Source organism: Vitis riparia, chromosome 9 (assembly GCF_004353265.1).
Source record: "Vitis riparia cultivar Riparia Gloire de Montpellier isolate 1030 chromosome 9, EGFV_Vit.rip_1.0, whole genome shotgun sequence".
NCBI classification, from domain to species: domain Eukaryota; kingdom Viridiplantae; phylum Streptophyta; class Magnoliopsida; order Vitales; family Vitaceae; genus Vitis; species Vitis riparia.
Window position 1 is genome coordinate 22,016,085 of NC_048439.1, and position 71,069 is coordinate 22,087,153.

The window sequence follows — 71,069 nt, forward strand, 5'->3', positions numbered from 1 at the left end:
AGGCTATGTTTGTTCTAGAATTGAAGAAAAAAAAATATTAAAGATGACTATTTTTTCATATTTGATGTCATGGAAAAAAGTGATGAAATAAATAACAAGGAAAATAGTAAATAAAATATTTAAAAAAAAAAAATCCTCTCCATTTTTCTTAGATTAAAAAAGTGTATTTTTCAACAATTTAATTTTTTTTCCTTTCACTTTTTCATAAACAATTAAACACAAGAAAAGCCAACAAAGCTTCAATGTGAACCAATTAATTTAAGAATATTATGATTTTAACATATAAGGGAAACGGAATTTTAATATGGTTGGACCAACTGTACCATAAAGAATTTTATGAAGGACTAAAGTCATAAACAACTATTGGGTTCCAAAAAATCTCATGTTTCTCCTCTCTTTGCATCAATACCATAAACTTCGTCACATCTCGATCCATCATGTATAGTCTTTCAAGCTTATATTTTATCTCATTCTCACAAAACTTTTCCCTCATGACCAAAATTAATATTTATAAAAATATTCCTATTAACTTTTCTTATTTCATAAAGAAACTTAATATTACAATAGCATATAAATATAGAAAATATTATATATGATGTTCTTCACAAAAAAAAAAAAAAAAAGATTTACATCAATTAAGAATATGAGATACTTTCCTACATTTTTTTTCTCTTAAACTTTTCATAACCAAATACATCCTTAATAAATAACATGCATTTACCATTTAAAGAAGTTTCCTTTGTTTTTAGTAAATTATATTTAAAAAAAAAAAAAAAAAAAAGGCTTATAAAGGCTCAATCGAAGCAAATAAGAGTCATAGAAGCATAATTTTGAGTTTTCCTAACAATTCTCATGGATGTATTAAGGTTGCTTGATTTTGAAATCTCAATTTCATTAATGCTATATCAAAATTGGAGATATGATCATTTGAAGTATATCACATTAATTAGAAGACAAAATCAATGTTTTCATAATTGAATCAAACATTAAACAGAAAAAATTACCAATTCACGATTCATTGGTCGGATCAACATTCAAACTAAATTTTTCACAAATTTTTTTACCTGTAGAAGTCATCAATCATCATATATCATATCTCTAACACAATATAAGAGGTCATACATTCATAATGTCAGTCAACCCAATATTTATCAAATAATCAAACCATTGGTACCCTACATCAATATATGAGCAATAAACCAACAATGACCAAATTATTAAAGAGTTGTTAACACATTATCCATAATAGATAATACAAACGTCGACCACAACACTTAAATAATTACTCAAAATATAACATGTCAATATTTGAGTATTCATGAAGAATTTTTTGTACTAATAAATATAAAATTCATGTCTTCATTCATTTTGAAAATTGGGATAAGGAAATTCAAAATGAGCATCTGGAAAACCAAAGTTCTCCACATCAAGCCCTTTTAGAGCCACATCACCACCATCCTCATCATCTACAAAAATATTGAATATATATCAACAAGAAATCATTTTTGAAGAAAAAAATATAATTATTGAACTTTTATAAGTGTAAATATTCTACTAACCAATGTGAGAACTTGAACCTTCCACTTCATTTATTGGAATTGACCTTTCTTCATATAGAAGATTTTCCAATTCTTCAACATCTAACTCTCCTGGCTCATCCCCATCAACTATCCAAAATCGATATCATCAATGCATGCATAGTCAACGGGATCATAGGTTCTTTTCTTGTTATAGAACTTAAAAAAGAAAAGCATAAAATTATTCATAATTGTTAATGAAAAAAGTTAAATTCAAAACAACTAAGAAAACATTTATACCAATTTGTTAGCTACAAATTATAATGAACGTATACAATATCATTAAACCTTTGATGTTCCAATCTATTCCTTCTTTTGGTATGTATACGTTCAAACACACTCCAATTCCTTTCACATCCAGACGATGTAGTTTATCTTTGAATGGCCAACTTTTGCAAATATGGTGCATTGTATCCATGTAGCCTCCACCATTCATCTAGTTACTATTTTCACATTAAAAATAAGAGGAAAAGAACGCATTCGAAAGTTTAAAAATATAATAATCTATATTTTAAAGTTCAAACACACTAATAAATTAAAATTATTTTTTACCATATTGAAGTACTTCACGTGAAGAATAAGCAAAATCTCTTCCAAAACTTCCCAATCCATCGCGAAACAACTTCATTTCATTCATCGTTTCATCCTTGCCTTTCAAAACTTTCTAATCAGTAACATCCATGACACCTCCAATAATTATTGGCTTATAACAAAAGTTTTCCTGATCATATTGGAAACATGGATTTAACCAATAAGTTGTTCAATGAATGATTTTCATTAGTTGTGGATCCCAACGTTGCTTTATGATCTTCGTATAAGGCTTGTATAGTCTTTTATTGTGATTAAATAATTGTTTATGCCCAAATGAGCCCTATAAATGCCTTCATACACATATCCTATCAAATGCCTCTCATCACAGTCAACAATACACAATAAGTGCACTAGTGAAGCTATGAGATTCACAACTATCAAACAATCATTCCAAAACTTGTTATCCAAGATAATAGAAACTGCAACTCTGTTTTTATTATTCCTTGAATATCTAGAGTCCACAAAAAACTTACTAGTCACCAAAGCTTGCAAGTCATGTTTATGATCATGAATACTCTTGAGTGCAATGAATATAGTAGCAAAGTAAGTTGGACCAGGTCAAAGAATCTTTGTCCATCCTTCTCTTTTTCTTAACCAACTTAACAAAGTAACATGATTATACACAAAAATTATCACCTTTGATGCACATCTTACAAGTTCAGCAACATGGTCCATCTTACCAATATCCTTAAAGATCAAATTAAGAAAATGAGTTGCACAAGGTGACCAATTGATGTGTTTATACTTATGAAAAAATCAATCTCCTTATGGCCACATAATTTGTTGGATTATCAATCACTACATGAACTACATTGAGTGGACCAACCTATTCAATCACCTCATCAAATAGTTGAAACAAATTAGTTGCATTCTTGACAATATATGAAGCATCAACAAATTTCACAAATGATATTCCTTAAGGACAATAAATAAGGAAGTTGATGAGTGTTCTTTGTCTGTTATTTGTCCAACCATCACCCATTATTATACACTCAACTTTTGCCCAAATTTCACGATAAGAGTTCATAAGTAACTAAACTTCCTTCTTGGCATCCTTTAAAAAATTAACCTACAGTTGATAATAATTTGGACCTTTATATATATCCAAAACCAATTGCAAATATAGCATCCAACATTGGCTTGAAGTAAAAGGAATTCACAACATTAGTAGGAATGCATGCATTATAAAAAGAATCTCTTCACAGTCATATCTGCTCTTCAAACAACTTCTTTCCCAATTAATACACTTCTAATGGAACGTTGAGCTCTTTGAGTATTTTTTGGTGCAAAATACTTATTCATTGTTGATTTTTCTCTTTTTCCACTACTAGTTATCATAGGATTTTGCATTTCTTGAACCTCTTCTTCACCTTCTGGCATATCCCTTTCAAATTGTGACACATTAGGACCATAAGAATTTCTATATTCATATGCTTCTTGGACTACTTTCTTGTAATTCACAAACTCCTACAAAGAATTTTCCATTTTAAATCTAACATCAAGAGGAACCAATTTACATGGACCAATATCTCATTTCTCTCCAACAATATGTTGTTTCATTCCATGAATTACCCCCACCTTTTGCAACTTTTTTACAATACAAACAAACGAAAGTTTTCCTTCCATTTGCATATCTTTCTTCAAAAACATGTTCCCATTAAGGAAAATAAAAAATAGATTAAAAATCAATAAATTAAAAATCAATAAATTATTTTTATTTTCCACTTCAAATTCATTTTACTTATTTTCAATCATCGATATAAAAATTAAATAACTTTAAAATGTGTAAATTTTTAACTAGTTTTTATTATATTTGATTTTCGTTTTTATTTTTTATAGAATAACCAAATATGATAAAATTATTTTCCTTAACATTTTTTTTCTTTCCTTATTATTTTTTTAAACCAAATATAGCTTAAATGAATTTGAAGAAGTATATAAAAATAATTTATTGACTTTTAATATATTTTTATTTTCTTTAACTTTTACTTTTCTTATACTTTTTCTTTCTATTTTCTATTTTCCTTAACTTTTTCTTTCTTTCTTTTCTTTACATTTTCCCTCAAATTTTACATGAACCAAACATAGCCTTATAAAGTTACAAATTTTCCTAAATATTTTCTTTATAATTTTTTTTCTATCATCCTTTAATATTCTTTATGAAACCATTTTATTTATTTATCCTTTAATAAGTTACAAAACCTAAACATATCATATTCCTATTAACAAAATTAGTTAAATCATAAAATATAATTCCAAATCTGTTAAAATATCTCCTCTTTGAAAAGGATTTCTCAAGGTTAGAAATTTATTTTAAAAATTCGTTAAAAAATTATTTAGTATATAAAAATAATGTATTAATTTTAAGTTTTTTTGTTTTTTTATTTTTTTATTTTCTTTTCCTACTATTTTTTTAAATTTTTTTGAAAATCAAATATATAAAGGTTATTACTTAATAACTTAAGTTGAATTTAAGTTACTTATTAACTTAAAACTTATTATTTAATTCTTACTTTAAACATTAAAGTTGTTTAATATAATTAACTTAAAATTTGTTCTAAATTATCAAATTAACATATTTACCCTCATAAATTATAATTAAGACAAAAGAGATCGAATAATAATATAAGTAACAAAAGAGATCGTGGTGGTAAATATGATAAAAAATGGTAAAAAGATAAAATAAATATGTGAATTTAAGAATAAGTTAATTGTTTTACTTATTACTTAAAGTTTGTTTTTTTACTTTAAGTTATATCATTAAATTATTTTACCAAGCATATTTAATTTACTTAATAATTTAAATTAAATTATTAAATCTCTTTAAGTTATTAAATTGATTTATCAAACATTTACTAACTATCCATTGTAAATATTGTATAAGTGAAAGTAATACACTTTACATGACAAAATAATTAATTAATCTTATGCGTGAAAAATATATTTAAAAAAACATGTTGATTAAAATAAAAATAATTTTAATATTTTAAATAATTAATTAAATAACAAAATTGTTTTCATGTTGAATTATTGTAATTATATCTCTATTTTTAATATTTAACAATCTTGTCCAAATCAGATTTTTGTTTATAATTATAATAATTATTTTTGGTTTTTACTATTTAAGATTTTCTTCCAAATTGGGTTTTTGTAATTAAGAAAATAAATCAAAATTCAGACCATACTAATCTTTCTAATAAAAAAATATTTATTTATTTATTTATTTCTTAAATTAAAATTGAGCGAAACCTAAATTCCAAACACAATCCGTCTCTCCCTTCAAAAACCTAAGAGCGAGGGTGGCACGAAGCACAGTGATGTGCTTTCAAAACCGCAAAAATCAATCTTTCCCAATAAAACCCTTGTAGAAAAAGGCCTTTTTTCACTGTATATTCACAGCATCTCAGCCATGGAAGCCCTCTCAAGCTCTGTATTCGTCTCCAAGTTCTCTGAAACACGCCCTGTTTTCCACACTCCACCACCTTCTTCTTCGTCTTCTTCATCTTTTTCTTGTTCTTTAGTCAAGATATCCAATAAGCGAAGTGGGTCTCTCAAAATCGTCGACACTTCTCCTTCTCTCAGGCTTCGTGCGCTCTCGGGAGACGTCTCGGGAGATGTCGAGGGCGAAGACGCAAGTGGGTTTGGGTTGGCTTCTGAGGAGAGCGTCTCTTCTTTGTCGCAGGTGAGTTTTTTCTGTAAATTTTGCGGCTTTTGATCTGGGTTCTGTTGTTTTCTGCTTGCTTGATGGGAAATTGGTAGGAAAAGGAAAGAAAATTTGGAACTTTGACTGTGTTAGTGCAATCATTTGGTTTATTGAGTGGCGGAGTTGGGATTATAATTGTCAGAACAGCAGAAAGCACAATGATTTACTTCTGGGTTTCCTGTTATTTTCTGTTCGATTGCTGAGAAATTATTGGAAAAGGAACAGAAGTTTTGGAAGTTTAACTATGTTTAGTGCAGTTGTTTAGCTAACTTGAGTTGGGTACTAAATTTCCTAGTGTGAGAACAGAATAAAAGGCAAGATTTTTGATCTGGGTATCCTGTTATTTTCTTTTTGACTGGTGAGAAAGTGAGGGGAAAAAGAGAAAAGAAAACTTCACTTTCAACCGAGTTTAATGCAAGTGATTGGCTAACTTGAGTTGGGTTTTTCAATATCGTACTGGGAAAACAGCAGAAAGTGCAAAAATTTCAATACTTTCTTTTCTAGATTTCTTTTTCTTTGTTTTCCTGGCAACCAAACAGAAGCTTTCTAATTTTATTTTCACTTTGGCTCATTACATGATTGATAATATAAATTAAACGAAAAAAGCAACCTTGCCTTGTGTAACCACTGGCATAAGAGCCAAGGATCATGAGCTTGCATTGGTTGAGGCAATTTAGAAAAGCCATCTGAGGATGAATGTTAGAAGTTTCCCACAATTAAGTCTATAACTGTTATTCCACAAGTAAGTTTTATTCAAATGTTTCTCAAGTGTATGGTAAATTTGAGTTTTGAGGAGAGTGATAATAGATGGCAGATGTCCATTGGTTTTTCAGTAGGAGGATCTGTCCTAATTCCTTTCAATGGCATAAACTGAATGTCATATTCAGTACCGAATGTCATATTGTGCATCTATATGTGCACGTGTTTTTGTATGTATCGATCATGAATTGCAGTATGATTTAAGCGACCTTCAACGAAATTTGTAACGTTAAAGATTTCCATTTTTTCAATGATTGCTGAGGGTTTTGATGGTCTTTTTCTATCTTTACCAAGCCTTTGGTTTTGCTGCATAATGCATGAAACATGCTAATTTCCATTATATAGTCAATGAATGGATATATCAAATGGCTACATCAGGTTAGTTATGATGGCCTCTCTTATATTCTAAAGGGTAATTTAAATCACAATCGGAGTCCTGAAAAGGGTGTGGATGAAATGTCGAAGATGGAGATGCCCCTTACAGCCTCACATGGAAGCATAACAGGTGGTGGAACAAGGGCTGGCCTTTTTAGAACACCAATTTCTGGTGGAGTTCAGAGTGCAACCTCAGCGCATGGTTTGCCCCGGCCAGCCTTAGCAGTCCGCAATCTGATGGAGCAGGTAAAGATTGTTATTTCGGTTTTGAAATGTAATTGTTACCTTTGACATGATAGTATTTATATTTTTAGGCCAATACTTTTTCTCATAGTTGCTTAACTCCTCTTTTTTTTCCCCCAGGAATTTTCTGAACCCCTTTTTTTTTTGTAATTGAAGGCCAGATTTGCTCATCTGTGTACTGTAATGTCCCGGATGCACCACCGGCGAGAAGGATATCCATTTGGTTCTTTGGTAGATTTTGCACCTGACTCAACGGGGCGTAAGTCATCAACCTTTCAGTATTTAATTTATAACCTTTTTTCCCTTTGGGAAATCAATTGTCCCTATAAAACCTCAATGAATTGTTACATTGGCAAGAAACATGCAAGTCTAGGGACAAGTTTGTAGAATAGATGGGAGATTACAGTTCCAGGCTACATTTTGATATACGTGTATTTGACATGATTAAGTGTCATACTTGTTTTCTTTGTTTTGCAGATCCTATATTTTCATTTTCACCGTTGGCCATCCACACACGAAATTTGTTAGCCGACCCTAGATGCACACTTGTTGTTCAGGTTAGTGCTTTGATCTGTCCTCACCCTTATAATGTTTAGGCTGGTAGTAGTTTTCCATTTATGGATTTTATTGACGGTTAGGTTTCATAGATACCTGGGTGGAGTGGCTTATCAAATGCGAGAGTAACAATTTTTGGCGATGTTTTCCCGCTCCCAGAACATCAACAGGTGATTCCCTAGATTCTTTCTTCGATAAGTCCTAGTGAATGGTGTGGTTTATAACATGCTTGTGAAACGGGATTTTTTTTTAGATCTGCCTACAGAAATGATCCGTAATAACACGTGTTTTTGAAAACAGCCTATAAAAATAGCATGTTCTTTATGTATTTTTTTGGAAGAAGGTTTCTCAATGGAACAGTTTTCTCAAGCCATTTATAATAATTTTTTTTTTCAACAAGTTGAGAAAATAGCGTGTTCTCATCATGTCTCTTAAGAGAAGTTCATTTTGGGTTTTGAACTGTGAAAAGAAAAGATCCAAGAAACTGTTTTCTTCAAAGTTGAGACTGAGGCAGTTATATATATATATATATATATATATATATATATATATATTTCAGTATTGTGAATATAAGAATTCTGAATGTAGATCCTGCATAAATTTGTCCTTGTAATGCAAGGGATCAAATTTGTACAGGGAGGTTCCAGGTCTGGTGCCATGTATTGAAAAGAAATAATGATAATAATTTTGTTTTTTAAAAGGAGATATCTTAAGTTTGTGTTTCTCTTCTACTACCCACAGTTGTTGTTAGTATTGTAATGTTGGGTTATGTTGCCAGGAATGGGCACACAAGCAGTACATAGCAAAGCATCTGCAGGGGCCTTCTCAACAGTGGGGAAACTTCTACTACTTTAGGATGCAGAACATCAGGTTTGTCTTTGTACACAGTGGTTCGATCCAATACAGTTAGTGATCACCCTGTCAAAACACAAGTCATCGTCCCCCAAAAACTTCTATATTTGCAAATTAAAAGTAATCATGCATAAAAAGGATCATTTCTTAGTTCCCCCCACCCTGGCAGAGCCTATCCCTACTGTCATGCAGTTAAGATTTGTGATACTACCTGATGCATTTTATCCTTGTTTTTGCTACCTTGTGGTTTCTCAAATCCAGTCTGTTGATATGTTGATATGTGTTTGGCTGTCGCTCCAGGCATTTTGAGCCAAAAACTAACTGATCTTCTATAAATAAAACATGGTCAAATGGGTAAACTTTTATATCTATATATAAAGAAATGCTACTTCAACGCTTTTGTATCTATATATTCATTTCACCTATCAAGAAGGAAAGAATTCCATATTCTGGATTGTTGTGCATAAGGGCTTCACATGTTCTACTGATTGCTTTCCAATACGCCATTTTAAAATGACATTTTTCTGTAGGATAATTATGGATTTAAAGGTGTGTATCGGCTGAGAACCAACCACCTTGAGTTATTAGATACATGATTAAGCACAAGAAGCTTATATTGTTTGTTTGTTATCCTAGTGACATATATTTCATCGGAGGCTTTGGCACTGTTGCTTGGGTTGATGTCAAGGAATATGAGGCTCTCCAACCTGATAAAATTGCAGTTGATGGGGGCGAGCAGAACCTAAAGGTGAATCTTTTGAATTCCCAGTATTTTTAACTTGAGGGATGTTATATTTGATTGGCGTCATTCTATCGCTTGTGACGTGCCCATTTAGGGATTTAAACATCTGTAAAATACACAAAAACTCTGTAATTTCTGAACAAGCACATAAAACTGAATTTGTTTTGAATTTGCTTGCTTTATCTGTAGGAACTCAACGCAGTTTTCTCAAAGCCCTTGAAAGAGCTTCTTTCAATGGAAGCAGAAATAGACGATGCTGCTCTCATATCAATTGACAGCAAGGGAACTGACATCCGGGTTCGTCAAGGCGCCCAGGTACTCACACACTTATCAACACCAACATAGCTAGGTCATTTCCTTTCTTGTGAGTTTAGGAACCATTAAACTGTAGATTTGGCATAGAGTTGAATCATTTTTCATGTTTTTTCGGTTCTAGTTCAACATACAGAGGATACCCTTTGAAGAAGGGCATGCAGTTGAAACACTGGAGGAAGCCAAGGCTGCACTCTGGAAATTAATAAACCAAGGTAGAGTCTACAACATGCAGAAATAAAAATAAAACATGGGGTGTTATCACGCAGAAACGGGGTGCGTAATTTTGCAGAATAATAGGTACTGGAAGAAGTACCAGGTCACAGTGATTTGTATGATAAGTGCTGTTCTATTCGCGAGTTAAACAATCCCAGTAGACGAAAATCTCATGCTTTAAATGGATGATGGTCTTATGAAGGCAAGAATGGAGAAAACATATCCACCCTAGAGTGTTTTTTTTTTTTTTTTTTTTTTTTGTGTAATGATAAATCTTGTGAACTAACTCTTGCTTGGGTTATGCTGGAGATGGGGTTTTCTTTTTCCTAAGAAAATGGGGTATTTTCCGAGAAAATCCATATGGGTAACTAACTGCCAAATGCCAAGAACACTAGTATGAGGCTATGAGCCTGTGATAGTGAAATTAATGAGATTTGACTTTGATTTTATTTGGGACTATGGAAAGTTGTAAAGGATTGAGATCACTTGCTGTCTGTTTCTTTTTTTTAACATTTTAGCATCATATGCAGGAAATTGATCTCAATTCGATCATAATCAGTCCGATTAAATTATTCACAAACATCACTATAATCGAATTGATCATTGACTGAAATTTAATGATCGATCTTCATCGAGGTAGAATAATTTTGTTTCCATCTGTTGAAGTAATGATGGAACTTAGGATCTGGGTGACTGTTTTTGTTGGAGATGGGGCATTTGGTTTTTTCCCAAGAAAATTCATCTGGGTAATTGTTGTGCCAAATGCAAAGACCATTAGAATGAGTATATGTGACATTAGAATGAGACCTGCCTTTGGATTTGGTTTGGCAACTTGGAAAGTAGTGAAGGATTTGGTATCTCAGGTGATGTTGGAACTTTCGTCTACATTCTTCTTGATGCCGATGCCCATCTTATCATAATTAATAGCCTAACTCTATTGTTTTTAATAATTTTATTAATAGAAAATAATAAAAATTCAAAATTTTAATAATAATAATCAATAATTTATTTTTTAATAGAAATAAGAAAAATTAAATAAATTAAGAATGCGTTTAAGAGTGATTTTAGAAAATATTTTTAATCGTTTTAATACTCGAATGATAAAATTTTTTAAGTATTAAAAATATTAGAAATGTTTTTTAAAATCATTGTGAAATGGATTTTAAAAAAAAAAATGATTATAAAATTTAAAAATTTATTAATTAGATAGTATATGGAGAATGAATATTAAGTTCATTTATGTTAATGTTGGAGGAAAAAGTATTTATTTTTTATTTTTTTTGAAAAAATAAGAATAAATAAATAGATAGATAAAAACAAAAGGGGAGAAGGCTACAAAACAAAAGAAAACAAAGAGAGGGACACACGACACTCAACAGCTCCTTTACCCCAAGAACCAAAGCCAGTAATCCCAAAGAGACAACCAAGCTCCCATGGCAGAGACCAGCACAAGGAGCAGCGGCGCCGCCTCCACCACCACCTCCTCCTCCTACTCCGCCAGTGGATCACCCATAACTCAGATGGCCCAAGACCACATCTTCTCAATCCTCCTCCTCCTCCCCACAGACTCCATCATCTCCTTCTCCATGACCTGCTCCAGATTCAGGTCCCTCACCTTTTCTGAGTCCCTCTGGGAAGCCATCTGCAGAAGGGACTGGGGACCCACCACCGTGGATGCCCTCAAGTTCTCTGCTGAAGCCACCAACTGCCAGCAGCAGCTGTCTTGGATGAGGCTCTACAAGCAGGTGTGTCAGCTGGACTCTGTTTCCTGCCATAGACTCTCTGGCCCAGATGCTGGAATGGTGCTTCCCAAGCCCAGAGCTTCACTCTCTCTCAACTTTGTGTCTGACTGCCTGGTCCTGTTTGGTGGTGGCAGTGAAGGAGGTACTGTATCGGTACCCTCCCATATCTCTGGTTTTTGTTGGATTTCTATACTTTTGTTTTGGATTTTGGTTCTGGGTTTTGGTTGTTTGATGGGTTTTAGTTGTGAGATGCATTTGTGGTATTTATCTGGTTATTCTTGAGTTTCCCAACTGATATTTTGGTTTTTGTTTGATTGTTTGATTCTTTCTTGTCTTTGTTTTGGTGGGTTTTGATTGTAAGGTGCATCTGTGCCTTTTAGGTGCTTGATTTATTGTCTATGGTGCTTTTAGTGAGTGGTATACATTGCATTTGTTGTTCTTGAGGCATGGCAGCTAAGTGGGTGTTGAATCTTATCCCCCTATGCCTGAGAAGATGTGATATTCATTTAGAAGTTGATACGAGTGTTTCTCCTAATGCTAGAGAAATATGGTGGAAACAAGTTTTAACTCGGCTTCACCAGATAATTTTCCACAAGATAAATGAAATTATATCAGACTTTAGAGAAGATTACTGATGAGAAAAATTCGCCAATATATATATATATATATATATATATATATATATATATATATATATATATATATATATATATATATATATAAATTTTAAAAAAAAAAAAAAAACCCTGATGAGAATCCCAGTTGTAAGTTGCTTTTATGGTTCAGAAATGGTACCAGAGCAATTGGTCAATTATTTGTTGCTCTGAAGTTCGTTATGAACTTATGGTATTCTCACAAGGCTTAAATCCCTGGAAATATACCAATATGCTGAGAGATTTGCAATATTGCTTCAAACTAAAGGGCTAGAGTATTCGTGATTCCCTGCCAAAGTGCAGCGATCACAAGGGATGACTATAGCAGAAATTGTATGATGGGAATCAATTCTCTTGCTGTGCTCTGTGTGTCTCATTTAGAGGAGATGCCTCGTATTGCTCCCTTGTTTGATCTAAGACAGTTGTATTCATCTGAAAAAGTGATTTAGACACCTCAAACACAAACATTGCTAACCATACCTTGCCCTGAGCATTTATGTGAAGCTGAAAATAAGAAAACCTTCTTTTTATAGGCAAATTAGAATCTGTATATAAGCACATAACAGAAGACGGGGAACATCCTAAGTACAAGAATGGCAAAAGGAGAAGGAAAGAAGAACAAAGAGCTAGCCAACAATGAAATCTAAGAAAATGTTGACTGTTCAGGTAGTAGTTTAAGGAATAGGTACTTCATTCTTAAATTGGGACTTCTAAGCCATAAAAAAACCTCCTAATTACACTTATTTCAGTTACACCAGAGTAAACAGAGGGGCCAGCTGTTTGACCTTCTGTTGAACCTTCCTAACAAAGTTACACACCATCTAGGAACCAATAAACCTCAAACAAAGAGAATAACCAAGATCACAAACAAGATCTTTGCTGACTCTCCATTTACTTTCACAAAAGGCACCAATTTACTATAGTTCACCCCCCACCTCTCCATTGGTTGGTCATGAGCATTTCCCTCAAATTGCATCCAAAAAAAGACTTTGGAAAGGGCTTCAGAATTCTAACACTTTCTTAATTGCAACTGATTGGAGGCTCCTGAATTTGAGCAATTGTAGGACTTCAAAGAGCAGCTTCAATCTTAGAATGCCATCACACCACTATCAACACAACCAACCAATGCTACGACACTTAGGCTAACTTGCATATCTCCACCAGAATGATTTTCCAATCTCGCAGACTGCCCCAAATACATGGTGCCTAATGACTCCTATCCTCCAACCACCCTCAACAATAAACAAAGCTCAGCCACCTTCCATTCTTATGAGCAGTTAGGAAAAATAATTTGGGGAACAATCTTGTAGAGGTCTCTTACTGTACATTGCTAGAACTTCATTCTACAGCCAACACCAACCAAGATGCTCATTCTCAAACAGAATGCTGAAAATAGTCTTCTAATTGTTTTGCAAAACCCTACCTGAAAGACTCTCCCCCTCTTTGCCTTATTCAAACACCATCGCTGCCCTTCCTCTCAAATTTCGTCTCCACTGCAATCTAACAAAAACCTTTTTGAGGTCTGCCAAACACCTAATGCCCAATTGACTCTTGACCTTGTCATAAGAGACCGTTGACCACCTCACTAAAATGTAGTTTCGTCTCCAAGTTTTAAAACTCCCTGCTCATCAACAAAAGAAAAGAAAAGAGAAAAGAAAAAGTCGAAAAAGTCCAACTGAAATCTTCGCCAAAACCAAACCCTCACTGCTCTAGAGATGACATAAAATATAATGGTAAACCAGAAAGAGTACTCTTGACAAGCATTAATCTACATCCTTTAGCTAAATATTGTCTCTTCTACATGGCAAGCTTACTTTTCAGCTTGTCTCCATGAAATTTCCCACTGAACTTGATTTAAATGGAGCGCCCAACAGTATATCCAAATGGACTGTGGGAAACCTACCCACCATACAAGACCAATTACTCTGCCTCCCCCTACCTTCCTACTCAGGATGGGTTCATTTTTCAACAGATAACTTTAAGCTTGAGACCATCTCAAAGCTAAGGAAAAATCCATTACAATTTACAACTACAAGTTCATTATTGTCACCTCTCAGAAGATCTGCGAATCATCAAAAAATAATCAGTGAAATCTCAACCCCAACATCTTCTCTGCCTCCCACTTCAAATCCTCTAACAATACCACCTTCCACCTGTTGATAAGGCAAGTCAAAATCTTCATAACTAGAATAGAATGATTAAGAGGACAGGGGTTCCCTGATGTAGTCCTCAAGTCTGAAACATATATATATCCCAAAAGGGGGGAAAGATGCTTGAGAATATCATGAGTGACTTCAGGTTAAGAGCGGCAGTTCAAACCACTCTAGGTAAAATAGGGATAAAAGTTTTATTACTTGATGTTCTAATGTATAACGCATAAGAAATGGTCTTTACCACATCAGAAATCCTTTGATGAAAACTCAAGCCTCATTGGTTTTAAATTTTATACCACATGAAACCTGACCAAGGATGTTATCCATTTGGTTTACATCCTTGCTAGAGAAGCTTTTTCTTTCATCTGATCTAGCTTTGTGATTTTTGAATTAATCCAAAATATTTTTAATTAACAAGATCATTAATTTCTCTTCACAAGTTGGCTTGCTTTCACTTCTTTTGTGAGATTAAGATACTAGCTTGGTTTTGTAGCTTTTGAAGTATTTTTAATTGTTTATCAAACTTGATGTTTCACGTGAGTCCTGGTATTGGTGTTGACATTATTATCACTCAAGTCTATAACCTGAAAAAGATAAGCTATGCATATTGGTCAGACCAACTTGACCTAAAAATTTTGAACTATGGCCTTGCAGCTCAGTTAATTGAACTACCCAGATATGCTGGAATCAGAATCCAGTATTTCTCAGGATTTCCCCCATTGTATTCCCCTTTGCTGATAACTATATTATATTATGTGTTTATTTTTTGATGATTTGCATGTCTCAGAGGAAAGTTATAACACAGGGTAGGTATATCTCAGTTGTTCCTTTTCTTCAGTGAAAAATACTTTTGTCCCCATTTATTTGAAGTAATAAAAATTGGAATAGGTATTCATGACCAAAGGGGTTTTCTTCCGATCTACTCTCCTTAGAACCTTGATGGTTTGGAATGTAGTTAGGAATCCTGCCAGTCAGACAACAATAAAGAAATTACTGCAGAATAAAGGTTTTCTCCCCATTCATAGGGTTTTATAATTTTATTTTCCCTTCTACTTTCAGAACAAGTGTTCTGGTGCTGTTGCTTGATGTTCTCTAACTTCTCAAGTGGTCAAGCATGAAACGTGGATTCAAGTCTGCATGCAGCCACTTCATGTAAAATGCTGAAGGTTAGGTCTGTTACTGGTGCACCCTTCCCATAACCCTGAAAGGGGACCTGCACTGGGTAATGACCTTTCTAACTTCAGTATTCTTTTGTATTTTCCTATCTTGAAGAGGACATTTTCAGTCTGAATTGCATCCAAGTCCTGCTAGTTGGGTAAACTGAATGGTATATATCACCGTAATAAATGAACAAAAAATTTAGTGTTTCATTGAAGACATTTGATTAAAGGGATAATCCACCTTCTTCCAACCTCAGGTATGATTTTTTGTTCAAAATCATAGAATAGAGACACATCCAGACATTCTGCAGTTGTTGCCCACTGGATCAGTAATGGAAAATTTAGGATCTAATGCTTAATGGTTTTCCATGATTATGTGCCAATGTCTATGGTGTTTGATCTTTTTCTTGTTTCAATTTAGGACGTCATATTGATGACACATGGGTGGCGTACATTGGTAATGATTTTCGGAGGATGTTAAGGTGGGAGAAGATTACTTCAGGCATTCCAAGTGGCCGGTTTGGGCACACATGTGTTGTCATTGGCAACCATCTTGTCCTTTTTGGAGGGATCAATGACGATGGTATCCGTCACAATGATACATGGGTGGGGCAAGTGGCACTCAATGAGACACTGGGTTTCACAGTCTCATGGAGACTGCTTGATGTCGGTTCAGTTGCACCTCCACCACGTGGGGCTCATGCAGGATGCTGCATTGGTAACAACAGGATGGTTATCCATGGAGGGATTGGGCTGTATGGTCTCAGATTGGGTGACACATGGATGTTGGATCTCTCTGAAAATCTTTGTTTTGGAACTTGGCATGAGGTTGTGACACATCCATCGCCTCCAGCTCGGTCAGGACACACATTGACTTGCATTGGGGGAAGCCGAATAGTTTTGTTTGGAGGGAGGGGATTGAGTTATAATGTACTCAATGATCTCTGGCTCTTTGAATTTTCTGAGGTTTACTCGAAATGGGTACAGATTCTGTATGAATTAAAGAACGTTCCTGGAGGAATTTCCCTCCCAAGGGTTGGTCACTCAGCTACACTCATCTTAGGAGGACGAGTGCTAATTTATGGAGGAGAAGACTCGCAGAGACACCGTAAAGATGACTTTTGGGTGTTAGACACTGGTGCAATCACATCAGTTAATCCAACTAATCCAATTCCACTGAACTCAAGAGGTCTATTAGTGAACATCTGGAAAAGACTGAACGCTGAGGGATATAAACCCGAATGCCGGTCATTCCATGGAGCATGTACAGACCGTTCTGGGCGCTTCTTGTTTGTGTTTGGTGGAATGGTGGATGGGTTAATTCGGCCAGCTGAACCTGCTGGCATGAGGTTTGATGCTGAACTCTTTCTTGCAGAGCTTGTGCTTCAGCTGTAGCAGAGGAATTAGAAATTGTGGATCTTAGTTGGAGTAAATGCTTCCTCATTACAAGTCTTGTATAGACTGTTTCTCATGTAGCACATCATATGTCTCATGATTCGGGTCGATAAAATAGCCTTTAGCAACTTCAAGAGTCTAGAGTTATCTAAATGCAGCAAGGGTTGTTTGGGAATCCCCTAAGTCCGTGAGAGTATCCTTTGGATGAATTCAAACCAAGAGCTGGGATCTTGACCAGAACTTCTTGAAGACAATTTGATAATGAAGACAAGCAGCATTGATATCTATTTGAAAAGTAGTCAGCCATATTCCAGTCTATGGAGCAAATCATAACGCCAGCGTTTCATATCAGAAAATAATCACCATGGAGTGGTGGGATATATAGGTGATGACCCTTTGCTTGAAAATGAAGGAAGAATGCAGTGTTGAACTGGTGCAAGTAAACCTGAGATTGGTGCAGCAATATGGGTCCAGGGTGATATGATCAAGGAAAATGAGTTTTTGAGTGTTTTTGATGGTTTGAGGCTTTTGAGTCTGATCTCTTTCATCGAGTCTGGGACCATTCTTAGAGCTTCAGAATAATGATCTTGTTGATAATGGACAGATAAATCTTCAAAAGTGTATTAAAAATAAAAAATAAAAAATTCTTCTGTTTTATTGCCAATTTTATAGCTATTGTGTTTGATACATGGAAATAGAAACGAAAATAGGATGAAAATGAAGGTGAATCACAATATCATATAGAAAAGCAAAGTCGACAAGAGTAAGATTTGATTTTTATAAAAATGGTTTTTATTCTTACTTTCATTTATGAAAAAAAAAAATACAATTCAGACTTGGTAATGTATGAGAAATTGAATGGATTTCTACTTTGATTCTCTGTTCCAGCACTACTAAAATCCCATAGTGATTTTCTGACCTAGGATGGGAATCCTGCTCCCAATGTCCATTATCATGTTGTCAACTGGAATCTCTGGGGCTTCAAAATAGGCAGATACTATTGATTTTATAACTGCAAATCGATTAGTCTGGGCTCCGGAACATCCAAATTGTAACTTAAGTTTTTAGAAAAATTGGTAACATCATGGTCATAATTAAGCTTTTAGAAAAGTTGGCAACTTAACATCGTAACAAAGCCTAAAGTATTGGATTTGAGCCTCTACGTGAGAAAGTTGGCGACTTCAACAAAATGTTTTTAGTTAAAAGTTAAAACCATCAGCATCCAACTCAAATCAAGTACCAACAGGAAGGGATATAAGATGGCAAAGACCATAGGAAATCAAGCAAAAAGGACCAGTTGATCTGAGAAATCATATAAAAATTGAATAATTTGATTTCACAAAACTGTGTTTACAAAGGGCTAAGATAATTGATCTTAAATTTCTCCCCATATATATGAGGGAGGGGGAGGCAAGCTTGATTATATATGAAGTTAATACCCTTCAGGTGGCTCTATGATACATATTTGAAGTTATACAAGATGACAACTTTGATAATATTCTGACTCCCTAAGAAGAAAAAAATGGTAAGCGATGACTAGCCTGAGAACAAAAATGATTTTTTTTTTTTTTTTTACTAAAAGAATACAGAGATTTGATTTGAACAAAGGCCGAACAGTGGTTGGATTGACAGATAATATCATCCTGAAAGAATGGGCCGAAAATAGATCACAAGCTCAATTTGGTTCTCCACATTTCTCCAAGGACCTTCTTTGGTGCAGGATCATCTGGTCCTTTGTCTCGCTGCCCTGACGTGAAGTACAGCCATCCATTCCAGAAACCAGCTAGTGTGGTTTTCACGCGGAATGGAAGTTTTCCGATCACTGCCCACTTCTGCATACATCATGGAGCAAAGATAATTCAGGGTTCTCAACAGAAATCACAAACAACTGGATATAATGGCAAAGCAAAAGGGTAGAAGGCCAATACCAGTGAATCCAAATTAAACTGAAACACTTCTCCCACAAGTACCATCTTTTTTGTTATGGGATGCTTTTCTGTTGTGCCACCGACGATAATGATGGAATGATTAACCATAACCCAAGCAAACTCGATATGGGAATCGGGTTTGGGCATAGGAGGTAAATTTTTCCATTTCATCTCATCATCCAGCATGTACACATCACTGAATACCACCTGTGACAATCAAGCATTTTTAAGCTACAGTGCAGCCAAAGAAAAAAGAGAATTGGCATCGAGAACAAAGAAGCTAAAATTTAAGAATAAATGTAAATACGACATAATACTTACTGAATGCCAATTCAAGAACTTTTAAAATGTTGTTCAAAACTCAGTTCACTGTATAAATGAAGCAAACTACTCTATTTGGCATCTCCATAATGGTTAGAAGACATCTTAGCTCTATAATGGCGGCTACTAAGAGTTGTTATTGATCTTGAGATAGAGAGTCAAAACATTATTAATGTCTTGGTTCACGTAATAGGATTAATCAGGGTGTGAGAATACTAAGTGGTGCTTTGAAAAGTAAAACAATCATTAATAATTGTAAGTTTGTAACTTAGTTTGATATGTAAAAACTGTAAAATGGCACAGCCCTAAATTACATGAAAACTCCCAAAGCCCTAACTTAGTTGCTCTCCACAGATTCTAGCAACCTAGTTTTGGAATTGCCGGGACTAATTACTTTCAAAAGTCATCCTAAACCCCAAACAATTAACTTCCTGTGTCAGAGAACCCCAAAGCTAAAGATCCAGACCTCAGCCCACCAAAGCAGGATACTGACAACATTGTTCAGGTCCAAGTGTTTCCAGTCCCATGAAAAGGCCTAACCTCCTTTCTTCCCCCATCTGCTGAAAGTTTCCCAAGCCTGAACTCAACCTTATTTGAAGGCTTCAATTGTTATCGGGAATCAGGTTTAAAATTCTACACAACTTTCAAGTTTATCAAGTTGACCACCAAACACTTCCAATTACATTTAAGCACTATTTCAACTTCTAGGGATTCAGCATTCAAATTCATTAATTCAGCTTGTGGGAGCTACAAGTTCAAGCACCATATTTTTTACATACAGCTTACGAACTGTCTTCAGTGTACACCTTGTAGATATGAAAATTGATATTTATCTATACATTTAACTTCCAAACATCCTTGAGTCTGTGCAAGATTTTTTTTTTTTTTTTTTGAAAGGTAACCATTTTTCCTTCATAAGAATTGAACCTGGAACCTACCACCTACCACATCCCCACCCCAAACCATTTTTACTTGAGCTATGCATGGTGCCCAAGGCAAAAGGATATAGAATTCTCTTTGCAATAATTGATACAGTATAATCAAAACCAATCAAGTAAAATTATTTGAAGAAAACACATTAATCAGCTCACCTCATTCCTACGGGAGCACTTAAAAATAGGTGATCCAGGTTTTGCCATAAAATCGCCCTCTTGACCACCAATAACAAGTAACCGATCATCAACCACAATACAAGCCCTGCATGAAAAATAACATTGAAAAGTGAAAATTTGAGCTAGTTATGTAACAGGAGTTAAATTTTAAAAATGGTTATTTTCATTTTTGTAACATAAAGGCAATGTTAATAAGACCAATGCAAATCGATATTTTCAATCATTTCATACCTATGTCCTCCTAATAGAACTTACTGTGTTATATGCCAATTTGATGCCTTTAGGAACCCTACAACAACTTAACAAATTATGGAGAACAATAGTCTATGCATATAACCATGAAACTCCCTAGAATTTTGTCCAAGGAAATTTTAACCATCAGCATATGATTTATCTATGGGAACTTAAAAATCAATCTAGTCCAGTGAAAGACCCACTTTGCAGTTTTGTTTCAAGCAACTACAGAAAACTAAAACACCAAAAATAGTGCCATTAATATAGAGCCCAGAACCCTCTTCATTTATTCACCTTCCTTTTCCATTTCAAGATGCAGACCTTCAAGATAGAGATCTTCATCAAAACCCTTAATTGGCAAGACCATCAACTTTAAGGATGAGAGCTCCAGCACCGTCAACAACATCACGGCCAACACTCAGGACAAGAAAGAAGGCTTCCTTCCAAACCAACAGAGGTTGAATGGTTGATCTTCATCTTCAAGGACAAGAGCTCCAACACCATCAACAACACCAATTCCCAAATTCCAGACAATATAGAAGGTTTCCTTCCAAACCAGAAGAGCTTAATCTTCAACAGCAAAGAAGACAGACACTCTCTGGCCATTGCCTGCAACCACGACCAAATGCACGTCTCTCTCTCTCTCTCTCTCTCTCTTCCAATCTCACAAACAGGCCAGTCAGTGGGAACAGATATTTCACATTTTGGGGTGGAATTTTATGCTACCCACCCCATTCCAAGTTTGGGATGGAAACAAGGCAGTCAATTTCCACTTAGTGGAAGGGGAGGGGGAGGAGCGTCACTCCTGAAACCACCCCGTTGACATCTTAAGCACCAACATAGAACAATTTTGTGCTTTGAAGCACAATCATCCATATAATTTTTTCTATGGTTCATTCACCAAAAAGGCTTTTGAGTGCTGGGTTCAGTGTTCAACAAGCATGGTAACATGACCAAACTTGGAGCCATGACCTTGTGTTGAAAGAACACAAGGAGGATACAATCATACAAATGTATGCTATCAAGAACATTAGAAAGTAGGGGTAAGTAAACCAGTTCCACAAAGTACTAAATTCATAATTACAACTCAAACTAGTCAAAACAGTCAAATGATTAAACTCATAAATGCAGCAGAAGATAACTATAAAATCTTTTGCAGGACATAATTTTTTCTAGCAGAAGACCAACTACATACCTATGAGGCCCTCCACGAGGAATAGGTATTTCAGACCTCCACTCCTTCTCTAAGGCTTTGCCATTCTTTACAGCAAGGCTCCAATGCTCTAAAGCAGGTGTATGTCGATTCTCTCCGCTGCCACCCATCACATGGAGTCTACCTCTCCAGAGTTGGGTCGCTGGTGCATACCTGAAATTTATTTATTACGTTAAAGCTTATCATTCAAATTATGGACTGCAAAAGAAATTTTCACACCATGAATTCTTTCAGACAAAAAAATGTTCAGATCCAACACAAAATTCTGTTAGTTCCATTAGAAAAAAAAAATACACATTAGTCAGGTTCTATCATACATCTTGTAGAAACTATCAACCATTATTTCAAGGCTCCATAAATCCCTAATGAGCTATGGCAGGAAAGTCTCTTAGACCAGATTAATGGAACCAATCTCAAGTTGCCAAGCAACCAAGGCAATTGGCAAAATCAGCAACAATAACAAGGCAATTGAGTTGACAAACACAGCATTTATCAGAGACAAACACAAGACTACATCAACTTGCCTTGTGTTAGATGAGGATTCAATGGAGAATAAAAACAACATCCACAACAATAAAAATAAATCTCCAAACATGTACAGAAATATTGGATTTTTTCCACCTTGTCTTTTTCAAAGAATAGGTCTTCTTCATTTCTTCCTTCCACAAAGAATGCGAACATCAATTGTGAAAAAAAAAAAACCAGTATATTATAGTTTGAAGAGCTCACTGATACCAAAGCATATCAAACATTATGTTTCAGTTTGGTAGGGTCCAATCCAGATATAGAGACCACCAAATTAACCAAAAGGAAATGCTTTACATGACTCAAAAAATAGACTATACCTTAAAGTGTCATGACAGGTATCAGCAAATGTACAACTTATAAATGTCATAATAGTGAAACGGACTTATCAAATAATAATAATCATGAAATGGTAATGATTAATTCTTTACCCAATTAAAGTAAAGAATAACCACTTTTCAATAATATCCTCTCATATCTAGACATATAACACAAACTCAATTGATAATAGATGATAAAATTTCTGATGGTGTACAAAGAGTGACAATTTGCATTTTTAATGCGTTTATGGACGTTTTAAAGAGACTTCCAAACATTGGTATCCAAATCTTATGAATTAATGGGATAGACAATGCAGTGGAGCATGTGGCATGAGGCAATCTCAGGCCTTAAAATTAATCTAGTGAAAAGTGAATTAATTCCTGTTGGGGAGGTTGCCAATGTGGACAAGCTTGCTAGGGTATTGCATTGCAGAGTGGGTACCCTTTCATCAAGATATCTTGGCCTTCCATTGGGAGGTCCTTTCAAATCAACTTGGGTTTGTGATGTGATTGAGGAGAGATTCCAAAAACAACTTGCTATGTGGAAAAGACAATACTTATTAGAGGGAGGCAAATTGACTCTAATTAAAAGTACGCTTTCTAGCTTGTCTATTTACTTCATGCCTCTCTTCATGATTTCACAAAAGGTGAATTTGAGGCTTGAAAAGATCTAAAAGGATTTCCCATGGGGAGGAGGAGTGTCCTTGAGAGCAAGCCGTGTTTGGTCAATTGGTCCTTAATTTGATAAAAGAAGAGATATGGGGGTTTGGGCATTAGAAGATTGTCCATCCTCAATAAATCTTTGCTTGGCAAGTGGTTTTGGAGATTTGCTAGCAAGAGTGGCTCCCCTTTGGAAACAACTGATTACAAGGAAGTATAGGGAGGAGGGGGATGGTGCCCTAGAGGAGTGAGTGAAGGGTATGGGCTAGGAGTGTGGAAGGAAGACCATCACGAATAGGTGGGAAGAATTTAAAAGTGAAGCGGCTTCAGGGTGGGATGGGCAAAGCATAAAGTTTTGGACAAACAAGGGGTGGGAGGATGAGCCCTTAGGTGAGGCTTTCCCTACGCTTACCTCAATAGCTTCCTCGAAAGATGCATGAATAATGGAGATGTTGGAGCAAATTGGGGAGAGTGGGTGTTGTACCTTAAGTTCACAACATAGATCCATGATTGGGAATTGGATGAGGTGGAAGCCTTTTTTAGGAAACTATAGTCATTATCGATTTGCAGTGGTACAAAGGATAAGATGGTTTGGTAGCACAAAAAATGTAGCAAATTCTCTATTAAGTCTCTTTACTCCTTTTTGCATTGAAAATTTAGAGGTGTTCCCCACAAGCTTGGTTTGGAATCCTCAAGTCCCAATGAGGGTGAGCTTCTTAGCATGGAAAGCTACTTGGGGGAGGATTTTGACATTGGAACAACTTAAAAGGAGAGGATGGAAAAGTCCAAATAAATGCTTTATGTGCAAAGGTGATGAAGAAACAGTTGATCATATCCTCCTTCATTATTCAAAAGCAACCACATTGTGACTTCTTATTTATGCTCTTTTTGGGATAGAATGGCTGATGCACTCTACCATGAGAGAGGCCCTTTTAAATTGGAATGATTCTTGTCTCGGGAGGAAGAGGATGAAGGCTTGGAGAGTTGCCCTTTTGTGTTTATTTTGGACAATTTGAAAAGAAAAAACGAAAAAAAGGAGAGCTTTTGAAAACATTGAAAAGTGGACCAAGTTATCAAGCATACTTTCATGAACATTTTTTAGGAGTGGGTTAGAATGTACATAGGTGATAGCTCTTTGTCCATGTTGGACTTCATTGATTGGCTAAGCTCTAAGTAAGGCAGGGGAATTGTTTTTTGTTTACCCTCACCTCTTTTTGGCCATTGTGACATCTTTGTAAACACCATGTATACCTTTCTTGCCTTCTTTTTTATGCTTTATCATATTTTATCTTTGCCTATAAAGAAAAAAAAACTTTGTTTTATCATATTATATTATTTTTTTTAGGTAAATAAGCAGAATATATTAAGGCATTTTCCAGAAGGCACAACAAAGTATACACGAAGCATACAATTAAGGTCAAAAGGCAAGCAAGAGAAGAGAAAAGAAAAACCCAAAACCCACCACCCTAGCAACAAACAGCCACCAAAGGAACTGTGATGCTAGAGAAAAAAACTGCCCACTCCAACCTAAAATTTGAATCCCCTACTAGACACTAGAGCTTCCCGAGTCTGACTCCAACCCCTCCCCTTTCCCCTGACAATGGATGGAGAACTATTGTAGTTGACTGAACACTCTTAAGTTTCAGATTTCCCTCTCAAAACGAGAAGAAGGCACAAATTTCTTCTTCCCCCCAAACCCCTTAACCCCCCTCCCTTTTCTTGATTCCAATTTCTTAAGAAGAGAATTGATTTCCTTCTTGAAGCCCGCAACTGCCATCCCCAAACCACTGCTGAACTTGACAATGTTACTGGGCAGTCTAACAATTTCCTCCCCCTCCACAGCACATTCAAAGCCCATATCATAAGGAGGGTTCATCTCCTCATCCCTGACCACCAACTCCTTACTTGAATGGTCCTTCACTGCCCTTCCCGAAAGCTCCAACGAATGGGCATCCTGAAGCAACATCTTTAAAGGCTGACATCACATTATATTATATGCAGTCAACCATGCATTAATAACCATTTCATTGCTTATCTAGTGTTATTTTTTCATGCTTTTTCCTTTTCTCTTTCAGTGATTGCTAATACATTATTCCTTTATTTTTTTGCATCAAAGCAAACTAATCAATGCCAGGTTGTATCACTAATAAAGAGTTGCATCAAGTCCCTCGATGCTGTTACCAAGAACACAACCCATGACCATGATGCAATTGTGCATGTAGGTTTGTACCTAGTGTCAGAATGTGAATAAAAAGCTCCACTTTTACACATGCAGAGAGGGAATCCCAAGGAATCTTTATAATATATCAGTACAATTGCATTTTGAAGAGTTGTGACCACTCCTGATATTTCTCTAACTGATACGAGGCAGTAAGGCACATGAATGAAGGTTAAATGAGCAGCAAGGAAAAAGTGGATGACAATCTTATTAGCAGATAGAATATTGGATCTAGTGATTTCTTTTTCTATTAAAAATACTTGCTTTTAGAGGGAAATCAATGGATGGTTTCAGAATTCAATAGCAAGACCCATGTGTGGCTTTCAACAGAACATAAAACTAATTTCATGCATATCTTGATTAATGCACATACCTCGGGACTGGTAAAGGGGGCATGTCACTCCATTGCTTTGTCTTGGTATCCAACACAAATGTGCGAGCTGTAGGCCCTCTACATTGTGGACCATATTGTCCTGTGACCACATAAATGTATCTTCCATCTGTTACCATCCCTAAATGTGAATGTGCCATTTCTTTTGGCATATCAAACCTTCCTCCCCAGGTATTATCCGTAAAATTGTAAACATCAACATGAGAGTGCACCTACCACATATGGATACAAACAAACAAAAGACATTAAGCCCAACAGCTTTATGTCCCTAAAAAGTCATAAGAAAAATATTTTTAACAGGTAAAGGAGCAAGCCAGTTTTGGAAAAATACATAAAACAATAGACATGCCAGGTTGCGCTGATGATACAAAGTGCAGGTCAATAAGCACAAAACTAAAGTGTTTTTTTTTTCTGATAGATAAACTATTTTTTTCCTGCTTTCTTTCCTTTGTCCATACTGGGACTCAAACCTCAAACCTCCCACAATCCCATTCCAACCCATTACCACTTGAGCTATGTATCCTAAAATTTAAGTAAATGACGTGCTAGAATTATAATGCAGTTAGTGACTTCAGCACCCAGTAACCAGGATAGGGCCCAAGTGATGGATTGATGTCAATCTCAATCAGATTAAGGGATAAAACCTGAACACTTTCGTTACTCCAGACCTAAATGGTAGGTGCAAGGTCACATTGCGGTCATGGAAATCTTTTCCTTACCAGACCTCTGCATCATATTGGTTTTAGTTCATGAATCCAAAAGACCTAGGTAGTACCAAGATAAGTACATAAGTCTAATTTCTGCTTGTACTTCGCTTATTCGATCATCATTTCCAAGATTTGCATCAACTACAAGTACAAGGAACTGGATTGATATAGCTTGACAATATTGCCCAAAAACCAACAACCAAACAAAAAAAAAAAAAAAACCTAAAATGCATTGCTTGAAGCAAGCTTTAAAGAACACAAAGAAGCTTTCTACATAAAACTTAATGCAAGAAAAAATATTAACCACACTCCAAAAGAGAAAATGATTAACAAAAGCTCTTGTAAATCTCCTATATTCTGCCAAATAGAAAAAAATCCAAACTAGAAAGCATTTAGTTAACACATACAGCCTTTCAATTAACCAGTGAATATAAGTACTCCAGGAGTTAAAACTTTCTTTCCTTTGTAATCTTTTTGCTTGGGTTGGCTTGTATATGAGTGAAGGTTCATTGCCATTGTTTGATTTTATAGAGTGGATAAGATCCTCTTGAGCGTATTGGGTGTTTTTTGTTCTTTTTTTTTTTTGAGGCCCTCCTTCTGGTGATCTTTGTATATGTCCCGTGTACTTTGGTATATCTTCATCTATTTTCTAATATGTATTTTTCTAACTTTACATATGAAAAAAAAAAAAATTACTCTAGGAGTTTATCAGGGCCTTACAAAATCAATGGTGCCATATCCAGCAAACACGTATAAAAGATTCTTAATCTGTATTGCAGCACCATCTAGACGAGGCACTGGTGCAGGTGCCATCTTCTCCCATTCTAATTCAGGCGCCGGCAAATCAGCAAAAGTTGCAGATAACACTCTCTCAGGAACATCAGCCTTCTTCTTATCTTTCACATCACTTCCCTGTCAATATTGGGCATTCTGTAGATCAACATAATTCAAGCAATTTTGCATTTTTATAGATTTGAAATGACTAAAATTAGATCACTTACAATATTTCATAGAATATAAATTTATTCCAATCTTTTTTAGGGCATGATAGGAAGTTCCATACAAATTGAAAACTGCCATTATCTTTTATATTGCAATTGAATGCCATACAAATTAAATATATTCAATTTTCATCCATATTGTTTCTAGAAATTCCATTCTAAACAATGAAATTGTGCATTCAAATACCAAAGTTAAATAATTTTGCTACCATTAAGTTTCAAATGCAAAAACATATAAAACACAATGACAACGGAAAACATGCAGATACCCTAATTTTTTTTCACTTTCTATTATCCTCCCACTTTTTCTCTTCATTCGAAAGGAAAAATTATACATTCAAATGCCAAAGTGAAATTTGGTCCCAGGAACAAGATTTCTAACCACCCCTTTAACAATAATACAAGGAACAAGATCAAAGAAACCCCTAACTTTCCCTCATTTTCTTTCCATTTAGTCCCCAAGAAAACGGCGAAGCCCCTTCTTTGAACTTGGGTGGTTGCTGCTGAGGTACAATGAAGTTACTCCAGGATCAATTAGAAACCAAATTGTACCCCACCTTATCTTAGATAGCATTTTTTTTATGAGTTCCTCATCTTAGATACCATTAGAATCAACAAAGTTAATTTCCTGCAAATAAACCATTCTATTTCTCTAAATCTAACTCTAAACAGACAAAATTCATGAAAGCAAATGCAAGTGTGAAAATTCTGTAACCCATTAGGTTTCCAACTGAACTAATAAAACCATGACACAAACAAAACAGAAACCTTAATCCTACTTCATTTTCCCTCCCTTTTCCCCCTTTTCTCCCCAACCAAACAGAGGACACGCCTCTTTAGGCATGAACTTCTGCATTTGCTGCTGGAGCACAATCAAGGTACCATATAGCTAGTCGGGCACCAAATAGAACACCACCGCTGTGCTTAGATAGCAATATAGTATTTGAATCAATACGAGATAAGTAATTCAATTTCTTACAATAAACCCATTTTATTTCTCTAAATTGAACTATAAACAATCTAACATTGTGCATTCAAATGCTCTTTAAACTAAAAACATATAAAACCCGTAATTCTCCTTCATTTATTCCTCTCATTCTCCCCAATTTTCTCCCCAACAGAACAAAGAACCCATTGTGTTTAAGATAGCATTAGAATCAATACAAACTAAACACATTCAAACAAATCAACACTATTTCTCTAAAATCAACTCTAAACAGACAAAATTCATGGACCCAAATGCGAAACTGAAAATTTTCCATGACCCATTAGGTTCCCAACTGAACTAGCAAAAACCCATGGCACAAAAGAAACCATAAACCATAATTCTCATTCACTTTCTCCCCAACAAAACAGGCAACCCACCTCCTTAGCCTTCTGGGGTTGCTGGTGGGGCACAATGACGGTGCTCCGGGAATCGTCAAAAGCCCAATTGGAGGCAATGGAGTGGTACCCAGAGGACGACTTGGAAGAGGCCCAGAGGAGATCCGCAACGAGGCCGGCAGCCAGAAGGCCGAAGCAGGAGATGACGAAGACGAAGGTCCTGGAGGCGTGCTTGGGGGTGGATCTCACCATGGCATTGAAACCCTAGACAGTGGATTAATGTAGAGAGAGAAACAGAGAGAGAAGAGGTTGTGCTACAGAGGAAGAGTAGATCTTGAGAGAGGATGATGATGAGGAAGAGCGTCGGCACTGGCAGCCAAGCAGAACCCATGCTGACATTATTGGGAATATATATATAGGGAATAAGCCACTCGGCCCTCAAGAAAACATTTTTGGTTGTCTAGCTATTTTCGAATTGTGATCGAAGTGAAAGATTCAAAGAAAAAATATTTTTTATAAAGAATATTGACACTAAAATTGTAGCCTACAGTTATCAATTTTAATAAAAATTTTGTTCGCATTATTTTCTTAGTTTTTCAACCTTACCCTCTAACACATAAGCATGCATCGATATTTTCCATCCCCCTTAGGCTATGTTTGGTTCCCGGAAAATTTGAGGGAAAATGCGAGGGAAAGAAAATACAAAGGAAAAGTAGAAGGAAAGAAAAAGTGAAGGAAAATAAAAAAATAGATTAAAAGTTGATAAATTATTTTTTTGTTACTTCAAACTCATTTTATTTATTTTAACTCATTAATATAAAGATTAAATAATTTAAAAATATATAAGTTTTTAATTAGTTTTAATTATACTTGATTTTCTTTTATATTTTTCATATGACAACCAAACATGAAAAAATCATTTTCCTTTGCATTTTTTTTCTTTCCTTAGTATTTTCCGGGAACCAAACATAACCTTAGTGTCCTATAAACTTTCCTTCAATGGATCTTTCCACTTAAACCTCATTTGTTTAAATATGGTGTCTTCTCATAGTAACCTTCTTAAGACTTTTTTCCTTAAACTTAGAATTTCATTATTCTTTAGCTAAAAAAAGGAAGAAAATTCATTTTATTTTATTTTATTTTTTTCTTGATTAGAAAACCTCCTCCTATATGGCTCAATAAAGATCTACCAGTACCATTTTGTTGGAATTGAGCCTCTAATAGCAAGACATAATGTAACAAAATTAAACTTAATTGTTTAATTGTTAGCCCTTTGGTATATTGACATTGATTTGAGCATTCAACACATATCTTTTACATTATACATGACTTGAGTGCATTAGAAGTTGCACGAATGATATAAGTTATGAGTTTTTTGTAAGTAGATGAGTTGTTCATAGTCAATTCATGAATTTCGGTAATCCAGTAAAGACTATAGTGCACTACCTTCTAATTGGGGAAGAACTTGTCTTGGCGATTGGAATGAGTTTCTCATGATAAATGCACAAGTGTATGTGATGTATACTAGATAGGACCTACGATAAATCATAATGCAATGCTAACAATTATCATGATTCACCAAGTTACTATATTGCATGAACTTTCAACTTTAATAAGATATTGAGCTTGTACACAAATTACCGATGACTTTGACCTACTATGAGATCGTAAACTAATCATATATTCCCTATTAATTGGGTCATTGTTGATGGAAGTTGATAATAACAAGCATTCTCAATAGATGCATCATGATATCTCATGGAATTGAGACATTGTGCCCCATTGAGTGATCCAAATGACATGTTATCATAAAATTTGTGGTGTCACAATAATTTCTTAAATAGAATTTGACATATGCTCTTTATGAGTTAGAATATGTTATTTGATCACAAAATAAGCAAGATCTATAACTCAAATATTTGAGAGGTAATCTTGATAACACCACCTTGTTAAATTATAGACATCAATTCATGGGGAGCCTACATATAGTGAACAGTATGTTACGAACCTGGGCTTCGTCTCGTTGTTATTTACATAGGATATTGAAGTGTAGTTGATTCTCTTTAGTGAAATGTTGAATCAACTTTAGAATTGGATTATGAGTGAATTGGTACTCCTATGGGTTATAATGATCCCCACTCTGAGCTTATATACCATGATGACACGATTTATGAGAGGGTTAGATTGACTTTAGGTTTACTTTAGTGCATAAAGGCGTTTTGGTAATTACATAAAATTGCATAGGGAATAGTAAACAAAGTCTATTAATTGAGTTAGTTAATTAATTAGATGACTTTATGTAGTTAATTGATCAATTATAATTCGTTTTAAACTAAATTAAGTGACTCAAACCTTAGTAGACTCAAGTCATTTAAGCCTCGTAGGGGAACCCTATAAATGCTCTCTTAGAGGTTAAGGTTTTCATCACTTTTTTAGAGACAAACGTCTTCCATCCCTAAAGAGAAAAAAAGTCACAATTTCCTTAATTTCATTGCCCAAACTTTGGAGTGGTAGGATCGTGATTCGAGTCATTAGATGGAAAATCTTGGGTGTACGAGACCTTCATGCTTTTTCTTCTCCATGTGGAATTGATTTGGGAATATTCAAATCCATGTATGAGTTTTTTTCTTCTCTGGATCTTTATCTTAATATGGTTTTTGTAGTCATATGTTTCCGTTTTGATATATTTAGAGAAACTTAGGATAGTTTGCATGCACCCTAAAAGATCCAAGGACAAGGAATGGAGAAATCTGGATATTCCTAACACGTTTATCCCTCAAACATCATCCTAACTCAAGTTAGAACAAAATCGAACTTCCCAAATATGGTTTCCTTTTTTAAAAAAAAAAAAAAATTGATTTTAGCTTATGTAATGAGCAAAATATCAATGACTTCTAACCGCTTAGTTTAGGCACCAAGGCTTAAAGACACAAGGTCACTACCTTCTTGGATAGTTTATTAAAAATGGTTGTTGAGAAAGAACCTCCCAAAAATGGTTAATTGGGAATCGGTCAAACTTATTGCCCTTTTCTAGTTGTGATATGATCTAGGCTCCAAATAATTTTATCTTTTTTTTTAGAGAGTTTGCATTGCTAGTTGAGGCTTCACCTTTCATGGTCAAGGGTTAGTTAAGGCTTAGAAATTAGTTAAGGCTTAGAATGGATCGACAATCACTTGTAATGCATTTAATACTCAACGACTAGTCAATCAATCAAACCGAAGCTCGACTGATTGAGGCTCTTTTCTATTGTTTGAGGTGTCAAGGTTGAAAACCCATAAATTGAGAGTTTTTGTTCTTTTATTAATAAGAGAACACTTGCGTTGAATTCTCTAACTACCCTTTTCTTTTATTCAAAACCCCGAACTTCTTGTACATTAATCACTTATTTGCAAATCATTCTTATTGCACAATTTTTGTATTCATCTTAACCTTCCTTGTATTTGTTCATTTATTAAGCTAGGTTGAGTAGATTAAATCTTCATTAGTTTGAGAAAGGTCAAGTGTGGAAGCTTCAAGTTAAGATTGAACTTAAAGAAGTTCTTATACGTGCCTATTGGAGCCATGGAATCCAAGTGTAAAACTTGAAAGCTTGCGTTGAAAGCCTTAATCTAGTGGAACCCTCACTCAGAAGGAGTTTGAGGAGAGTGAACATAGGTGAGAATAGTGGAACCACTATAAAACCAAGTTTGCATTTATTTTTCTCTCTCTCTTTTTCTCTTTGTTTTCATTGGGTTATTTATTGCTTAATTAAGTGTGTTTTTGAAAAAGTTTTTAAAAACCTAACTCACATCCTCTTGGGTGTTTTACTTAATCTAATTAACTTTGTTTTACAATTGATATAAAAGTTAGACCTCTTGATAGGGATTTAATCATCTAAAAGGATATGACTAATTCATCAAATTCATCTTATTTGAAAGGTTTTTCAACCACCCGACCTCCATTCTTTATGGAAAACGATTACGTTTATTGGTATAGTATGAGAGCAACCATGGTAAAGGAATGTTATAGTGTAAAAAAAGAGACCATTTGTTTATCCTTCACCTTCTAAAATCCACTCTTCTACTCCTCCACTGTCACCCATAGGATTTTCATAAAATGAAGATTCATGCCTTAAATCAACTAGTATAGGTGACAAAGATTTGGGGATTTTGTGCGATAAAATTTTAAGGTTTTAGGGACTTTGGAGTTTCTTAGATTTTAGGGATTTCAAATTTCTCAGATTTGTCCCTTATTTAGGTCTCCTTCCCGTTTACAAAATTACCACCTCAACTATTCAGACTTGACATAAGAGTCTCCATGTCTAATTTTTTTAAAAACCCTATTAAAATTATATTTCTACTCCGTCAAAGCAATTATGCAAAATTTATAGCCTTTAAGACTATCATCACCTTCATCAACCCTTTTAATATGATTGTCCCAAAAGAATAATTCTCAAAATAATTTGACCAAAAGAAAATGCTAACAAAAAATAAAATTCTTTTTCCAAAACAACAACATGTTTTTGCTGGGATTAAAAGAAGTTTTGGCTTTCAAATAAGCCAAATTGAAACAAAAATAAAATAAAATTCCATTGTCATGATAAGAATAGAAACTTAAACCAATTCAAATGGAGCTTTAAATCTAGAGACTAAATATCAATTATCAAAGTCAAATAGAACATTAAGAAGTTTTATTGAATTGAAAAAAAAACCCTTATTTAAACAAAGCCTAAGAAAAAAATGATAGAGGGTGTAATTTTGATATTATAAAATTTTCATTAAATATGAATTGTTTTAAATTAAGCAAAAGTGTTTTTAATAAAAAAAAATATGTTGTACTTTTTAAAACTTTTTTTTTCCTGATGCTAAAGAATGTTTGGTAAAATTAATTTTAAGTTATTGAATTGACATATTTACCCATTAGATGTAATTAATATTTATTTTTTAAAAATTTAACTAACATTTATTTTCATTAGTTTTAACTAATGAATTTCTTTATCAAACATTCATACATACAGTATTGTAGATTTATAAAATAACCTTAAAATATTTACTAGAAAAAATGAGTCATAGATTTAAAGTCATGATTGTTAAATATATTCTTATTAAATGTGAACAAATAAAATAAAAAATGAAATTGAAAATAAGTTAACTCTTTTATTTAATATTTAAAGTTATTTTTAACTTTAAGTTATATTCTCAAACATACTTCATATTCTTAATAACTTAAATTAAATTATTAAGTCACTTTAAGTCATTAAGTTGATTTACCAAACATCTATTAGGACTCATTTTGATCCCCGAAAATTAGTAAAGAAAGAAAAAAATGATTACAAATACGAAAAAGAAATCAATATAATTAAAATTAATTATAATTAATATATTATTAAATTATTTAATTTCTACATTAAAAAAAAAGTGAAATACGTTTAAAGTAACATATAAAAATAATTTATTAATTTTAAACATATATATTTTTTTTATTCTATTTTCTTTCTCTGATATTTTTCTTCAAAATTTTCAAGAACCAAACATAGCCTAAGTATCCATTGAAATTTGGTCTTTATAATAATAGAGGTCATAAAGTTCCTATTTTTCCTTGAACCTTTTGGGAATCAAGCATATCGTTAAGTGTACATTGAAATTGGGAATTTGACATAGCAAAACAGGAAAGTTGCCTATTGAAATAGTATCTCTTCTATTTTTCCTCTATATTTTATTTCTTTGATATTTTTTTTTCAAATGTTTTGGAAACTAAAACCAAACATAGCCTAAGGCGGTGTTTGTTTTTTAATTGAATAGAAAAAACAAAAATATTTAACTTTTTTTATTCAAATAAAAATAATTTATTGACATCAATTAAGTAAAGTGAACTTCTTATCAATATGTTCAGTTTAATTATATTAGATGATGTCAACAAGTTACTTTTAGATGAATAGAAAAAGTTAAATATTTTGACTTTTTTTATTTAGCCAAAAAACAAACACCACCTAAGTGTCCACTGAAATCGGGTCTTTATACTAATGGAGGTCATAAAGGTTGCATTTTTTCCTCCAATTTTCTATGAATCAAGAAGGAATGCGACCTAGAAAAACAGCGAGGAAGTTGCCCATTGAAATTGGGTAGATAGAGGGCCCATCAAAACAGCCAGAAATATGGAAATAGTATATAGGTCTCAAATTAAGCCCAAGAAAACAGTCCAACAAAAGGTAGGCCAGGAAAATAGCCCAACAAATTTCTGCAAATGGTATATAAGTCTTTAGGCTTCAAAGTAAGCCCAGGAAAACAGCCCAACAAAAAGGACAAATTAGAAAAACAATTTTCCGTTGCCGGGACTTGAACCCGGGTCTCTCAGGTGAGAGCCGAGTATCCTAACCAACTAGACTACAACGGATTCTTGGTTTTTTTAATAGAATATTTTTTTATTAAACTATAATAAAATATATTTGATTTTTTTTAATTTATAATTAATTTATTCATAAATCACCTTTGTATTTCATTATTAAGAAACTATACGAAAGTAAATACAATTAGGAGGTGTTTGGTACCCAAGTATAAGGAATGATAATGAATATTTTGTTTTTATTCCTATTTATTAGCGAATGAAAATGAATTTTGTAATTTTATTTTCAGTGTTTTGTTGAATTTAGGAATCCAAAGTTGAAATGATTATTTGTTTTCATTTAAATCCAATGTTTAATAATAATAAAAATGGTAATAAACAAAAATGACAATAATACTCTTACATATGATTTAAAATAAATTTTTATTTTCATTTTTTAAAAATAAAATTTGACTTTTCTTTACTAAATAATATATATATATATATATATACCCAATAAATAAAAAATTAACTATAAAAAATCATACAACCCTAATATACAAAATATTTAATTATTCTTTTTATAAAAAAATTGAATAATTTGTCATGCTTAAGCAATTGTAAAATTATATTTTACCAAAAAAGAAAAAAATATTTATTATAATATTTAAATTCTCAAAATTATCAAATATTTATTATAATATTGGAATGAAATTCAAGGATAAAATGATAATTTTATATTATTTCGTGATATGAAATAATCAGATCTATTTGTAATGAATTTAAATCCTACTTGAAATTTGGTTTATCTCAAAATCATTTTTGATTCATTTCCAATCTTTGTAAAATTTATCGAAACATCGGAATTCGGAAGAGAAGGAATGCGATGTCTTTTTGCACTCCCCATTTCCACTACCAAACAACCCCTAAAGTATTGGATTATTGAATTTGGAATAGGCAAATGAAAAAGTGCTCGTAGAATATTACATGGTAATTTTAAAAAAAGTAAAATTATTAAAAATGTATTTCCCTCCAAATATTTTGGCTCCAAAAGAAAGCAGACGCACTGAAAAGTGCAAACTGGAGAAGTCGACAACTTTCTCGGTACAGAAAGGAGGAAGGGACGCACGAAGCGGCGCCGTTTTGAGGATGCAAACCAAGATCAGCTCCTTCTTCAAGCCCTCTTCTGCACCCAAATCACCTCCAATTTTCTACGACGATGATGATGGGGACAATGAACCGACGCCGTTTTCTGACAAGGAGGAACCTCCCATTTTCGGCGGCGACGACGAAATGGTGTCGTTTTGGGAGAAGGAACCAGAGGTCGTCATCACCTACAAGCGCAGAGCTCCGAATCCAGATCGGTACGACGCCGTTTTGCTTCCCCTTGATTTTGCTTCATTTGGGTGTCTATGTATTCGGTTTTGGTCATTAATATTTGATGTTTTGGTGTCTCATTTTTTCTCGAGGGTCTGTTTGGTTGCTGAGAAAATGTGGGACAGTGGGAGAAATTGTTGACACCCTGCATAATTGTTTTGATTCTTATTTATTTGTTTTTATTTGGAACCTTTCGGGGGAAAAAGGGGAAAATTCGGCTGAATTTCTTCATGGGTCTGTTTGGCTACTCAGAAAAGGTTGGAAAGTATAAGAAATTAATACTTTTGAATTCTTAGCTAGCTTTTCGTTGTTTAGAAGGTTTTGGGGGAAATGCACAAATTAGGGAAGTATCAGAAATTGTTGAAACCCGAAATCATTGTTTTTATTCTTTTCTTTTTTGTTCATTGTTTTGAACATTTCCGGGAAAATATCTGCAAATTTCTTGAAGGTTATATTTCTTTGTGGAGAGAGGTACGAAAATAGAATACGGTGAAACTTGAATTCTTAATTATGTGTCATTATTTAAAAGGATTTTTTTTTTTGTTGGGTGGTGTGGGTGTGGTAGTGGGGGGAATTGGAGTAGGGGTGTGGACCGAAATTCACTGATTTTTTCCTCTGTTTGGGTGCTGAGAAACTGTCGGAAAATAGAAGAAAACAATTTTATGATTATTATTAATATTATTTTCTTATTATTTAGAACATTTTAGTGAAAAAGGGGAGGCTCTGCTAACGTTTTAAGGCAGGAAAATTCCACTAAATTTATTTAAGGTTTTCTTTGTTGCTTTGAAAAGGTAGGAAAATAAAAGAAATCAGAGTGTTTGATTCATAATTTTTCCTTATTTTGAACCTTTGGGAGGAAGAAAAAGAATATTCTGTTTTGCTCAATTTCTTATGTTTCCCTTTGGTTGCTGAGAAAATGTAGGAAGAGAGGAGAAATAATAAATTTTTAATCATCAAATTCTGAATAATTTAAAATATTGGGGAAAAAAAAGGATATTCCACTCACCTCAATTTTTGAGAATCTGGTTGGTTGCTGGGAAAAAAGTAATGAAGTAGAAGGAATCTAATTTTTGTTTGTCATTGTTTAGAAGTTGAAACATTTGGGAAAGAAAGTCTCTCAGTTGAATTTGACACCACATTTCTTTGGATTGTTAAGTTCGGGTTTTCTCTTTTGCCAAACTAAGACAATAAAAAAGTATGATACTTAAAATACATATCCATGTATATTGCCTTTTTATTTTCTCCTAAGGGTGATGAAGATCTTCATTTCAATTTGCTGTAGATCAGTTTCTTTTGGGTTAGAACGAAACCATTTTTTTCCCCAATTTTATTCCTGTTTCACATATTTTCAACCTTGGTATGTTTTTGGGTTCTTGTATTTTTCAACAACTTGGGCTTTTTGGTTCTGTCCTCAAGGGAAAAAAACGAGACGGATGGTGGTTTGATCGCTGAAACCATGAAGAAACCCATTGTAGTGGATTCACCACTCCCCAGCAGAATCCTCAATAAGAAGAGAAACTATGCTCAGTTCCATTTAGAGTTGGGCCAGTCTGATTTCCTTCTGCATTCATGCTCTACATGTGGGCTTAAGTATGCTCCTGGTGATGAAGGGGACGAGCAAGTTCACAAGGCATTCCACAAGAATTTCACCCATGGAATTCAATTCAAGGTTCCTTAGTAGGAAAATTTAGCATTTGGCTGTGTTTGTCAGGTTTGTTTTGGTGTTTGTTGAATCATATTGCCATTTAATTTCACAGGGTTGGCGCAATGAGAGAATCATTCGTATGCCTTCAACTGGAGGGGGACGAATTGTTTTGGTAGTGGATGGTGACCCTCCTGCTCATAAGAACAAGGTTTATATCAATTTCTCGTTCTTGGATCTGATGGGTGAAGTTTTTTACATGTTGATCTTGACATTTGGTCATTATTGGGAGCTATTAATTAGGATTCTTTGGTTTTGGCAGGTCCATGAGGTTGTAAAGATCATGGAGGTTGAATTTGGAGGTGGATGGATTTTTCATAAGAACTGTAAGGTGATTAACATCAAATTCTATTTAGTTTCTTTGGAGGTTCCATTATCCAGTTTACCTAAACATATTTCTAAAGTATATTAGATTGCACATTACCTTACATTTTATCCCTTCTAGTAGTTCACAACCCATATATGAACTTCCCATATGCATATTCAACAAATTCAAAATTATCTGCTAAAATTTGTCTAATTCTTCAACTTAAGAAATAGTAGCATATGCTTTCTATTTTCCAATATGCTTTGGTCTTCTTGGAATACCCATCCTCAAGTTTTTCCCAAAATTATTTTTGAAATTTTGATGAAGTTGTTACAATCACTGATGTCCAGACTGATTCTAGAGTAATGATTTTCAACTCCCAATTTCATATCTATCATTTTTTCTCATTCTTATGGTTGCAGGCGTATCTTTTCATTTCCTCCCAAAGGGTTGCTGGCTGTCTAGTTGCAGAACCAATACAAAAAGCCTACAAAATTCTCTCGTCCTCAGCGGATGAAAGATCTGATGATACTAGCTCAAAGGAAGCAGGACCAAATTCAAACAAACTTCAGTTTGGGACCGTAAGTTTTCAGAGAGAAGTCATCCAAAGAGCTCCTTCTGTTAATAGCCATGAAGCATTGGATGGGACACCCAATGGACCTGTAGTCTGTGAGAAGGAAGCTGTACCTGCTATCTGTGGCATTAGGGCCATATGGGTCACTCCCTCCAACAGAAGGAAACATATTGCTAGCCAACTTCTGGATGCCGTGAGGTGAGTTCATGAACTTCTGTTTCTTTCACCATCTCCTCTTGGTATTGGTCATTCGATTTCCCCTCAAGAAACCAACAAATTGTGTGAAGTAAAAAGAAGAAAACTACATGAAATTGAATGAAGGGTTTTGTGTGATATCCCAAATGACCAATTTAGGTGCCTTATCTTGAATTTTACCAAACAACTGGGAATTTTTTTGCGGCTGTTTGATGATAAAGTAACCAAAGGAATCATAGCCGAGTTTAATGATTTCCAAATGTGAGCTTAAGCACTCAGAATGAGTGTAAGCCATTTTTTGTCTTCCCTCGAGTCTGAAGCAGCCTCCAAACAGAGGTTGATTGATGCTTTTCCTGTCAATTTGCTGGTTTTTCTTTTCTTCTTTTCTGTTCTTATTTTTCTCCTTCAATGCAGGAAAAGTTTCTGCATGGGGTTTGTCCTCAAGAGCTCTCAGCTGGCATTCTCTCAACCAACATCAGCTGGAATGGCATTGGCTTCCAATTATTTTGGTTCAGTATCTTTCTTGGTGTACAGGACTGATAAATCAATCTGCTGAATGGTATGAAGAAACACAGATTATTAAGTTGAGCTCCATCAATTTTGCCATTGAATGTTTTCTCATTCTCATTTTCATCCCAAGTATTAGAAAATTGACAAGTAACAATATGTATTTAAATTAAGATAAAGCGTAATAAGAGTAACTCGGTGCCTTTACATTCAACATAGTGGATTTGGATACATGCAAAAGCATTTCAGAGCTACAAATGCCGCTCTGCATGAATGATGGCTCTGTTTACATGTTTGAGATGAGTGATGTAAAATGTCATAAAAGACTTGGTTTCTTTCATTGGATGCCAATTAGTTTTTGGTTCAAGTACTCAAAACTCTATTTAAGTAGTGTTAGAGTGAAGAACACAGGTTCAGCTCTTCTAGGATGAGTGATGTCAAATATTATAAAAGGTTTGACCTTCCTCACTAGACATCAATTAGTTTTCAAACAAAATAGTCAACGTCGATCCGAGACTAGTAACATATTCGGGAACTGTTTTTAAAAATGAAAAACTATTTTTCAGACTTGAAAACACATATACCAATTGAAAACAGGGTGTTTTCTAAAAACATATTTGACCTTTTTTTTCACATATTCCTAAGGGTTGTTTTAAAAAATAATTGTACAAATATGAAGAATGATTAAAAATAGAGCATTGTAAGTAAAAGTTATGTTTGAGAAATATTTGGAAACTCAGAAAATACGTTGAAGACATTTCAAATTCTCAAACACACTGTTGCTCTAGAAAACATTAAAGAATTATTTTTGAAAACTGTTTTCAAAAATTGTTTTTAGAGACATTTCCAAAGTACAGTATCGAGTATGATTCTGGTTCCATTAGTCCCCTTCTTTCAGTACTTCGATGAAGAAAGGGCAATGCAAGATTAGCAGTGGGAGAATATATCCCTAAGCGTGAGAATGCTGAAGTTGTTAGTGCCATGCTTGAGGTATTTATGTCATTTTGATCTTTGTCATATACACGTGTTTTTACTTCTGACACGATTGATTGATTTCTAAGTAATTTGTTTTTTTTTGTTTGTAATAATGTAAAAGCTTCTAGATTTTGTACAAAAGTCAATTTTTAGGATACTTGGGGTTTGAGAGAAAATGTGTTTTCATGGGGAAGTGAAGTGAGAAAAATAGGTCAATTTTTAAGTCTATTAGCAAACTTGGTTAATTTTAAAATGATATAGAAATATCACTATCTTCTTTATTTATTATCTTATTTATTTATTTATTTTTTGATTAGAAACAAACACATTTTCATTAAAAATGAAAGTATAAGAGAATGATGAGAAATCTTTTCCTATTTTACAAAACCTAATCAAAATAGTGGAAAAAAAAAAACTCCCTAATAAACATCAAAACAACTCGATATTGCTATTTTAACCCTTTGGATCTAGACGTTGACATCCAATCAAGTTGAATTATGTTGAGAGGAATGCCTTTGAAAGTTGTAGTAGAGGTCCAAAAAGATGAATATAAGTAAACTAGATCCCATATCGTTTCAATAGATCTCCACTTGTCTTAACAAAACCTTGCATTTCTTCCCCTCTATACCATTTAAATAAATGAAAGATAAACAATTTTCCATAGAGCTTTTAAAACCTAAGAGAAAGAGAGAAACAATTAAACACTAATGTATATTTTTTGAATAAAAATAATAGATACAATGCACAATATTCTTAGTCCTATATATAGAGGAAATCGAGGAAAAAGGGAAAATAACAAATCCCTTAAGCTATGTTTGGTTCCCGAAAAATCTAAGGGAAAATGCAAGGGAAAGAATATACAAAGGAAAAGTAGAAGGAAAGAAAAAGTGAAGAAAATAAAAAATAGATTAAAAGTCGATAAATTATTTTTATTTGTTACTTTAAATTCATTTTATTTATTTTAACTCATCGATATAAAGATTAAATAATTTAAACATATATAAAATTTTAATTAATTATAATTATAATTTATTTTCTTTTGTATTTTTCATAGGACAACTAAACATAAAAAAAAAAAAAAAATCATTTTCCTTTGTATTTTTTTTCTTTCCTTAGTATTTTCTAGGAACCAAACACAACCTTAAAGTTAGGGATGCTACAATTCTATTTTCTGCAACTAACTAAAAGAATTAATTTAAGATTATATATAGCTACTAACAGAATCAATCTAAGATTATATACAACTAATATGCCTACAACTTTGCCTTTAGAAGTGTTCTCAAAAACCTTAAAAGAAATGTTGAATATGTTACGAACACTTCTAGGAGGTATCTAGGCCAAATTGGCTAAATTAAATAGTTTGTGCAATAACTCCAAAGTTGTTGGGCAATGTAAAAAGAGTTGATCTATCAATTCTCCACTACCCATACATAGAGTGCAAACATTTGGACTAAGGGTCTTGACAAGCCTTCCTCACTTGAAGCAAGTCGTTGTTATTAACCTTCTTATTGGCTACTTATCAAGCAAATGCCTTGACCTTTGATGAAACTTTTGATTTCCATATAAAATTTGGAAGAGAGAAGACGACTTGATTTGATTGATTAGATAAGGCCAAGAAAAAAAATTGATCAAAGATAAACCGACAGATGATAGAATACTAGACTCACATCTAGGAAAGACGGTGATAGGTTAATGTGAATGTTTATCTAGGTTTGCAATTTCGATCAAAATTATTAAGTGTCTCTTAACTCGATTTGTCCAATCATTCTTTACACTACTTGCCTAATAAAGATCGAGTTATTGAATTTATCAAGAGACTTAGGGTATGTAGTTAAGGTTGGAATTGGATGGAATTGAATCAACCATATTATTTCTTTACCTTGCTCTAGAAGCGGACTGCCTTGTTTTGTTTCCATCTAGCTGTATTTGGAATGTGTGGGTACAACCCAAAATTAGTTTCTTTGTGTGGGAGGCTGCATGGGGTAAGGCTTTAACCCTAAATCTTGTTCAAAAAAGAGGATGATTCTTAGCAAATAAATGCTTTATGTGTCTTGAGAATGAGGAGACCATAGACCATTTGCTTCTTCACTATTCAAAAACAAGGGTCTTATGAGAGTTACTTTTTACCTCGGTTGGGGTGTCTTGGGTGTTGCCCTCTTTAGTTAGAGAGACTCTTCTTAGCTGACATGGTTCATTTGTGGGCAAAAAGCGCAGGAAGGTGTGGACAGCTGCTTCTCTTCATATATTTTGGACGGTTTGGAAGACGAGGAATAGATTAACATTCAAGGATGATGAGTTGTCAATCCAGAGGTTGAAATATTCTTTTATCCTCTCTCTTTGGTTTGAGGTTAAGCTGTTTATAGTTGAATGCCCTCTAACTATGGTTAATTTTATTGATTGGTTGGGATCCTTTTAAGGCTGTTTTTTGGGCCAATTGGTTTTTGGGTTCTTTCTTTTTCTTTGGCCTTTTTGGTGGTGGGTGTATAGGTTTGTATACCTTGAGTCGCTTTTCTGGCGTCTCTTTATAAATGAATTTATCTTTACTTATCAAAAAAAAAAAAACATCAAATATGCTTATCAATATATCTAACCCATGTTAAACTAATCTTAAGTCGGTTGAGAATTCCTAATCCATGTCAAGTTTGTGGGTAATTCACGTTCCCCAATATAATTAAAAATTAACATTTTTATCAATATAATTCAAAAATATAAAGGTTAGAGTTCTTAACATTTTTATGTTTTTCATATTATAATTGTATAATATAATTGAAAATAAATAAATAATAATAGTAGGTTTTGGGTTTTGATGAGTTGCTTGGGCCTTCATCTGATGCCAATCCTAACATTTTTTAAGTTGATATTTTTTAAGCCAAGCGTGATCCTAATGTGTTTAATCTTTTCCATGCCAACCCAAATTGCAGCCCTATCAATTAAAGAGATGAAACGAGTCTAGCTCTTTTTAGACTAAAAGATGTACAAGAACTCAACATTTATGTCATGTCTCGAATCCTAGGAACCCACTTCCTCCAACCCAATATAGGTGGGTGGTTTGGAACCATATCAAACGAGCCCCACACCATCTTAATCTCCAATACCAAATTCTCAAGTACAAAAGCGGCATTAGAGTATAGCAGATGATCATGATCTTGCTCATTCTACTCTTTAATGGAGTTGGTGAGTTGTTGTAACTTTAGATAGGTATTGATGGATGAGAGAACCATGTGTTATCACTGTTATGAGAGGTGTGGAGGTTGAATTGGTCTGCATCATTAACCACAGTTTCTTACAACTTCATTGCCTTTAACACATACAATCTAAATAGGCTTATCTACAATACTAATTCGTTATATATATATATATATATATATATCTACATTTTACCATATACTTCAAACAATTTGGATTACATCTTTAATAAGTATCGATTCAATATCCTTGAATTTTTTTCCATCTAAATATCATGAAAGTTTCTATGAAATATACTATGGTTTCAAGGATACCAGCTCAGAAAACTTTTCCTTTTGATTGAATGATTGAACCCCACCTCGATCCTTTGGTGATTGAGGGCCTATTGATAGAGGTTTAGGCTTTTTGGGAGTTACAGAGGGAGTTATGTTATTGAGTCAGAGCCACCCTAACTTCATTATTCTGCTGCAGTTGGAACCATCTATATTCAATTAACTTGCTTCTTGATACCAACGCCAACACTACACAACACAACACTGCACTCTACACTGCCTTTTCAGCTTCATCTTCCGTTTTTTGTAGCAACATTCGAGGAACCTAACCCCACCGCCCTTCTTCTTCAATTGTTTTGCTTTATATAGAGGCTGTTTATTATATAGTTTATCTCTTTGTAGATGGTATAATAATATAGTAATATGAAAATGAAGTGATGTAGTTTTCTCTCTTTATTGTATATATTTGTTTGAAAAAGTCCTTTTTATGTCTGTTTGGGGTTTAGGGTTTAGAATAATTTTAATTCATTATTGAATACCGATCCTTGCATGTGCCTTATCATATTCAATTAGTTAGGGGTTTAATGTGATCTAGGGTTTGTTGGCAACATTTTGGAAAATAGTTCTTAAAAGTAAAATTTATGAATGGTTCTTAAAAATAATTCTCAGTCATTGGAAATTTTTGTTTGAAAATCCAAATATGAAAAACAGTTCCCTTAACTTCTTTTAAATGGTGTCAAGCGATTGTAAATAATATAAAAGTTTTTAAAATATTTTTAATATTTTCAATTGTTTCTCATAATACTATAAAAATAAAAAAAAATTAAACTTGAAAGCATTTCAAATTTGTTCTTAAAAAAGCTTACTTTTAGAACAAATTCTCAAAAAATTACTTCTAATAAAGAAGTGCATTAAAGAACATAGAATTATTTCAAGAATAGAAAACTATTTTAAAGAAGAGTTTCTTACTTCTTATGCTTAAATCCATGATAAAATTAATCTTGAATTAAGAATCATTTTCCAAAATTGATGAAATAAAATTGAGACTATTAGACGGAGGAGGGGGTGTAGGGTTTATTTTGAGCATCGAATTTTTCTCGGGTGTGTTTCTTGGACTACATGAAGCAGATTGTAGTGCTTGTAATTGATTTTAGATTAAGTTTTGGTTTCAAATATTTTATTCAAATATAAAAGCATAATTTTAAAAGGTGTGCTTAAAGTGCGTCTAGGCTTAAAGCACAATTACTCCTTAGTTATAAGACTTTGCTTACCAAGACAGACATCTTGTTGAAGAAACACATCTTGTCTACTTTATTTTTCATTTTTAAATACTTTTATTCTTGAAATTTCTAATTGTATATTGAAATTTATAAAATTTTATTACTTTTTATTTATTTATTGAATACTTCTTTTAAATGTTTGAAATTGTAAATTTTTTATTAATTGGATTGGATTTTGGATTATATTTTATAAAATTGATATGTATGTTAAGTCAGATTTCACTTCACTCAAGCACACACCTTGTGTTGTGCCTTGCGCTTAAGTTATAAAATATTTTTGTGCCTTGCGTCTTTTAAAACTATGTATAAAAGGTAATAAATTGTAATTTTTATATAAAACTTGGAATTTAATTGACACTTTAACATTGATTTTTGTTCAAATTTAAGATAAATCCAAGTTTTGGAGTCGGGATTAAAATTAAGATTTGTTCAAATTTCAGACAAATTTAAGACTATTACAACTTCATATAAAGGGCCAAACCTCACATTACACTAAAACATTTAAGAGTAAGAGAAGTTTTGGTTGATTAATGTATTGAAATAGATTCGCAGCTCAGCAACTTTTTAAATATTTTTCTCATCTCTCTCATGAACCTGCCATTTCTCTTGCCATTATCCCTTTGATTATAGTCACAAACTTACCTGGTTGCAACCTGAAAATAGATCATCTTGATGGGACCCAATAATCTTATTGTATAGATTGTGGCCATATGTTAACATAATATTACATGATTGAGAAGAAGAATCAAAACATATGACCATGACCCTAATATCTTGGAAACCCTAATTTTTTTCAAGAGTGATTCAAGGGTTGATAGCTGAAATTTTTAAAAACCTAGGTCATGTTGGTCATTATTTTCAAAAATTTGTTTTAAAAAACAGTTTTTGGAAACAATTTTTGAAAATTGTCATAATGTTTTACAGATCAAATATATGTTGAAACTTGAAATACTTTTAGTTTTTATTTTATGTTTTTAAAATAAATTTTATATGTAATATTTTATTTTTAATTATTTTTCATATTTGTATAATTATTTTTTTTAAATCAATTTTTTTAAAAATAAATGAAAACAATTAAAAAATGTTTTCTAAACATGTCATGTTTTCTATTTTTTAGAACGATAATTTCTAGTTACCAAACTTATTTATTTATTTATTTTTCAAAGAACAAAAACTATTTTGAAAAACAGTTACCAAGTAGGGGCTAATTTATTAAAAGAGATTTAAAGGTAACTATAGATACAATTAATAAAATTTTAACCATACCAAGTATTTAGAAATTTTGAGTGAGAATATGAGAGAAAGAAAATACTAAAAATAAAAATAAAAAGAAATTAAAAGTGGAGAATTTTTTTTATAAAGTTAATAAATTAGTTTCACATATTTATTCAATTTATCTCATTTATTTAAACAATTTGAAAATCAGTAAGTTTGTAATTAGTTTTAATTATATTTTATTTTATTTTCATATTTTTCATAATAAATTAAACATAAAAAAATTTTCTTGATAGTTTTTTTTTTCTTTGTATTTTTCATGAACCAAATATAACCTAAAAATTGATGCTCCTAGTGAATTTTATTACTTTGGTGCATAATTGACATTTTGATCAAAGTTATTATTATGATGCATATGATGTTTGGTCTCTTATGAATAGTTTGAGCTTGTCCATTTTAAATTCAATTTAAGGGTGTGTTTGGTATGCATAAATTTAAAAAAAAAAAAATTAAGGTGAATTACAATACCATATATATATAAGGGAGAAATCAAAATCCTAATAAAAGTATTGAATGTGAATTTTTTATTTCTATTCTTATATGTAAAAAATAATCTAAACAAACTAATATTCTTATTATTTATTCTTGCATTCCAAATATGCCCCCCAAAAAAACCAAATATATTTTCTATTTAGATGTAAGTTGAGCTTTGTTGTAAAGTCACGTGCCCAAGGGAATAACCCAGGACATGTGAAAAGGGTGAGATTACTTCTTTTTAATTTTTCTAATTATATTTTATTTATATTTATTTATATTCATATATGTAATTAGAGATCATGTGAATTAACCAAAAAAATAAGCAAAGCAAGATAAATAATTAGAATAAATTCCCACATGTGATAATAGAGTAGATGGGCTTAGCAATCATCTAACTATTAAATAAATAATTATTAAAAATGCAAAATTTTAATTAAAAACTTGTTAAATCAAATTGTACTATTGTCCATTTCCTTTTGACCTTTGACCAAACAATGGGGTTCCATTATCATCCAATATTTTAATTCAAATTGGCAAGTGATCATCATTTTAATTCCATATTTGGTACATCCACTTTGTTTATTGATTTGTTTTAAGAGTCCATTTCAACTTCCAAGATGTGAATCCAACACATGGTTTTCTCTTGGAAGGACCAAAAACCACCATTAGTCAAATTACATTAAAACATGCAACATTTATATATGTGTACTACATGCAGCAAAAGCCCTAAATACTATGGATTCAATTCAAAGAAATATCTACTTTTTCTTAATAATATTAAAATTTTTATTTAAATCATAACCCTATTTTGGAAACAATTGGATTTATGTTCTAAAAATATATTCATAATTTTAATATTTTTATATAAATTTAAGTTTATACTTCCTAACATCCTTCATCAGGTGCACATGTAGTCTAAGATGTCATAAAATTATAAATTATCGTAAATTGATTTCAAAGAACTGCAAATAAATAAAGATTTGAGAAACAAATAGAGAAAACAAACATATAAATTATGGAGAAGTAGTTCAAATTTGTGATTTTCCATCAAATCAAGTTTTGACGTTATATTGAACTATTTTTTAAATTTTAAATTTGTAGAATTTGAATTCAATATACATTCAGTAATAATATCTATATTATATGATTTTTTAAAATCCACGAATATAGGAAGAACAACTTAGTGAGAACTAATCATTCAAGAGTTGGTCAAATAATAAAAGAAAAAGAAATTAGTTATTAAAAAAGAGAAAAGTCCTTGACGTGTTGTTTCATTGTGCTAATATGTCAACTTGTGAGCTTATTGTTTTTTATTCTCTTTTTGATTTCTCTCCATAAAGAAATGGGCATTTTCACATGGAAATTTGTGGGCTTCCCATCTTCCACGATCTTCTAAGCTCCTCAAATCCAATAAACAAAACTAGTGGAAAAACAGATAAATATATAAATTAAAGACATGAAGATGCAGAAACCAAGGCAAAGCTATCTAGGGTTTGCCTTCTAGGTTTTGACTGTTGGGGCAGTTGCACCTGTCTCCAAGTCATTAAGTATCCCCTTGACACTCCATTCTATTTTACACTCGAAAAAAATAATTAATTAATTAAATTTTCAAATTAATTACCCCTTTGGATGATATAGTATGTAACATGTTATTTTATAAAATATTTTTTATAAATAGAGAGAGAGAGAGAGAGAGAGAGAGAGAGAGAGAGAGAGAGAGAGAGAGATCAGTGAAGCAGTAGAATTAAGGAATACAGAAACCAAGAGAGATGGAAGCAAACTTCAAAAAGAAATCTGGAAACTACCCTTCCCCAGTCCTCAGTTCATATATGTACACAAAACCATTGATCGGTTTTGATTCTTGAGGCAGTTGCACCACCAACCGACTGTAAGTAATATTTCATATTATAATCTTCCGTAACAGAGGAAAATGAATAAAAAAATCAGAATCCAAAGCACCCCACAACTTTAAAATCTCTGCTCCCTCACCCCATTTGGGATTCACACACCCACACCCACGGGGCCAGAAAGCAAAGAAATAGTTTTTTAGTTTAGCTTACTTGCTGATCAGAGGCTCTACTTCATGGATTCAAAGAAGTCTAACAAGATCAGTGAGATTGTTAGGCTTCAGCAGATCCTCAAGAAGTGGAAAAAGCTTGCAAATGCACCAAGAAACAGCAACAAAAATGGCAGCCACAGCTCTACTTCCTCCTCCTCCAACAATGGCAGCAAGAGCATCAAGTTCCTCAAGAAGACTCTCTCCTTCACAGACACTAGTTCAATGCTTTCTACCGAGGTCGTCCCAAAAGGGTTTCTGGCCGTGTGCGTGGGGAAGGAGCTGAAGAGGTTCATCATCCCGACAGAGTATCTGGGTCACCAGGCATTTGGGGTTCTGCTGAGGGAAGCCGAAGAAGAATTCGGGTTTCAGCAGGAGGGTGTGCTCAAGATCCCATGTGAAGTGGCTGTGTTTGAGAAGATCTTAGAGGTGGTGGAAGAGAAGAGAGATCATGTGTTTTTCCTCAATGCAGAGAAGGAGATGATTGGTTGTTGCTCATCCTCAGATTGTGAGCTCACACCCTCTCATCATCCTCAAATGTGTAGATGATCAGAAGATGAGAAGATTAGATTTCTCATATAATATTTTCATATATATCTTTTTTTTGCTTGATTTTGTGAAGGCAGTATGAGGGAGAGAGCAGAGAGTAATACTAAAGTTTGAATAAAGTAGGGTACTTCTTTAGAGTGATCAGTTCAAATCAATGAACCATATATGATACAAAGTATTTGATGTATCTTCCATCACTATGAAATGTAATGAATTAATTCTCATTTACATTAATCTCTATTGCAAACCTTCCAAATGCACCGGAGGATATGATTTTTCCTCGGGATCTTAAAAACAATTTTCAATTCTTAAAAACAGAAAATATGGTGTTTTTAGATAATATTTTTTAATTATTTATTTTAATTATTTTTTAAGAATTATTTTAAAAAATAATTATATAAATATAGAAAATGATTAAAACTAAGATATACATATAAAATTATTTTTAAAAATATAAAAATAAGAAAAAAAATATTTTAGAATTCGAAATAGACTTATTTCACAAAACATCCAAAAATTGTTTTTACAAATAGGGTCTTAAAATCTCATATATTTCTCTATATGTCATGAGAGTTGACTCCTTTAAAATGTATAGACATATTTTAATTGAGCGGGTCTTTCTTTAAAATGCATAGACGTGTTTATAAAATGGGCTTAATTTATTAATGTGAATTCATGTTTAAATGATTTTAGGATAAATTCCTAACAATGAGTAAAAATCATCCCCTAAAATTTGTTTAATTGTGCCGGATTTTGAAAAAAAAGGGTTTAATTAATTTGTTAATTAATAATTAGTGTTTAATTCATTAATTCATGTCCGGATCTGAAAACCTTAATATTTTTTTTTCTTTTGTTATGTGGTCACATGCCCACTTAGATAGTGCTACATCAGCTTGGAATCATCTTGTCTTCCTGCAAATCTCCATTATTGGCTTTCTCCACCATTGTTTTAGTCACAACTATAAATAAGCAACCATTTATTGATTATGATAAAGTACTAAAATAAGTACTTGAGATTAGTACTTAGCATTTTTTAAGTTGATTGTCCTACCCAATTGGTAATTTAAATTTCAATTTGTAGTAATAAATTGGCTAAGAAGAAATATATATATATATACAATTTTGGTACATAAAAACATTGCTATATTAGGAAAAACACATGCAGAAACTGATTTTCATCATTTTTGAAACACAAATTTCTGAGCCCATTATTTTTCTGATGCCCGGATTCTTTCTTGCCAATCTTAGATTATGGCATGGATTGATTAGGGGTTACTGCAAGTGGGCAACCATGCATGATCTTGTCACATTATGTGCTTAATTAATAATACTTTGCTCTTATCTTTGCTTCTTTGGTAACATCACTTAGGGTTTAAATGAATGTTGACCAATATGGTTCTTTAAAATTTTTCTTAATAATAAATAATGTTTAAGTAATGACATGTAGTCAAGACGTTCTGCGCATCTACATAATTAAGAAAGACTGATATATATATTAGGAATTTTCCCCCTAATTAATACGAGAGATTTTTCTCCCCGTTTGATGTGGGATCTTATAATTTTCCTGACATGTAGGTAGCATATATTATCTAATTGTGCGTTTGTACATAGTCGGTCCATGGGATTTCACCACTACTCTCTCAAGCAAGACTAGTCAAAATACTCATCAAACTTCATATATTATTATAAATTCACTTTGATTCTATTTATAACTATCTATTCCCTCTTATATGAATCCACTCTAGCAAATAAGTTTTCTTTGAGATCAAGTAAAATCCTTGTGATCCAGCACCACCAATGAAGCTGAATTATACAAGTTAGTTTTGGAGCTTAAACTCACATGCAACTCCATATTTAAATCATTAAAAATGAAACTAATCCCGATTAATATAAATATCTAAAACATGCAGTAGTTAATTAGATCAACTGTCACGTAGCCGTATGGTTTTGTGTACCCTCTCTCAATATATTGTCCCAAGTCAAAAACTTTGATTGAAGCTCCATGTGGGTGATCATCATCTCCTCTTCCCTTCATTAATTTGTTGTCTAGGTCTTGTTTACAAGTGACAAGGCTCCGAATTTTTCTCTTTGTGCTCTCACTTATAAATTATTATGTCTAATGCATACATTTTTTTTTTGGGGTAAGGATGGATGGACCAAATCAAGATTAATGGATTTTTGTTTAAGAATGAAATCTTATTTGGTCGGTTCATCCTTGGAATCGCATCATATTTTGAATCCAATGAAATAAGATGAATTAAAGTGATATTTTATAAATATATGATTATTTTGAATAGATTAACCATTTCTTTATTTTTTGGTGAACTAAAAGGAATCGAAAACTTTGTTCTTTCTTTAATAATTTCTTATCCGAAAACTAATCCTTTTAGTAGGATTTGAACCCATTCACAGAACCCTAAAAATGTTTAAATAGCTAGCTATCTAGGTATGGACCAACACAAAAAGACAAATTTGACTACTGGGAATTTTGCCTACAAACCATACAATACAAAAAGGGGGAGCATTTAAATGAAAGAAAAGATTGAACATAGTAACACAAAGCTTACTTTGGATTGCATTAGGGTTCCGTAAATTTTCCTTTTGTACATGTATATTTAATTATGAACTGTTATAATTCAAACCCGTTCTTATAATCATTATTCAAATTAAGCAAAATACTTACATAATTCTGGGATTTTTCAGCAAATCCTCAGTCTAAACAGTCAGCAAATAGTTCTTATTGCACCCAATTGATCGATCTAAGGAGAGACCAATCTCATCTCCTTGAGAAAGGAGAACGTCATTACACTAAAGGTTATAGATATATACTTATAAATATATATGAGTGAATTATTGATAATGGATGATCTTCTCCATCAATCAATTTTGTTGTACTCCTTTATGTTTCTTCTTGTTGGTGTTCTTCATTTTATGCCTTGTCAGACATTTCCCCAGTATCTCCTGAAAATCTTCCTCCTCACAAGGAATTTGCAGTCCACCTTCTTGCTTGAACTCGAATTCATCGGCCATTCGCTCCATCAAAGCCCTAAAGTCAGGCATGGACAAGTAGCTGGTAGGGATTACAAACCGCCTTAGTTCCGGCCCAACGTACACTGCCAAGAACCCTCTGGGGACCTCCTTTAGGTTCCATTGACACAAGTACTGGCTGGCCAGCAATGACTCCCTCGAGTTCTCGGTCGAATGATCTTGAAAACCCTCCTTCAGTGGCAATGCCGGAGGCCTACGCTGCTGCTGCGGCGCCCACCATAGCCATAGCCGGAGAATCTTCTTCGACCTCATAACCATGGCAGAGTTTCAAAAACTATCTATCTGTATATATGTATATGGAAATATTGATGTTGTTGGAGACCTCTGCATGCAATTATACAACATGCACAAGGTTCATCTAAAACCCTAAAAGAATGAGAAATTAAACTTAGAAACCATTGATTTCATGCAAACCCCATATAACAAAATGAAGAAAAACCAGCGCTATCATCATGATAATGAATGCGTTTTTCTTCTAAACTCTTGAAAACCCGAAAAAAACGATGAACTCAAGTACTTCGACTGCATCATGTAGTGCACAAAGAACAGGGTTTAAGAATTTTTTTTTTTCTCTCTTCTTTCTCTACCAAAGAAGAATGAATATCTTGAAGAGCATGGCAGCTATCTTTGTGGGATTTAACTTGTATAGAACAATATATATAGGAAATTATATTGGGTTGTCCATCTAATTTTGGCTTCTGATGCCCTAAATTTAGCTGCAGTTGCACCAAAAAATGGCTAATTTTGTTATGTGATAGTGCTTCTAATGGAGTTTCATAAATCCTACCAATGATTTGATCATATTTTATGGAATTTGGATTAGATTAAAGCCAGTTAGAACCAATTATTCTTGGGAGTCTGATCAGTTTGCAAGGGGTGTAATCTCAGTTAAGGGTTTTCAACATTTGTTTTTTCTTTTAGTTTGTAGTTTTTTGTTGTGTAGAGATTATAAAGCTGGCTAAAGATGATTACTAAAGAGGCTAATTGGGTGGATTTGAGGTATGGGAGATGATTACTATGGTGTGGTCACAAAATAACTAATCTATGTTTCTCTATCAACTTTGAAGATATCAAATTTTGTGCAATGAAACCCAGCCCGTGGCCAGCCTAGTTGTCATGTGCTACCTTTTGGATGGATTATAAATAACCCGGATGTTCAAGTTATTCATTACACGGTAAACTTAAGTTGTTAGATAATGGACTGATATACATAAACCTCTCATTTAGAATGTACTCAACTTTTAAGTCTAATGATAGAAAAAAGCATATTTAATTTTGTATTTAAAAATATTTTTTTTAAACAAAATAATTATAATATTTTTAAATTTTTAATTAAAGAAAAATCTATGTCCATTAGTAAAGAAAATATTTAAGTTCCATTTTTTTTTGGACAAAACACACATAAATCATGTTCATAAATGTGGGGCCCATAATTAATAGTTGTCAAATGCCCTTAAAAATTGTGTTTAACTTTCTAATATTGTCTTTAACGTTTTTGAAGTTAAATGTATGTAAATAGATTTATAAAACCAAAGGTTCAACTTTTTTAATAGGCCATTTGGGCCACATTAATTTCATAGCATGACAAAAACTTGGGCTTTGAATTGGGCCAAGTCCTTTCCCAAGTGGATTTTACGCTAAAAGCCACACAATAATACAAAAGAAGTGACAACATTATCATATACTTTTTGTTTTTATTTTTGTCACACCAAATAAACAATTGAAACTTCTACATCCCAATAATACAAAGTTGCCTTCCAAAATACTTGGACCAAGATAGCTGATAAAAACATATGGTTATCATGTGTTGATGAACCTTCATAGACTTCAACGTCCATGAATTTATTTATTTATTTTTCTTTTTTCTTTTTTATAAAAAAAATAGTTCCATATGGGGTTATTATTATATTCTCTCCAGACAAAAAAAAATGTCTTTATAAGTTATTTAATTTTCACTTTTAGTATTGTAAAAAGTAGAAGTAAATATTTTTATTAAAAATAAGAATAATTTTGATATTTTTAAAATTTTAATTGCATTAAAATTTGTTTTCTATAAATTATTTTAGCAAAAATATGATCAAACAAAGGTAAGGATCATGCTTAAGAATTCTATCAAAACATTCGAAAGATTGCTTTTAGTGTTAAAGAAACTCTCAAAATGGAGTCAACATTTTCAAAAAAAGGGTATAAAAATGGATGAATTAAGATTCATAAAGGGATTCAATAGAATGTTGAGGATCATATCATAAAATTGATGACATTTATTCATGATAAAGAGTTGTTTGTCCTACTTCTTTTGGACACATAAGAAATGTGGAATATCTATTGACTATTATAGGCTTGCCCCGTCAACCTAAGTAAGGATGCATATATATTTGGAAGGTTTTTGAAAATAATTTTTAATAATAATTTTTAAAAATTATCTTTAGGAATAAAATTTTCTTTAGGAAACCAAATATATATATCTATATATATTAAAAAAAAATCTCAGCTTAATCTTATATCGATTAGATCTAAGATCTTGGAATTGCAATGTTTTTAAAGTATTCTTTATAGTTCCAATAATTTTATGATATGAAAGATATTAAATTGTTTTTGAGAATAGTTTCTAAATAAACTTTGAATTATTAGATAGTAGCTTATCAGTTGTAGGTGTTTTTGGAAAACACTTTTAACTTAAAAAATATAATTCAAAGAAAATTAAGTGTTTGATAACATTTAAGAAATATTTTAAAATTTTTGAAAAATCATTTATAACATTAAAAAACTATTTATTGTATATTTAATAGAGAAACATTGGATAAATGATTATTTTAAAAATATTTTTATTAAAAATACTTTGAATAGAAACACTATCAAATATAATCTCTCATAAACATCCCATATCGATCCGTCCATAAAGAATTTACGAATAATGAAAATCTGAGACTCTGAATTAATTGAAGTTATCCTATAGATTGATTAAAAAAAACTTAAAAAAATCAAGTAAAGGGACTATGAAGATTAAGATGAATTTTGCACCATTCGATTTCTATTTTCATGGCATAAACAAAAGATAATGAAGACATGGTTGATTAATCAGGTAAAGTAATACTGTTTTTAAGTCATGCTTTAATCTATTGATTCTTCAATCTGAAACAATAAAATTGACAACCATGTCAAAGGAACACAATCATACAATGCAAAAGTGAAGAAAGATTGCCTTCAATCAAGGATAATATGAACCCCACTTGGTCCATAGAATCCAATCTCACTACCTTAATTTGATGGCCCCCCAAACATGGCATGGAGTCCCATATCTTACATTGTACTTTCTTTTTAAAAAAAATTTAGTTGGCCCCAAACATGGAATTTTTTTCTTTTCTTTTTTTGGTCCTTCAGACATAGTACTTTTGTCCCAAATTTGTACAAAACTGCAGCGTACGGTACCTTGAATTTTTCAGTACTCTTCTTGAATCTTATACATGTTTTGTCCCTTTGTTTTATCTCGGAAATTTTAAAAAAGAAAAAGAAAATTCATGATTATGAAGAAGAACAGTTACAGAAAGCAAAGAGACAAACAACAAAAGATTAATTGTAGGCCAACATGAATGAATGATGAAAGCGACTTTTCCCTCAAAGCTTGAAGACCCAGTCATTGTCTCTTTCCTCTAAATTAGTTTAATTACCACTGTGTAATTATTACTGTCATGTGATTGAATTTAAAAGTGTTTTTATTAAAGACAAAAATAATTTTAATAATTTTAAGATTTTTATTTAATTAATAAAATTCAGCTTTCTATGCAGTCTTTTAAAGTGAGAAAGGGTTTTCTTCCTATTTAGAGAATCTTCCTATTTATACATACATATCATCTTTTTCTTTCTTCAACCTTGGTCCTAATCATTCTAGTGAACTCTATAACCTTTTTTTTCTTTCTCTCTGCAACTTCCATGGCAACCTCCGTTAACATCAATCAAATTGTAAGGCTGAAACAGGTGATGAAGAGGTGGAAGACAATGAGCATGAAGCTCAGACATGCACCCTCTCCAGATGCCACTGACAGTGAGACTGACACCGATATTGAGGCTTGTAAGCCCCGCACTCCCTCAGGCTTCCTTGCCATCTACGTTGGATCGGAGCGGGAAAGGTTCTTGATACCAACTAGGTATGTGAATCTTCCAGTGTTTGTCACCCTCTTGAAGAGAGCAGAGGAGGAGTATGGATTCAAGTTCAGTGGAGGGATAGTGGTGCCTTGTGAAGTAGGGTTCTTTAGGAAAGTGTTGGAGTTTCTTGAGAAAGATGAGAAGAAGTTTGGGAGCTTGGAGCTGGATGAGTTCTTGAAGATATTTTCTGAAGTGGCGGATTTTGATTCTTCATGCAAGGCAAGTAGCTACAACATTAATACTTGTCATGATCAGTTCACATATCTGATGCACAAGGCCAGCTAGGGTTTGATGTATGGTTTGTAATTCTCTGGGGTTGCTTTGATGCTTGCATGGTGGTCAGCTAGAGTTTTCTTCCATTTTCATCCGTTGTAGAATTAGGGTTTGTAACTTGGAGGATTTTCCTCTCCTTTCCTTTCCTTTCTTTTCTTTTGCTCCAAACTTGGGAAGCTACTAGAGCTAGGGTTTAGAGAGATGGATGTTAGATTGTGGGTGGTTTGGAGAAATGATTGTGTTTGAAGAATGTTAGTGACCATGATCATGAAATTATTTGAAAAAAGTAAGGGACTGATGATGGGGTTAAGAGCCTAATTATGATGTTTTTTTGTGAAGTTAGTGGAAAAGTGTATACAAATTTTCATTCTAAGCTTTCTCTTTAATGATTTTGTCCATCACAAAGTATGATAAAAGTTAATTAAATAATAATATTATTATCTTCATAATCTATATTTTTATGTTTTTGAGGAAATGGGCATGCTCAAACAGAATGATTGGTTTGAAATAATAATTACCACCTTCAATGCCAACTATACTGAATATTTCATTGAGACCATCATCTCCTTTGAATTCTTTAGGTTCTTAACTTCTAGGGTTTATCTCCACTAATTGGAATCCAATTTTAAAACAAGAATGCTAGGTTTTCCAAAAAATCAATTTTGATCGAGGGAGTCTTTGAAATGATTCAATCTTGCACTTTTTCTTTTACTTTGTGTACAAAGAAAGAGAATATTAATATAAAGAGAAATGCTAAAAAGGTGTTCCAAAGTGAAATAAACAAAAGACACCTAAAAGTATCACAAAAAATAGAGAGGGACAACAAAAAACAACACTCCCTCGACAAGATCCCAACCTACTGTGGATAAGAGATTTAGAGTAATAAAATATTTAGACCATACTCAAATATTACAAAGAAAAGAATGTTTAAACCCTTGAACAAAATTTTCTTTATTTTCAAATGATCCATTATTTCTTTTCTTCCTAGTTGTTTGAAAAAGGTATACAAGAATAACACGCCACACCTATTTCTTTTTTTTTTTTAATTCCTACAAAAGAGTCATGCTAACCTAAAAGTGTCTCTATGACAAAAAAGGGAAGCATTAAACAAAGAAAACAATAAATAACATAAAACCCTTATCTTAACACATTGAATGATGATGTGACTAATTTTTTTTTCTTCATATGACAAAGAAAACATTTATTCACTGAAGACCATCCTCTCCTTCGAAAATGATTAGAGTTAAAATTTTATTCCACCTACCCTCCCTTGTAAAGAAGTCTATCTTCAATGGCACCAAGAGTTCCAAATAACTCCTATTGGAAAAGCAACAATGATTTCCCAACTCTAAAGCCATATATAAAGGGCTTTTGTAGAAAATTTTCAATTCTTTGACTCTATGTAGATCAATTTATTATCCTCATCTCTATCTTCCTTAGAATCTCAAAAGGAAATGCTACACGTACAATTTCCACTTTCCAATCATTGAGCTGCCTAGAGCAACGGGGGATCCAATCATTACACACTCTCTTGAGAAGTAGTTAGGAGGACTTAGCTAAATTGGATCATTAGAAGAGATGATAATTATGTTTATTGCTTGTGAAAAAATTAATTATGCTTTCATGCTTAAGGCTTTAAGGAATAAAGTAGATATTGGTGGTAGAATGATGTTCAACTGAAAATATTTATGAAGTTTCTAGAAATATATAGTTCATTTTTCAAATAGAATAACAACATTTTTTTTCTTCATATTTAGTTATTTTAATAAAGTTTTTCTTTTATTCTTTTTTATAGACAAATTTTTATCCGCATTAGAAGTTGAAAAGCGGGACCTCACACAAACCTTTATCACTTGAGCTAGGCCTTGAGTGTTCAAGTTATTTGAATAGAATGTTCTCTAAATTCAACAAGAGTTCAATATGAGACTACCAAAAATATCTCATCATAGAAACTTTTTTTTTTTTTAATATTTAATTAGACTTTTATATATTAAACTTATCCCTTTGCACAACTTTAATTTTAGAGGTTTCCAGTTGATATTAGAAGCAAATGGATACCAACTAATGCCATCACTATCATAATCATAATATATATTTTGTGAAAGTACTTGGTTTAATTTTTTACAAGCAAAGATGCCAAGATGCATCAAGACCCCTAAAATTAATATTAAATAATGATAATATCTTGTTCAAAAGAAAGATAAGTTAACAAAGGCAGCCACCTGAAAAGTACACAACTGTACCTATCCACTTGTGTATTAAACAATGTACAAAGAAATTAGTTATTAAGTGATATCTAGAAGGAGGTTTAGTTGATTTTGTATTCATCATATTGATATATTAATATGCAAAATATCCTATTAAAATATGATAAATTCTACACATCATATCAAAGTGCTTCAAGATTGGAGATCAAAGATACGTTAATAGAATTATAAAAATGAATATAAATAGACATTTAGATAATATATTAATAATTATTATGGAATATATGATTTTAAGAGATGACACGTTTAGTTTTTAGAAATAATAGATTTATGAATTTTTAAGATTGATGCTGACTAAAAAATAATGATAAATTGTTATAATAATATTCTTAATTTTATTTAGTTATTAATACAAGATATATGAAAGTTAACTCAAGATTTAAATATTGTTAAATATCATTATATTTATAGAGAAACTAATAGAACAATAGATGGTTCAACTAAAAATAGATATCTATGATGTAGAGTCTAATTTGGATGTTAATTTTTTCTAAAATGTTATAAAATTTGAATTTAAAGATTATTGTAAACCATCTTTTAATAAAATTTATAAATACCCTATCTCATAGTCGGTTTCTACTTGGAAAAAAACAAAAAACTATACCAAAGTTTTACACTTGCTCATATTATTTGTATTCTAGGTTTTTTTTTTTTCTTGTAGCTTAATTATATTCTTAATACTTGTATTTACTCGTATTTTACCAATATACAAATAAGAATGGACAAAGACATGATTGGATATGACAACCAAAAGATTTTCAATACCAGTATTAGAATCCATTTGAGAATGATTCTTGCAAAGTTAGAAATGTTTCTCTCAAGGTTAAAAGTATTTTCCTAAGCATTTGATAAAATTTAAAAAAATCTAAAAAACTGGCTTGAAGTAATTTTTTAAATAGCACTTGATAAGTACTTCCAAAAATCACTTTCTTATTATATATCTTATTACCAAAAACACTTAAAAAAAAAACATTTTTTTTTAATGTTTCCAGAAGCCTACCAATAAAAACCGAGAACCACTCCCAACCGGCCCTTTAATATCCCTCAACTGCAGAATATTCATGAAGCTTACATGCCTCCCTTGTACTTTGCTTTGTATGTATTTTTCTGCTATTTGTTGGCTTGTGACCAAAAGTTAGTCCTAGGCACACTTCTTTTAGGAATTTTATGGTATCTCTGGTTACTCTTTGCAGCCAAGTGGCATTCTATATATAGCTTGGACTTTAGCTTTTGCCTGTGCTCCAATAAATTATATATATATATACAGAGAGAGAGAGAGAGATCCACAAGTTGTTCAACTTTGATATATACATATCTATCTCATAAAACTGCATATGGAAAGAATCCCAAATTGGGTCCACTAATTAAGAGGAGATGGTTCTTCAGTATCAAACATGATAGCAAAGGATGTGCCAAGATTTCACATTTTTTGCATAGGTTCAGCTAATTTTATCTGGGAAAGCTCGAGCTGAATCCAATATGCAGAAGAAAATCATTCATCTGACTCACTAGATAAAATTTAAACTCTAGTGTGGCCTTCCTCAAAGACCATTTTCAATGTATACCATCTCATCTTCTTCATGGAAAATTTCACTCTAAGTGATTGAAGAAAGAGAGTACATAAAAGTTACGGCTTTATTCATACCACATATGATTTCATGTCTAGGATAATCTTCTGATAGATTTACAAAGACAATTGAGAATTTGCGCAATGCCATGAGCAATGAGTCGAGCACTTCTTGACTTTCTTGAGCTCTGAAAATCACAATGTAAAAACAGAAGGAGAAATTTACGAAGAAGGAAAAATAACAAAGAAAAGGCAAGAAAGAGAAAAAAAGAAAGAGGCCGGAGAGAGGACGAGAAAGAAATACTTGGGTTATCTTTGGTGCTGATACGATTACATCTGTCTAGAACACAACCCATGTTGCAGAAATCATTGCTGCTTACATCGAAATTGGAAGAAACATAAGTACAATTTTTCGAACATTGCGAGGCACAATCAAGAGGATCCCTCTGGTAGTCACAACCAGAATAACATGGGGAATATATAGCATTCTATGATAGAGGTTGTTTGTTCTAAAAACATCCCTAATATCAAACCAATGGCTATGAATGCCCTAACTCTTGCCTTCATATCCTTCTTCACAAAAAACAATATCTAATTGAGTTGAGAGTATACACGATGTTAACTTATATATTTGAAAATATTTGGAGTACCATTAATTTTGAATATCAACATTGATGTTGTTTTTTTTTTAATGGTGATATCATGGAATGTGAATAAGGAATATGGCACATTTATATGGTGAAATATATTTGGAAAATGAGTTTGACTTCTTGCATTCTTGCAATAATAATTGCAATAACACGACCATAATACTTAGTTGGCAATGATAGAAAGTGTCTCAAATTTTTTTTGAGTAATTTTGATATTTTCCTATTATGGTATATTTTTATAAAAAGACTTTTCTATTATTCTAAAGGAAATGTTCTATTCTAAAGTTGATATTTTTCTATTAGGGTATATTCTTATAAGAAACTTTTCCATTATTATAAAGGAAATACCATGTTTTGAAATTTTTTGTATTTTAATTAGTTTTCTATATAAAATATTCGTATATCATCAAGAAAAATATATGTGAGATGTTGATCAAAAGAGACCTTTTAAGGATGTAATTGAGTTTTGGAATTTGAGTACTTTACTATGGTAATTGTCACACTCCTGACTATCAACCAATTTTTTTCACTGAGTGTGAGGTGCTAAGGGCCCTTCCTTAGCCAACCTTCCTTCCCAACCCTTAGAAAAACAAAGTAACAAGACATAACAATTACCAGCGGAGGATGAGTTGCGACCCCTGAGGGCACGAGGTAGTTAGAGTGGAGGCATTTCGCCGCCGGCGGCTTGATGATGGCTTTGCTCGCTTTATTTCTTTCTCAATTCCTCAGTCAGTTACCCAATTTCACCATCATTGAACGACACTATACACCTTCAGATTGATGAGGTTCAAATATCCTCTAAGGGCGTTCCCACTTTTCCCTCATTGGGCCTTCATTTCACAACGAAAACTCCAAAATTCCCACTACCAAATCGCCAACAGAGAGAGCCGCTTAGATAGTAAAAACATTAAATCTAAAGTATCCCATGCCAAATCCTGAAGTAGTATCCTCGCATCCCTTGGTTGAGTTTAAGTAGTCCCTCAAGCGGAGAACACGTTCCTTACTCCCTTAGGCAGAGGTGAGGAAACTGACATGCCTCATGAACGGAGTACCAGGAACAGAGGAAAGCAACCAAACAAAACACCAATAATGGGGGCAAAACAAACCCATACAATGTCTCATTTCATATGATAATCAATGAGCTCATATGAGGGTGGATGAAATCAAACAAGTATCAAATAAAAGATAGAACACTGTTACGGAAATATCTCATGAAGAAAACAAAACAGGAGCAAATCAAACTACAGAAAGACCATTAGCAAAATATCAGCATGCTCACTCCCAGTCAATAAACATCATCTAAGAATCAGCGGAAACAGAACAGAAAAACACACCGGTAGAAACTAATAGGGAATCCATGATGAAGGTACCTGAGAATGCTTCCTCCTTCCTCTGTCTTCGTTCTTTTCTTCCAGCCAAAAAGATCCCCCTCACCTCTCTTCCCACTGCAGCCCTAAACTCCTCTCCCTCTCTACTCTCTCCTAAAAAAATATCTTCCAACGGCACCCTCTGCCTCCACTACCCTGCAGCTGGCAGAAAAAAACAGGTCTTCCTTTTCCCCTTGCATGCAGCTGGCCATCCTTCCATAACAGAAAGCATGCTCCTTCTTCTAGAATCTTCCTTATCTTTACAGGTGTCGCTCTCCTATTCGTCCTCCAAATCCACTATTTGATTCCACTAATAGCCAACCCGAGAGTGACACGTGGCCAAATATGCTGCAGCAAAACAAGCCCCACATGGGGGTCTACAATCATGTTATTGTTATGTTGGGCGATCAATTTTCTTAAAAGTTTAAATTTATAGGATTTAGGCTTGTAATGTATATCATGCTCTCCAGCATCCTTCTTTGTCTCGTGAGGCCCATGGACTTACATGTGGTTTCAATAAATTGACAAAATAAATATACAAAAAAGTTTGAATACAAGACCTCCCACCAAATAAGGCTTCTATAATCTTGTCTTTTAATGAGGATTAATGGCTCAATTAGTGAATTGATTAATAAAATTGTTAGTTGGGTAATGAACATGGTAAATTAGCTTAAAACTAGCTTAAAGGTGATTGAAAATAGTTGAAATTCTTTGCATGCAACACCAATAATTATACAAGCTAGAAGCTTAGTCAGCTGCATGCTTAATTTTGTGCATTTGAAAATTCAACTAACTTTTTCTATTTATTTGTCTATTGTAGAAGTCATTTGTCATCTTAAGATTCATTTGAAAAGGGGTTGGAATAAGTGTTATAACCCAATGACTAGTGGAACACTTAGGGTGCTTCATAATTAGACACCTAGTAGTATCTTAATAAAATCAACTAGTTACTAGCTTCAACCTCTACTTTTCATATGAAAACTTAAATATATGAGAATGGAGAACAATAAAAAAATTTCTCTAAAAACTAGAGTTAGAACTGAATGGAAACCAAAGGAAACAAAGTTGAAAGTTGAGGAGACTTAAATTACTTTATAAGTAAAGAAGTTACGATTTTAAAACCCCTATTTTCTAATAAATTTGGGCATTGAAAATCTAATATTTAATTGATATTTTTAATGACACCTAAGTTGTCAAATAATTTAACATGTTGGATTATGCATGTGTGATGATATTTTGACTATCTATGATGATTGAATGAATAGCATGATGATTGTTATGTTGAGACTTGTTACTCATGGTGGAGATATATTATGTTACATTATGATACTCTGTTTTGTTGGAACTAATCTAATAAGTAGTACAAGAAATATGGAAAGTGTTGAAGGCACTAAAATTTTTAATTCTAAGGCACCATGATAGGTGACCTGAAAACAAATAATAGGGAGGAATGATCGATCCCTAGGTGAAAGTCCCAAAAGGAAAATGGTGACGTATTCTAAGGCAAAAAATGCAAAACATCTCCATGAAGATCCATGAGTAGATATAATTGGTAGCATAAACATATATCCTTAGGTAAGAGTTCCTCAAATACATGTGTTATGGCTATAAAAGAAGTGTTACTTGGTACGCTACAAGGAAGCCCTTTGAAAGGTATACGTGAGCTAAAAATGAGTTATTGGTGATATACATTATCTATTGATGGAAATTCATGCTTTTATACGAATTTTGGTATAAAAAACTATTTTAAAAGCCTTTTTTGCTATACTTTTCTCTGAGTTTTAGCTCACCTTTTATTTTTCAAAAAATAATTTTTCCGACTAAGAAATGAAGAACACTTGAAAATTTTATGAAGCTTGAAAACTTGGTATTGGTTATATTAAATATGTTTTATTATATATTTGAGGGGGTTTTTTTTTGCTAAGCTAGGTGGTAGTAAATAAAAGGAACAAAGGATTGTACTTATGACTATGTAAAAACAACCATGGTTTTAGAAACCGGACCAGACCGACCGGTCATGGTTCTGATCTGGTCAATTAGCCTGGAAAGAGGTTGAACTAGAATTAGACTGGTTGAACTGGTGGTCCGACCAGTGAACCGACTGGTTTCCATCGAACCAGGCGGTTCAATCTCCTCCCCCTCTAGCAACCTCTCTAAGAGTTGGCCATTGTCGTCGACATGGAGTTGCTACTGGTCGAACGTCACCCCCCGTCGGCATAGATGTTGGAATATCCAAAATCTGATAGATGAATTAGAGTTAAAATCACAAATAGCCAAACAGAATTCATCTAACTAATGTCAGTTAAATTAGTTATATTAGTTGTCAATACTTAACAGCTTTATTAATCCATTTCAAGTGTATAAATAGACCTCATCTGTACCTTTTTAGATCATCTGAATGTAAGGAGAATTTCAGTTTCAGTGCTCCTCTGTTTCTCCTCTGTTTTCTCCTCTGTTTTACTTGCAATTCTGCATATCTTACAATAGAGCTGCCACTAAAACGCCCCCACCCCACCCTCTTACAATGCTGTGAAGCCCTCCCAGCGGCACCCGCTGTAAACCCGCCCCGCCCCTTGCGTGGCACTCACTGTAAACCAAAACCCCCCTCTCCCTCTCATTTTTCCCCCCGTCGGCCGACACCAGTTGTAAATCCCTCTCTCTCCCACCTTACGTGTTAAAAGTTAACCCCCTCCTCCTCCTGCAGCCTACAACGCTCACCCCTAACCCCCCATCCCCCTATGCTCAATGTGTTAAGATTTATTTCAAAAAATAATTTATATATATATATATATATATATATATATATATATATGTCACGCCCCAAGACCCACTCCAAGGGCGTGACGGTCATTTCACACCTCAAACCCGAAGGCTTAAAGTATAATCTGACCCAAACAATCATATTGTAACTGGATGTTACCAATTACCAAATACCTGTTCAGAGTAGCAGAACAAAATCTAAAATCCTCAAATTCAATTTCCAAATAACTTCCAAATATCAAATGATCCAAATGAACATAACTAACAGTTAAAACAAAATCCAACATAAAATCCTAAGTCAAATTCTAATGATGACTATTCCTCAGCCTAGCCATCACTCCTCACCCGAACTAAGAGTACCTGAAAAATTTTCAACAATTGGGAATGAGCTCACAGCCCAATAAGGAATATTAATGCAATTCATGGATCAAATATTTTCATTTCAAATAGGAGATATCATCATTTTTTTTTCTCATCAAATATCAGAGTTTTCAACAATACTAATATATTCAAAATTCAACCAACCATTTTCATATCAAATTCAAACACTTTCACATAAGGTTCAATCAAATCCATTCAATTTTCATTACTCTGGTTATCAAATATCAAATGCCCAGTTAGGTGGGACTTTTCAAATGGGTGGCTAGCCTCAAATTGTTCCTGGTGGACGGAACCAAACACTACTAGTACTAGTACTCTAACCAAACCCTAGAGGCTGGGGTCCAAATCAATTACATTCCCACCATGAAATGTAAAGGTCAACTATTATATCCCGTTGACAGGGCCGAATAGTCAACTATTATATCCCGTTGACAAGGGCCAAATAAACCAGAGTGATGTTTTTGTTCAAGTATTCAAATTTATACAACATAATATCTCCATATTTTGTGTCATCAATAAAACAAAATATTTCAACATAATATTTAGTGCAAAACAATTTGATCCATGCATGGTAACAAAATATCATTTTCTTTTCCACAATTCAAAAGAACATATAAAATAATTTAATTTTATAAATATTGCATTAACTTCCCTTACCTCAAAATATGCAAAGACCTTGAAGGAAAAATAACCCTGAAATGTCTACTTCTCACCTAACACAATAAAAATACCACTATTACTATTTACCTCAAAATATAAATCTGATAATCCTAAAATTTCTAAATGTTAAGATTAATATTTTTTATTAACAAAGTAATAATTTAATTACTCTATTCCTTATTTAATTATAATTAATAAATTCCCAATTTGTTTCTAATAACACATTTCTAATTTAATTAAATTACAATTTTATTTCATTACAAAATTCTATATATATATATATATATATATTTTGCTAAATCTCTCATTCTGTTTATTACAAAAAAAAGAAAACCATTATTACTATTATCTTATTTATTAATCTAAAACTAAATATTATTATTATTATTATTATTATTATTATTATTATTAATTAAACAATTCAAAAGCAAACTCTCGGGTACACCAAAAGAAAAGCAAAACAATTCAAAAGCAAACCCTCGGGTACACCAAAAGAAAAGCAAAACAAGGTTTTTTTTTTTTTTTTTTTCATTGCCATCATCATGATAATGAATCATTATATATATAAATATATATATATAAGCCTCCCTCCATCCATCCGGGCACACGCCCATTTTTTTTTTTTTTTTTTCCCTTCCATCCCATACTGTGCACACGCGTTTTTTCCTTTTTTTTTTTTTTTTTTTTTTTTAAATTAACCCTAACCTAAAATCGAAACTTTCCAAGGAATTATTATTTTTTTTTTCATCTAATAAAATTTAAGATCTCCTAAATTCCAACAATAAAATCAAAATCTTAAATTTTTATTTTTGATATTAAAACGAATTAAAAAAAAATAATCTAACCCTAATCTAGATTTGGGGTTTTCCAAAAAATATATCTAATGTGTTTGAAATTAATCAATGAATCTAAAATAATAATCTAGGGGTTAGAAACTTACCTATAGAGATTTGTTCTTCAACCTGAAATCTGACTCAACTACGTTCTCTGGAATTCTGCGAACAGGAATACGATTCAAAAAAGAATGGAAAGAATAAAATTTCTAATTTATACCTAGGGTATTTATTCGTAAAATTACCCTTTTACCCCTCTTCCTTTTTATTAAATTAATTAATTAATTAATTTAATATCATTATTAAGAATTCCTAAATTACCCTTTAAAAGAAAACTTGGGCGTTACATCCTCCCCTCCTTAACAAAAGTTTAGTCCTCTAAACTTGACATACCTGAGTCTTGAAATAATTGAGGATGTTTTTCTCTCATCTCTTCTTCTAACTCCCAAGTAGCTTCACGAACACTATGGTTGCTCCATTGAACCTTTACCAATTTGACAACAGCATGACGTAGTACTTTATCCATTACATCTACAATCTGAACGGGCACTTCTTCATATGTCAAGTCCTCAGAAATTTGAATAGGCTCCAACTCCACAACATGAGAGGGATCATAATTATACTTCCTCAAGGTTGAAACATGGAAAACATTATGAATCTTAGATAAACTTGGGGGCAAGGCTACTTTATATGCCAAAGTGCCTACTCTTTCTAATATTTCAAACGGACCCACAAAACGAGGACTAAGTTTTCCTTTTCTCCCAAATCTCATCACAGACTTCATAGGTGAAACTTTCAAGAACACATGATCACCCACCTCAAACTCCAAATCTCGCCTACGATTATCAGCATAACTCTTATGTCTACTTTGAGCTGCTTTTAATCTTTCTTTAATCAAAGCAACTTTTTCAACAGTCAACTGCACAAGTTCAGGCCCCAAAAGTTTCCTTTCTCCAACATCATTCCAACAGATAGGAGATCGACATTTTCTACCATACAATGCTCAAAAGGTGCCATCCCAATGCTAGCTTGAAAACTATTGTTATAGGCAAACTCTACTAAAGGTAAATGATCATCCCAATTACCTTGCAGGTCCAAAATACAAGCTCTCAACAAGTCTTCCAAAACCTGAATTACCCTTTCTGATTGACCATCAGTTTGAGGATGGAAAGCAGTACTAAAACTCAACTTAGTGCCCAAAGCTTTTTGTAGACTATGCCAGAATCTAGAAGTGAAACGAGGATCTCTGTCAGACACTATAGAAACTGGTACTCCATGCATTCTCACAATCTCCTTCACATAAAGAGAAGCTAAACGATCTAAAGAAAAGTTGACTTTCATAGGCAAAAAGTGAGCAGACTTTGTCAACCGATCAACAATCACCCAAATAGCATTATTACCCCCTGAGGTTCTTGGCAATCCTATCACAAAATCCATGGTAATATGCTCCCACTTCCACTCAGGAATAGCAAGTGGCTGCAAAGACCCTGCTGGTCGCTGATGCTCAGCCTTCACCTGTTGACACACTAAACACTGAGCCACAAATTGTGCAATATCACGCTTCATACCTGACCACCAATAGTTTTGCCTCAAATCCTTGTACATCTTTGTCCCTCCTGGGTGGATTGCAAACTTGGAACAATGAGCTTCCTCTAAAAGCTCCCTCCTTAAGTCTTCATCATTTGGGACACAAAGTCTAGTCCCAAATCTCAAGATCTCATCATCTGACAAAACAAAATCAGGCTTACTGCCCCTCTTAACTTCCTCCATAACTTGCACTAATTGGGAATCATTCTTTTGTAGGGTCTTAATTCTCCCAACTAAGTCTGGTTGTACTCTGAAATTTGCTACAAGTGCTCCTAAGCCCATAACTCGAAAGTGGACTTGTAAACTCCTCAACTCTTCCAATAATTGCCTCTGACAACCTCTAATAGCTGCTAAGGAACCAACTGACTTCCTACTCAAGGCATCAGCTACAACATTCGCCTTCCCAGGATGATACTGAATAATGCAATCATAATCTTTAAGTAGTTCAATCCACTCCTCTGTCTCATGTTCAATTCCTTTTGGGAAAATAGATACTTCAAACTCTTATGATCTGTGAATATCTCACAAGTTTCACCAAAAAGAAAATGTCTCCAAATCTTAAGTGCAAAAACCACAGCAGCTAACTCCAAATCATGAGTAGGGTAGTTCCTTTCATAAGGCTTCAACTGTCTAGAAGCATAAGCTACAACTCTCCCATGTGCATAAGAACACAACACCAAACCCTGATGAGAGGCATCACTATACACCACAAATCCTCCTGAACCTGAAGGGATAGTCAAAATAGGAGCTGACACTAATCTATTCTTCAACTCTTGGAAGCTACATTCACAATCATCAGACCACTCAAACTTAACTCCCTTCTGTGTCAACTTAGTTAAAGGTAGGGCAATCTTAGAGAACCCTTCTATAAACCGCCTATAGTAACCAGCAAGTCCCAAGAAACTTCGAATCTCAGTCACAGTACTAGGTCTTCTCCAATTAGCTACAGCATCTACCTTTCCAGGGTCAACTGAGATGCCATCATTGCTTACCACATGCCCAAGGAAAGAAATTCGATCTAACCAAAACTCACACTTCTTCAGTTTAGCATACAACTGCTTATCTCTGAGGGTCTGTAATACAATACTCAAATGGCCCTCATGCTCCTCTCTACTTCTTGAGTATACCAAGATGTCATCTATAAAAACCACCACAAACTGATCTAGATAGGGCTTGAATACCCTATTCATTAAGTCCATAAAAGCAGCAGGTGCATTAGTCAAACCAAAAGGCATAACTAAAAACTCATAATGCCCGTATCTAGTTCGAAAAGCAGTCTTGGGTACATCTTCACTTCTAACCCTTAACTGATGATAACCAGACGAAGATCAATCTTAGAGAACACACAAGCACCTTGTAGCTGATCAAACAAATCATCAATCCGAGGAAGGGGATACTTGTTCCTTCACTGTCACCTTATTCAACTCCCTATAGTCAATGCAAAGTCTCATTGAGCCATCTTTCTTTTTCACAAATAGAACAGGAGCTCCCCAAGGTGAAACACTGGGCCTGATAAAAC

The 71,069-nt window shown here is 33.2% G+C and overlaps 7 protein-coding genes and 1 non-coding gene across 10 annotated transcripts; 5 read left to right on the top strand and 3 right to left on the bottom strand.

Moving 5' to 3' along the window:
* The first annotated feature begins 5,431 nt into the window (after positions 1-5,431).
* On the top strand, positions 5,432-10,410 carry LOC117921416. 3 transcript variants are annotated; one of them, XM_034839253.1, is made up of 9 exons: positions 5,432-5,850; positions 6,976-7,251; positions 7,405-7,507; positions 7,726-7,805; positions 7,896-7,973; positions 8,582-8,673; positions 9,292-9,403; positions 9,587-9,712; positions 9,834-10,410. In XM_034839253.1, exons 1-9 carry the CDS (start codon positions 5,578-5,580, stop codon positions 9,948-9,950), a joined length of 1,257 nt encoding a protein of 418 aa, XP_034695144.1. In that variant the 5' UTR covers positions 5,432-5,577; the 3' UTR covers positions 9,951-10,410. The 3 variants fall into 3 exon arrangements, with proteins under 3 accessions (XP_034695144.1, XP_034695145.1, XP_034695146.1); XM_034839254.1 differs by having other exon boundaries at positions 7,009-7,251; XM_034839255.1 differs by having other exon boundaries at positions 5,434-5,850; positions 7,042-7,251.
* An 851-nt stretch (positions 10,411-11,261) lies between these two features.
* On the top strand, positions 11,262-17,692 carry LOC117922626 (F-box/kelch-repeat protein At1g51550). The gene is made up of 2 exons (XM_034840792.1): positions 11,262-11,809; positions 16,055-17,692. Exons 1-2 carry the CDS (start codon positions 11,359-11,361, stop codon positions 17,026-17,028), a joined length of 1,425 nt encoding a protein of 474 aa, XP_034696683.1. The 5' UTR covers positions 11,262-11,358; the 3' UTR covers positions 17,029-17,692.
* Positions 17,693-18,341: 649 nt separating this feature from the next.
* Positions 18,342-29,396, bottom strand: LOC117922512 (kelch repeat-containing protein At3g27220). The gene is made up of 7 exons (XM_034840643.1): positions 29,024-29,396; positions 27,378-27,569; positions 25,933-26,162; positions 21,819-21,989; positions 20,369-20,474; positions 18,957-19,163; positions 18,342-18,860 (listed from the first exon to the last, which is right to left on the bottom strand). The coding sequence occupies exons 1-7, from the start codon at positions 29,231-29,233 to the stop codon at positions 18,696-18,698; spliced, it is 1,281 nt and encodes a 426-aa protein (XP_034696534.1). The 5' UTR covers positions 29,234-29,396; the 3' UTR covers positions 18,342-18,695.
* A 5,885-nt stretch (positions 29,397-35,281) lies between these two features.
* Positions 35,282-35,354, bottom strand: TRNAE-CUC. Its single transcript has one exon. It is a non-coding gene; the product is annotated as a tRNA-Glu (tRNA).
* A 994-nt stretch (positions 35,355-36,348) lies between these two features.
* On the top strand, positions 36,349-40,158 carry LOC117921961 (protein CHROMOSOME TRANSMISSION FIDELITY 7-like). The gene is made up of 6 exons (XM_034839906.1): positions 36,349-36,646; positions 38,076-38,328; positions 38,417-38,512; positions 38,624-38,692; positions 39,091-39,440; positions 39,852-40,158. The coding sequence occupies exons 1-6, from the start codon at positions 36,432-36,434 to the stop codon at positions 39,991-39,993; spliced, it is 1,125 nt and encodes a 374-aa protein (XP_034695797.1). The 5' UTR covers positions 36,349-36,431; the 3' UTR covers positions 39,994-40,158.
* Positions 40,159-49,419: 9,261 nt separating this feature from the next.
* LOC117922676 (auxin-responsive protein SAUR72-like) lies at positions 49,420-50,156 on the top strand. The gene has a single exon (XM_034840853.1). The coding sequence runs from the start codon at positions 49,493-49,495 to the stop codon at positions 50,012-50,014; it is 522 nt and encodes a 173-aa protein (XP_034696744.1). The 5' UTR covers positions 49,420-49,492; the 3' UTR covers positions 50,015-50,156.
* Positions 50,157-52,894: 2,738 nt separating this feature from the next.
* Positions 52,895-53,320, bottom strand: LOC117921934 (auxin-responsive protein SAUR21-like). The gene has a single exon (XM_034839881.1). The coding sequence runs from the start codon at positions 53,318-53,320 to the stop codon at positions 52,895-52,897; it is 426 nt and encodes a 141-aa protein (XP_034695772.1).
* A 3,672-nt stretch (positions 53,321-56,992) lies between these two features.
* Positions 56,993-57,490, top strand: LOC117921935 (auxin-responsive protein SAUR50-like). The gene has a single exon (XM_034839882.1). It carries the CDS (start codon positions 56,993-56,995, stop codon positions 57,488-57,490), a length of 498 nt encoding a protein of 165 aa, XP_034695773.1.
* Positions 57,491-71,069: the final 13,579 nt, after the last annotated feature.

Coding starts and splice junctions, on each gene's coding strand:
- LOC117921416 (XM_034839253.1), top strand. CDS start 5,578: ATGGAAGCCCTCTCAAGCTCTGTATTCGTCTCCAAGTTCTCTGAAACA. Junction 7,252..7,404: donor TCCGCAATCTGATGGAGCAG/GTAAAGATTGTT, acceptor TTGTAATTGAAG/GCCAGATTTGCTCATCTGTG. Junction 9,713..9,833: donor GGGTTCGTCAAGGCGCCCAG/GTACTCACACAC, acceptor TTTCGGTTCTAG/TTCAACATACAGAGGATACC.
- LOC117921934 (XM_034839881.1), bottom strand. CDS start 53,320: ATGGTTATGAGGTCGAAGAAGATTCTCCGGCTATGGCTATGGTGGGCG.
- LOC117922626 (XM_034840792.1), top strand. CDS start 11,359: ATGGCAGAGACCAGCACAAGGAGCAGCGGCGCCGCCTCCACCACCACC. Junction 11,810..16,054: donor TGGTGGTGGCAGTGAAGGAG/GTACTGTATCGG, acceptor GTTTCAATTTAG/GACGTCATATTGATGACACA.
- LOC117922676 (XM_034840853.1), top strand. CDS start 49,493: ATGGATTCAAAGAAGTCTAACAAGATCAGTGAGATTGTTAGGCTTCAG.
- LOC117921961 (XM_034839906.1), top strand. CDS start 36,432: ATGCAAACCAAGATCAGCTCCTTCTTCAAGCCCTCTTCTGCACCCAAA. Junction 38,513..38,623: donor CTCCTGCTCATAAGAACAAG/GTTTATATCAAT, acceptor TGGTTTTGGCAG/GTCCATGAGGTTGTAAAGAT. Junction 38,693..39,090: donor TTTTTCATAAGAACTGTAAG/GTGATTAACATC, acceptor TTATGGTTGCAG/GCGTATCTTTTCATTTCCTC.
- LOC117921935 (XM_034839882.1), top strand. CDS start 56,993: ATGGCAACCTCCGTTAACATCAATCAAATTGTAAGGCTGAAACAGGTG.
- LOC117922512 (XM_034840643.1), bottom strand. CDS start 29,233: ATGGTGAGATCCACCCCCAAGCACGCCTCCAGGACCTTCGTCTTCGTC. Junction 27,570..29,023: donor AACCCCAGAAGGCTAAGGAG/GTGGGTTGCCTG, acceptor CAATATTGACAG/GGAAGTGATGTGAAAGATAA. Junction 19,164..20,368: donor AGTGCTCCCGTAGGAATGAG/GTGAGCTGATTA, acceptor TGATTGTCACAG/GTGGTATTCAGTGATGTGTA.